The 72,089-nt window shown below is 38.1% G+C and overlaps 3 protein-coding genes, 2 long non-coding RNA genes, 2 other non-coding genes and 1 pseudogene across 9 annotated transcripts; 3 read left to right on the top strand and 5 right to left on the bottom strand.

Moving 5' to 3' along the window:
* Positions 1–35,502: 35,502 nt before the first annotated feature.
* LOC147480440 (uncharacterized) lies at positions 35,503–36,275 on the bottom strand. The gene is made up of 2 exons (XR_015204527.1): positions 36,212–36,275; positions 35,503–35,743 (listed from the first exon to the last, which is right to left on the bottom strand). It is a non-coding gene; the product is annotated as an uncharacterized LOC147480440 (long non-coding RNA).
* Positions 36,276–37,143: 868 nt separating this feature from the next.
* LOC147480439 (uncharacterized) lies at positions 37,144–38,194 on the bottom strand. Of its 2 annotated transcripts, XR_015204529.1 has the most exons (3): positions 37,994–38,194; positions 37,590–37,764; positions 37,144–37,495 (listed from the first exon to the last, which is right to left on the bottom strand). It is a non-coding gene; the product is annotated as an uncharacterized LOC147480439 (long non-coding RNA). The 2 variants fall into 2 exon arrangements; XR_015204528.1 differs by lacking the exon at positions 37,994–38,194 and having other exon boundaries at positions 37,590–37,974.
* A 4,572-nt stretch (positions 38,195–42,766) lies between these two features.
* LOC147480437 (large ribosomal subunit protein eL19x-like) lies at positions 42,767–44,216 on the top strand (annotated as a pseudogene). The gene is made up of 3 exons (XR_015204740.1): positions 42,767–43,099; positions 43,397–43,527; positions 43,641–44,216. The product of XR_015204740.1 is annotated as a large ribosomal subunit protein eL19x-like (transcript).
* LOC147480438 (small nucleolar RNA snoR86) lies at positions 43,191–43,318 on the top strand. Its single transcript, XR_015207162.1, has one exon. It is a non-coding gene; the product is annotated as a small nucleolar RNA snoR86 (small nucleolar RNA).
* A 479-nt stretch (positions 44,217–44,695) lies between the features above and the next one.
* Positions 44,696–48,352, bottom strand: LOC147480436 (protein FAR1-RELATED SEQUENCE 5-like). Its single transcript, XM_086578655.1, has 6 exons — positions 48,019–48,352; positions 46,380–47,126; positions 46,128–46,197; positions 45,696–45,996; positions 45,038–45,586; positions 44,696–44,713 (listed from the first exon to the last, which is right to left on the bottom strand). Exons 1-6 carry the CDS (start codon positions 48,350–48,352, stop codon positions 44,696–44,698), a joined length of 2,019 nt encoding a protein of 672 aa, XP_086434781.1.
* Positions 48,353–50,934: 2,582 nt separating this feature from the next.
* On the bottom strand, positions 50,935–51,006 carry TRNAM-CAU (transfer RNA methionine (anticodon CAU)). The gene has a single exon. It is a non-coding gene; the product is annotated as a tRNA-Met (tRNA).
* Positions 51,007–51,016: 10 nt separating this feature from the next.
* On the top strand, positions 51,017–55,529 carry LOC147480434 (cullin-3A-like). The gene is made up of 3 exons (XM_086576749.1): positions 51,017–51,171; positions 51,249–51,446; positions 53,288–55,529. Exons 2-3 carry the CDS (start codon positions 51,265–51,267, stop codon positions 55,326–55,328), a joined length of 2,223 nt encoding a protein of 740 aa, XP_086432875.1. The 5' UTR covers positions 51,017–51,171; positions 51,249–51,264; the 3' UTR covers positions 55,329–55,529.
* A 1,798-nt stretch (positions 55,530–57,327) lies between these two features.
* Positions 57,328–63,649, bottom strand: LOC147480433 (Haloacid dehalogenase-like hydrolase (HAD) superfamily protein). Its single transcript, XM_086580117.1, has 9 exons — positions 63,502–63,649; positions 62,056–62,169; positions 60,561–60,643; positions 60,114–60,197; positions 59,038–59,113; positions 58,830–58,902; positions 58,246–58,319; positions 57,971–58,064; positions 57,328–57,566 (listed from the first exon to the last, which is right to left on the bottom strand). The coding sequence occupies exons 1-9, from the start codon at positions 63,611–63,613 to the stop codon at positions 57,491–57,493; spliced, it is 786 nt and encodes a 261-aa protein (XP_086436243.1). The 5' UTR covers positions 63,614–63,649; the 3' UTR covers positions 57,328–57,490.
* Between the last annotated feature and the right edge of the window lie 8,440 nt (positions 63,650–72,089).

Raw genomic sequence — 72,089 nt, 5'->3', positions numbered from 1 at the left:
TAGTTGGAGGCAAAACACTATAGTGAAGCTTGAGAAGTCAGGGCCATATATTGTGAATATAACACTGTGGAAACAACGTTATCCACTACAAGGATCAATCCTACATAAGGATTAATCATTCTTACTAGACAAGACTTCAACACCATCCAAACAATATCCCAACACTTCTCAATATCAAATAACAAACATATAAAGTAAAACAATTAATGTAAAAGAAAAACAAACCACAAGACGAGATATATCGTGGTTCGGTAATTTACTTACTTTCACACTGCGAGTTCCAAGCTTTACTAGATGTCCGGAGTAACATATTACAAGTCTCTCAATCCACTCACAAATAATGAACACTCAACTCACAAAGAATTTCTCTCTTATAATCTCTCTCTTTTTTGGTTTTGGAAAAGATAGATTTCTACAGAAAAAACCTATATTTATACTTTTTCAGGAAACTTTTGAAAAAGGCAAACTCGTCTCTTTGAAAGGTGTGGCGTGGGTCGCCCCGACCGAGCAAAGCAAAGTTTTAAATCACCGGAGGCTTTAAATCAGCTGGTCGCTTTACCCAGTAAAAGCGGGTCGCGCCCTTCACACCAGAATGAGAAAACATCATTTTTCTCTACAATTCTCCACCTCGGTGAGGTTTTAACACATAAAACCGAAATTTAACACATCCAGTAAGAACACATCCATCCAAAAACTCGCAGTCCATCCGCCCCTAAGGGCCAAGCCCACAAAGGGATCTATCAAGCATGTAGGATTTAGAGTAAGTCCAAACAGTGTTGGAACTTAACTCCGATGACAACCTTAGTCAGCATATCAGCAAGATTGTCATGGGTGTCCACTTTCTCAAGTGCTACATCACCATCCTCAATGACATCTCGTATAAAGTGATAACGGACATCAATATGCTTGGTCCGAGCATGATGAACCTAGTTTTTCACCAAATGAATAGCACTCTGACTATCACAATGCAAAGCAACACTGTTCTGCTCAATAATACCCATATCATCTAGAATACCTCGAAGCCACAATGCCTCTTTCACTGCCTCTACCACTGCCATATACTCTGCCTCAGTAGTAGATAGAGCAATTGTAGCCTGTAGCATAGACCTCCAACTAACTGGTGCACCATGCATCATAAACACATAACCAGTAGTCGATCTTCATCTATCTAGATCACATGCATAATCTGAATCCACATATCCACTGACATAAACAAGTGCCTCCACCATAAACTAATCCCACATCCAAGGTACCCTTCAAGTACTTTAATACCCATTTCACTGCCTCCCAATGCTGCTTCCTAAGATTAGCCATATACCTGCTTACAACACTAACCAGCGTGGAAATGTGTAATGCATGTGCACACCATAGCATACATCAAACATTTTGCATTAAGATTAGCATAAGGAACATGTGCCATATGCTTTTGTTCCTCTACCGAACTAGGGAGAGAACTTAGTGAAAGCCTAAAATGCCCTTGACCAAAGGCGTAGAAACCGACTTTGCATTCTCCATACCAAAATGCGAAAGTATTTTCTGAAAGTATTTCTTCTGAGATACAACTATCCGTCGATTCTGCCTAACTCAGTCAATCTCCATGCCCAGTATCTTCTTGGCTCCACCTAAGTCTTTCATCTCAAACTAAGAGCTAAGTTAAGATTTCAACTTGTCTATCTCCACCATGCTTTTGGAAGCAATAAGCATGTCATCCACATAAAGCAGGAGATAGATGAAGTCATTACTACGAAGCCTACGAAAGTAAACACAACAATCATACTTACTTTGGGTGTACTCATGTTGCATCATGAACGTGTCAAGGTGTTTGTATCATTGCCTGGGCGATTGCTTTAATCCGTACAGTGACCGATTCAATTTGTATACATGATCTTCTTTCTCAACAATGACAAACTCTTCAGGTTGTCTCATATAGATCTCTTCCTCCAACTCCCCATGCAAGAAAATAGTTTTCACATCAAGTTGTTCTAACTCCAAGTCGAAGTGAGCAACTAAACTCAATAACACACGAATGGACGTATGTTTGACCACCGGGGAAAATACCTCATTGTAGTTGACTCCTTCCTTTTGTGAAAAACTCTTTGCTACCACTCTTGCCTTGTACCCATGCCAGTACTATCGGACTCAGGAATGACCTCTTTCTTTCTGAACACCCATTTACTGCCAATAGTCATTTTGCCCTTTAGCAATAAAATTAGGTCCCATGTGTGATTTTTATCAAGAGATTCCATCTCTGCTTGCATAGCTACCAACCAATCTCTGTAATGATGGTCTCTAACAGCTTCATTGAAGCTATCTGGCTCATCATCTTCGATATTCAGTGCATATGCCACTAAATCCACCTGATCATAGTGTTTCACTGGCTTCTCATGCTCATACTTGTGCACTTCTTTAACTTGTCTCTTTTTCGCCTGTGGTCACCACTACAACTTCATGGATGCTCTTGCTCTTCTTCTTCTGTTCTTTGTATGGTTCCATGATTTGGTACCTCATCATGATCTAACCCGGTCATCTGTATAAAAACAACTTAAGCTCAAGAGCTTGAACTTCTATAGACTCACCATTCTGCCGGCCTAGAACTGCTTCTTGAAAGATAACACGTAAGTCTCATCAAAGGTAACATCTCTGGCCGACCGGGGAACTTGTGGTCTTCTAGACACCACAATATGTATCCCTTTACCCCATTTGCGAAGCTAATAATATGGCTTTCTTTAGCTCTAGGATCTAGCTTGCTTTCCTCACATGGTAGTAAGCTGTCGATCCAAACTTCAAGAAAATACTATAATCAGCTGGGTTACCTAACCACACCTCATAAGGTGTCCTGCAATCTATAGCTGGTACTGGTGACTGATTGTACAGGTAACACACCATGGACACTGCATCTGCCCAATACTCTTTGCCTAGATTGGCATTAGACAACAAACATCTCGCTCTTCCAAGCAAGGTTCTATTCATCCTCTCTGCCATTCCATTCTGCTGTGGCATGCCCCTGACTGTCTAGTGTCTGGAAATTTCCTGTTGCGCACAAAACTCTTGGAAAGGTCCATAAGTATACTCGGTACCATTGTCATACCGTAATGTCTTTACTTTCCTATCTGTGCGATTCTCAACCCTTGCCTTCCACTTCTTAAATGTCTCAAACACTTCATCCTTCGATTTCATCATATACACCCACACACACTACAACAGAAAGGCTCAATTGCAACGCCATCTGGTGTCGCTACAAGTACGAAAAAGCGCTGCCAATGATCAATGGCAACGCCAATGTGGGCGTCACAAAGCGCCGCAAAAATTGGGTCACAAAAAGCTAAATGAAGACGAAACATCAAGCGCCGCAAAAAAGCTTGAAGGTTATTGCAACGCCTTGTCCCATTGCTATTACTTTATTAGCGTTGCTAAAGTATTTTGCCAAACTAAAATGATTTTTAAAATATTTAAACTATTTGCAGCGATTGGCGTTGCAAAATGTTCTTTTTAGTCGCACACCGCTAGCGTTGCAAAAGGGTTACTTTTAGTTGCACCCTCCGGCGCCACAAAAGAAGCAAAGCATTAGCTACGTGTCTTTGTCACAAAAGGTTTAAACCATTAGTCGCGCCAAGGCGTTGCCAAAAGTGTGTTTTTAGCTGCCCCCTAGGTCTTTTGTCGCAAAAAGGTTTAAACCATTAGCTGCGCCAAGGGCGTTGCCAATTGTCGCAAAAGGTTTAAACCATTAGCTGCGCCAAGGGCGTTGCCAAAAGTGTGTTTTTAGCTACCCCTGCTAGTGGTTTTAGCCGCACCAAATGTATGTGTTAGTAATTGTTTAAACACATTTGCAAAGACCTAATTCTTTTTACAACGAGCTCGGCATTGCAAATGGGTTTACTCATATATATAATAGGTATTACGCATTATTTTGAATCATTTCAATTTATATAAACCTGCCCAATACAATTTATGATTAAACTAAAAACACCGATCAGATGTATTCATTCACAATAAATTATAGCAAAATATATTTTATTAATTAAGATCATCCAAAATCATTATTTGAGCATCCATACAATTAGTCTCTTCCAATATACTGAATTACAAAATCTTCAAAGCCATCAACTAAATAATATTAGTTCTTCAAAAAATAAGATTTTGGCCAAATTCCCATAATCCTACCGATTCGAACAACATCCACCCAAGTTTTCTTTATCAATATACCGCCAACCAATCTGCTTAATCTGATAAAACAACAAATTGGAAAAGAAAAGAGACATTAGTAAGTATAATTATCCAAATTAAAAGAAGATTGAAGCAAAAAATGCAAGTAATCAATGCATGGAAAATATTTTTATGTGGCCAAACCGGGGTCCCATTGGATATAGGACATGCTTGTGAGACATACATTATCGCTTGTACTTTGTTGTTGCTTCCTTCCAAAGCAGCTGCAAGTACTACTTTTAGATATATATATATGCCAGAGAAACAAAAAACCAAAGCATCACATAATGGAGCTACCCACTTTGTAATATCTCTTGGCGTAAAACCCAAGTTGAATATAATATGGTCCACAAAACAAAGTGCATTACACTAAAAAAAAAAGTTAACCCAACATCCTCATAACCTAAAAAGAATAAGTCCCACGAATCTAGTAAAAATATCCAATACACCTACGCGAATGGAAACAGATGGCAAGGCATTGCATTATGGAATTCCATAGGATTGAATAATGAGCTTGGCGGAGATTTCTTGTTTCTTTTCTTTAAATACATTAGCCATAGCTTGCAAGGTGACGCCATGGGCTTATAAAAAAGGGCGATTTAGAGGGCTTATTCTATCACTTAAATTTCCTCCCTTTTATGACAAGTTTTTTCTAGGAATTACATATCTATTTCACCGCGATCTATTTCTTTGCCTTTTAAAGCATTTTTTCCGTTACTCCATTAAAGACAGCTTCGATTCTACCTTCTACCAACTGTTAGTGAAAGCTAACAACGTGGGAGTGAGAATCCCTGCCATCTTTGTGAAGTAATACCTTTTCCCTAGCAGAGAGAATCCCACATTTGTGCACAATTTCACATCTTCTTAGGTGTGAGTTCGGTACAAAGTGTTGTTCTCCTCGCTAGTAATGCATTGGGATCTTTACATGATCGGTTAGTTTAAAACTCATGGAAATCGAAAAAACGAGGGAAATTGGGAGTTCAAACCCTAGAACCTCTTCTTGGGTTGAACCTGAGAATGATACTACTGCGAGATTAGAGAATGAGTTTGAAAAGCTTTATGGAAAGGGATCTCTTGAGAAACTATTACAAAGAAGAATGATGAAAATCCATAACGATTTACTAGTCCAGTAAGAGGAAGAAGATGCTATAGAGCCAGCAATTGATAATGTTCATGACACATCTATTGATGCTCCCAGTAGTGATTTGTAACTCGCGATCACTACCGCTATCCACAAGGTCAAATATCCCTTTGGCATTGGTGGTGGAAGGAACCAAACTTTTATCCAATATCGAGTACAAAATGTACAAGTAGGCTGAAAAGCAGATGATGACAGAGCTAAGAAAGCTACAATCTTAGCAGCGGAGGACACAACAATAAAGGTAAAACATTTGCCGAGGTAACTTCAACTCTCACCAAAGTTGGTAGAGATGTAGATTTATCATCTCTTCCTAGTCCGTATGCAAAGTGATTACCCCAAGATCAATGTTGTTAAAATCGAAGTGGACAAAGGTTTGGACTATATGAAGTGGTCGCTTGTAGGTCGACTTCGACTTGCGTAAAACAAAGATAGAACCGGGTCAACACTTTTAAACAATCATGGAACCCGAAGGAGATCGAAAATCACCTATTGGGTAGATGCTTCATACTCATTCGATTGGACTGCGAGGAAGACTATAAAATGTTGTGGAGACAAGGTACGTGGATTCTTGATGGCCAACCATTGAGATTAAGCTTGTGGTCTCCAAACTTCAATATCGACAAACAAACTCAATCTCATGCACTTGTATGGGTTAGATTTCCAGGCTTAAGTCTTGAGTATTGGGAGGTCAAAACTCTTTCATCACTAGCTAGATCTGTTGGTAGACCATTATACTTGGATAACAACACCGCAAACCGAGATATGGGATACTATGCATCTGTATTAGTGGATATTGATTTATCGAGAAGATTATGGATAAAGTTTGGGTTGAAGTGGAAAATCTTGAAGTGAAATTCGCGCGTAACATAGACACGGGAAAGACACCAAAGTATTGTACACACCGCAAGGAATTGGTCATGATGTTGTGGAATGTAGGCACTTGAAGGCGAGATGGCTAAGGCCAAAGCAAAAGCCACAATCGAGGAAACTCACCTTGAGAAGAACAAGTCCGTGGATCGAGAAGACCGTAACGAAAGTGACAAAAAATCAAAGAAGGAAATGGAAGAGAAAGCAACACAATGAGAACCAACTAGATACACTAGAAGCTAGCACTAGCCCCGGGTTGCAAATGGTGTAATACACATTGATGTGGTTGCACTTTGTCCGATAAGGATAAGGAGACAAAGACATGATGAACAAGCTGAAAATGCAACAATAACTGAAATACAAGAGGAGAATAACCGAGATATCGCCAATGAAGCACGGAATGAGGAAGATAACTTACATGAAAAAACACTAGATCAAGCTGATGGTGATGTTAATAATACATTAGAACCGGGTTGATACAATTCTTTGAAATGGAGATGGTCAACCAAAGCCCCTGTGGTATCACTAGTACACATTTTGAGTAAAAGTTTATTCTTCCATCTCAAAGATAGTGCCTTTCTTGGCAGTGGGAAATCCCTTGCGAAAAGCTCGCCCTCTTTTAATCCCATACAAGGGGTAAAAATCTATTCTGCGCTCACTGGAATTGAAGACTTCGTTGGAAGAGGAGATTTGAGGTGTGAGTCAAGCAATCAAACGGATGCAAGCCAGGACAGGGCAATTGCCCAAGGTGCTTCAATCAAGTCTCTTTATTCTATGGATGGGAACAGCCGCAGAAACCCGACACCGCTCTTTGCAGCTGCTTATTGTCTGCTAGCTCTCTTAGCTGCTTCTGGACCACACCACAAGCAGCTGATCCTTCCACGGCAGGAGAAAAGACAAGCCCTCGTTGTCGGACCGGAACAAGAAACGGGAGCTAGTCGTTGGAGGGAAGACAGGGCTCGTGGAGCAGAAAAAAAGGTAACAGGGGAACAATGAGTGGCGTAAGAGCGCACTTGAATGCTATTCGAGCTGAACTAAGAACGTCTAGTTGCTTATTCGTAGTGAACTAGGATAAGCACGTTCTTCACACAAGATAGAACATCACACAAGAATTACCATAAATCATTCATACTCATAAATTAATGAGAACATCACTAAGAAATTTATTAGAACCTGAAACACTGCGGGGATTGTATACAGAAACAATGGCGAGAACCTTAATTCCTATAGATTAACAATAAAAAGGTAAATAAATTTTCGTCTCTTCTTGTTAATTAGATTGTTGGTTCACAAGTAACTTAACACCTCTTGAGGGTTTCCTTAAAAGAATTGGTAAATCAAGTCTCTCTTATCTTATTTTATTCCATATTTTGTTGCATCGTCCTTTTGACATGCCTAAGATGCATTATGGAAATCAAGTTATCTCAGTATGATGCTTAGTATACTATTTTAATATATGTCTATGTAAAAATCCACAACAACTCAATTCAGTGCAATAAGATCAGCTAAAATTGTATCTCATCAAGAAAAGCCATCCCAAACTAAAAGTTTTAGTCATGCACAATCTTAACAACAAAGTGAGACTCATTCTTTAACGACAATAACAAGGAAAATTTTCACGATTAATTACCTTAATTACTCGATGAACAATTGGAATTTCCCATCCCCGCACACGATAAAGTACACAAGAACATAGTTAGATCTAAGAACAAAAAACAAGACATAACTAGTTATCATTATGAAGAAAAATTTGCAAGCAAAAAGGCAATTGTCAAAGGATATTTTGACAACCATCCACATGATCAAACAAATATGATTTCTAATAATAAACCCATATAAAATCATATAGCATTTTAACGACTAGTTAGCTGGTGATTAATACAAAGTAAGATAGTCTTAATGTAACTTTCCAACTCTACCCGTCTTTTTCTTTTCTTTAGGTCAGAGGTAATCAAGACTATTACATAATTCTTATCTTGTATTGTAACTAGGAGAAGCTTAAAGAGTGTTGGTTGTATTTTAAAAAGTCTTAATAGTGCAGATAAAAAGGGTAAGCTAAAACCAATATGAATGTGAAAGTTCACAAAAAACTAATTGGCTTATCCAATCTCAAAAGGATCTGGGATTACTAAGGTTTTAAGAAAAAAAAATATGGTTTACAATGTTTTAAGCAAGCAACATAGTTGATTTACATAATCAATGAATTTAACATACAAAATAAAAAATAACCTCTTGTTGCTTTCAAGCCTTTTAGAAGAGTGTGGAAGTAGTTTTGGTTGGAGCAGCGGTAGGGCAAACCCCAAAGTCCACCTTCTATGGTCTACTCAAAGGTTGAAGAGAAAGAGAATGGGTCAGATGGCTGATATCCGACTATATCCGTCCCATAAAGATAAAGATAAAGATAGAGAAGAAAGGTGAATAAAGAGTTCTCGTCCAGTCAAGTTTGAATAAAGAATCTAAATAGAAGGAACCGGGGTGAACTAAAGAGCGTAATCTGGGTTACAAGGTATAGGTATAAATAAGCTTCATAGGAAAGTAAAGGTTCGACGGCTGAGTTGATGACTACTAAGCAAGCTTTCCTCACTTCACGAAAATATAGACTTTTCTATTTTGATAGCTCGATAGTGAAAAACCGAGGCAAGTAGCTAACCGAATGGTGCCGATAGGCAAAGAGCGGATAAGAAATAATGTCTCTTAGGTGGAGGTTTGAATTCCTTAACTAACTTGTAGTTGAATAAGGAGAGTGAAGCGAGGTCCCTCCTTGCTAGAGGTACTTGCCTAACGCCTTAGGTGGCTCTTTCTCCTTTCACACAGGAATTTCAGTGAATAAAGAAGCGTTCAAGCTTCGGTTTATATGCCAATTGGCAACCGCTTCTATTTCAGATCATCCCACCCGCATCTATACTACGCTTATTTCACCAACGATCATTTCATTCCTGAAAAAGGCAGACTTACACCCGTAAGGGGAGTGGGAAATAGGACTAGCAGCGAGGGTGGCTCAAACTTAAGGCAAAAGGCCAAGCAAGCACCACCTAGGCATAGCGGGGATAAAGAGTGGAGCCTCGAGGGAAGGAAGGTAAGATAACGAATACAAATGAAGTATCAAATCGATCCGACTTCGCCTCAACCAAAACCTCAAACTCTGCCTCCGGATCAAAGTAAAGCCAACTCACGGAACGTAAAGCAACCGCCTCACATAAACAACCAGGGGCATACTAGCAACTACACGGGGAGGAGGAAAGACAACTAGCGAAAGCAAAGACCGAGTATTTAAGTACTTCCTACACTACATTCAGAAACCATCGCCGATTGACTCGTCTCTCCACATTGAATAAACCGGACGAGCGAGGAAATATCGACTAAAAGCAAAATGGAGCATCGATTCCACTACACCTATAGCCTACCTATAGGAAGCGGAACGGACAAAGGGAACGGAAGGAGCAGCTAGAATCATAATCGACTACTTATAGGGCGAGGAGCACCGCCTTTCTTCTTTCGACTACTAGCAAGAAGGCGGGGAGTGGGAAATAGGATTAGCAAAGTGGGGCTCCAAGAACAAGGAGTGAAAGCAACAACCGGTAATTACTAGCCATAAGGGCTTAGGGGAAAGACGACTCTCACCTTCTTTCCGCCTTCTTTCTACCAACAACTACCAACAAGCCATGGCTGATATACTACAGGCGAGGAGGGTGCTTGTCCCTCTACCCCGACTACACGTAATAATCCTTAGTAGGCTTTCAAGCAGCAAATCGATAATCGCCTTTGGATCGTTTCGTATCTATCATGTCGAATCTCCGTACATATGGATTCCCGATATCAAGGTAGGAATGGGATCGTGGATTTGGAATAGAAGAATCGGGTGGTTCGGGAAGGATGGTAAGTGAATTGATAGAGGTTTCATGTATAGTTCCACCGTCAAGCAAGAAAACAGATGTTTTAGCGAAAAGGGTGGTTTACGATCGTGATATGTGCCATCTCCCGCGGCTTCTTGGGCCCGGCTTTGGTGAATGGAAGTTGGCCATGTCCCTTTCGGATCGAGACAAGCGGTTCCGATAGAGAATTAGGGAAAGGTGTTGACCCGATCCACGATATCTCGCGAACCGTTGGTGGCATCTCGACTTCCTCGGCCGGCTTTCACACTCTTGCTAATCTTTAAGAGCTCTTTCTCGGCGACCCATCGACTAAAAGCGGCTCAAAGGCCCTTTCTCTAAAGGTCTGCTAATGGGAGGAAAGATGTTAACTTAATTAGTCCTTGGCCTTGGACATCTCTTTCATTTATTTGGGGAATTTAAGACTACAATAGAGTATAGGTAAAAGCTAGTTCTTAGTTAACTCATCTAGATAAAAGCTTGTAATCAAGTACCATAGTTAATTTGCCCAAAATTTTGATTTTAACAAAGAAATAAAAAGTAAGAAATATCTCCTTGTTGGTATAGCTCAAGTAATTAAAGTTGACGCGTTGTCGCCTTACTAACGTAAATTATGGAAGTTTGTACACATTAGACCGGTAATAGTGTCCTCGTTCATTTAAAACCCCAGTTCACGCCAATTATCGGGCAAAGAGAGGAAAACTGTAAATAAACAAGGGGGTAAGAGATAATGGAGTACGAAATAGAATAAACCACTACTATACAAAATATTCGAGCTTTGACAACTAAAACTTCAAACTTCAATTCATTTAAAGATTGTAACTTTAATTCCAGAATTCAAAAACAAAAAATGGAACTTGAAGCATATAAGCAAGGAGACTATCTCAATTTAAAAGGACGTACCAGTCGAGAATCAGTAATCAAGGAAGCATTGACGTTGCCGATTCACCAGATTTAAGCTAAAACAAGACCAATGGTCTAAGAGTGGACCTAAATCGTAAGAAGAAAAAGAAAAGAAAAGAAAAAACAATACAATGAAAAACCACTTTGAAGAAGAAGAAGAAGAGAGTAAATTAAAATAGCCTAACATATTTTGTGTTGCGCTCTGTGTCAGTCGATGAAGAATGATTTTTTTTTTGGAGCAGTGGTAGTTTGTTTTTTAGGGTTTGTTTTGGTTTCCAAATTTTTTAGCGCAAGGTCTTTAGAATTTTAGTGGACTGCGAAAACTATTTCCAACAAAAATGATCTCGCCTAATATTACTGGCCTTACGTGACACCAATGGGCGCTGCAATTACAATGGTACATAAAAAATATAAATTGGACGGAAATATATAAAACTTATTAAAGACGCCAAGGGTGTTGCTAAATCCAAAATATCTTTTTGCAACTATTGTGGCGTAGCTAATGCTCAGTTTTTTCAATAAAAATGAATTTTCACGTAAATGAAAATTTCAAAAAAAAGCTTTTGCGACGCCAGTTAGCGTGACAACAATTAAATCTCAATAAGTTAGTACTAATAAGACGGAAACATTTTAGCAGTCCCATTAGGAGTTGCAAATGTTATGCTTTACCAACAAAAATTAGGCGTTGCAAAAGAGTGCGTTGCAACAGACCCCTTCTGTTGTAGTGACATAGCGAATATGATCATCAATAAATGAGACATAGTAGCGGTTACCTCCCTTTGAAGCCACTCTGGAGGGTCCCCAAACATCCGTATGCACATAGTCAAGGATGTCTGTTGTCATGTGCTTGCTTGACTTGAACTTGACTCTGCACTGCTTCCCATAGACGCAATGCTCACAAAACCCCATACTTTGCTTCTTCAAATTCTTCAAGAACCCTTGCTTGCATAACTCAGACAAACCCTTTTCACTCATATGCCCTAAACGCATATGCCATATCTTAGTGCACTCAAAATCATTACTACATGCACCCACTGCTACATCACCTATTACCGTACTACCTATCAGAGTATACAAGCTAGGTTCCATATTTTTGACATTTCATAACAACTAAAGAGCCATTAACAATATTTAGGACTCCACCTTCGCCCACAAACTTGTGGCCTTTGGAATCCAAGGTACTATGAGAAATAAGACTTTTCTTTAGCTCAGGAACATGTCTCACATTGGTTAAAGTATTCACTACATCATCATACATCTTGACCCGTATAGTTCCAATTCCTACCATCTTACAAGCAACGTCATTACCTATCAAAACGGAACCACCATCAATGCACTCATAAGAAGTAAACCACTTTCTATTCGGGCACATATGATAGGAACATTCGGAATCAAGAATCCACCTTTCGGTCATATAGTCTTGTGTGGACACACAGAGACTGAACTCATCCTCTTCAGAGCCTGAAGCATAACTTGCCTCAATTTTTGCCTTACCTTTCTTCTGACCATCTCTCTTGTTCTCTTTCTTCAGGTGAGGACAATTACTTGCGTAATGTCCCTTTTCATTGCAATTGTAGCACTGTACATGTTTTAAAGGCTTCTTTGACTTGGACCTAGAATTCTCATTACTTGTAGAATTCTGTTCATACGAATTTCTTCTTGCCACTAGCCCCTGACCTGCATCAATGCTATTCTCTACACGTGTCTTCTTCATCAACTCATAAGAAAGAAGTGCACTCTGAACTTCGTCAAGATCGATGACTTCTCTATTCATAAATGTAGTCATTAGATGCTCATAACTTTCTAGCAAGGAGAATATTAAACATGCCGCTTGATCCTCATCATCTATCTTCATACCAACATTCAAATAATCCGCTAGACGTCGACGGAACTCACTAACGTGCTCTTACATTGTTGAACTATTGACCATCATGTACCGATAAAGATGCTTCTTAAGGTACATCTTGTTCGTCATGCTCTTGGTCATATACATAGACTCTAGTTTGAGCCAAATACCGGCAGCGGTATTTTCTCCCATCACACTATACATGATATTATTAGCACGACATAACCGGATTGATGAATAAGCCTGAAGATCGAACTCTTCCCAATCATTATTACTCATATTCGCCCTTAGATTTAATCCCCTTTAAAGTCTTGTGCAAACCTTGTTGGATGAGGATGTCCTTTACTTGGACTTGCCAAATCCCAAAGTTATTCTTCCCATTAAACTTCTCTACTTCAAACCTTGCGTTTGACATCTTGGGAGCCATCTTTCAAGTTACACACAATAACCCAAAAATAATTTCACTTTGGAATTTAATCGAACACATTGTCTACACAAATTTCGAGCACTAAACTCAAAATTCTAGGTCGTAAACCTACGCTATGATACCAATTGTTGTGAATATAACACTGGAAACAACGTTATCCACTACAATAGATCAATCCTTCTTACTAGACAAAACTTCAACACCCTCCAAACAATATCCCAACACTTCTCAATATCAAATAATACGCATATAAAGTAAAACAATTAATGTAAAAGAAGAACAAACCATAAGACGAGATATATCGTGGTTCTCGGCAATTTGCCAACTTCCACACTGCGAGTTCCAAGCTTTACTAGATGTCCGGAGTAATAGATTACAAGTCTCTCAATCCACTCACAAATAATGAACACTCAACACTCAACTCACAAAGAATTTCTCTTTTATAATCTCTCTCTTTCTTGGTTTTGGAAAAGTTAGGTTTCTACAGAAAAAACCTATATTTATACTTTTTCAGGAAACTTTCGAAAAAAGGCAAATTCGTGCTGAAATAAGGTGGAGCTGGTCGCCACCGAACAATATTCAAAAGTTGCGAATTTTGGTCATTGGAGGTTTAAATCATTGGAGGTTGCCAAAGCAGGAGCGCGGGTTGCGCCTTGCCCAAGTGTAAATGGAGCGTGGGTCGCGCCCTTCACACCAGAATGAGAAAACATCGTTCACCATACTACTTTATCAGTGATCCTAAATATGCTGATAAGACTTGGAAGATTTTGGAACATGCAATTCACCAAATTTATAATCATAATGCCAGTGTTCTTAATTTCGAAGAGCTTTATCGGTATCTACCCTTCTTCTTATGTTATTATATACTTTTTGTTTTTGTTGTTCGATCAATACGTTCAATATTAGAGATATGGTACTTGATGCAACATATTCAACAAGTTAGCATAGTCCATGCGTACAGGGAGGTCCAATTGGTTGTTCTGCCTTTGTTAACACTTTTGCAGTGGAACTATTAAACATTATTGATGAAGGTAGAGTTGGTACTATCTATGTAAGGCACAAAACTTGAGTGATTGTAAGCAGACTCTGAGTCTATGAGTGTACAAATCAATTGTCTTTGGGAATAAAATTTAAACCACTTACATTTTTTGCAAACACACTCTCACACGTATATATTAGGGGAGGGATCAGTATGCTATGGTTTATACCACGATTTCCTATAAAATGAGTTTAGGTGCTAATAGTTTGTGGATATGATCTTCTAACTATGGAGACCATCTCCACAAAAGTTCACTTCAAAAGTATGTTTTTTTTTTAAAATTTTAAGCTGGGGTTAGGCAGACCCCTACCTGCATTAATCAATTAAATCTTATATACATAGTACCATTTTGCATCCTCCTCGACAATCCTATGTAAATCTTCTCTAGAGGAGGACCAACATGCAAAATATCCCTTACATGGGAAGTTATAGAGTCCCGCAAAGGTGGTTCGCGACTTCGATTGGTCTCGATATACATGTGTAAAAATACAGCTTATAAACTTGGGACGACAGTTCTAGGATATGTGTTAGCACATCGAGACAGTTCCACGGAGGCTTAGCCAGTTTTGTTATCATTTGGATTGCTACGAGAGAGTCGACGATACATCTACATTCTCAAAACCCATCTCTATGCATCGCAAATTAACCTCTATAAAGCTCACGGAATGTAATCGCTCGCCACCACCACTACCGAATCTGTTGCCGAGAACTTCCCCTTGCAATTCTGATTGCTCCACCATGCCCTCAATACCTTCTCATCGCAGACCCATCCAGTATTCAATTTTGACGCGATCTTGTTCTCGGGCGGTGTCCATTGACAATCTTTGTTGTGTCGCTCTTTGGAACTTGACACGGATCTGATAGCCCGAGCCAATCTTCCGGCTTCATTTGTGTCCTCCATTTCCATTACTTGTTGTACTTGCGTGTAGGTTTTCATATTCCTTAGAATTCTTCTCAAAACCATCGATCTTCGGCCTTTCCCGATTTTGAAACCTTCGCAAGATTTCGGCTCCTTCCAAATTTCATCAACCGCCGCGCAAATGAAGCTCTTATATATTTCAGCCACCAAACTTGAGCCCCTACACAATCTCAGGATAGACAACCACTCTCTATTGGAATTCCTACTATCCGTAACTATACCCAAAATCTCTTTGATTCCATTGATGATCTCAAGGTGAAAAAATGCATTCAAAGTAGAGGTGATTGAGTACTCCCTACTTTGATGGCACAAGCAACAAGAAGAGTGAGAGAGTATCTTCTTTTGTACTAACCTGTCTTGGGTAGATAGGCTGTTGGAAAACAATTTCCAACAAGTGAAAGAATGCCGAGGGATTACCAATCGGCCCCATACCAGTCTCTGCCACTTTACTTTTTCTCTTTGCCTGCTTAACGCTTGATATGCACTGTTTGATGTGAACGACCCACTATGATGAGGAAGCCACACCACTCGGTCTCCAGCAAGATGGCGATTAACTGGTGTGTTCAGGATATCCTCTCTGAGTATGTGAGACTGCAACTCGTACACTGTGTTATTCCACTCTCCATTTGTCACGCAGTTCCTTCACATTTGCATTGAGAGGAGTTGAAGTTTACATCGCGTGAGGATTGTTGAAGAAAGGGCTACTATCACACCAAATGTCATGCTAGAGCGTGTCTTCACCATTTGCAATCGAAAGTATCTAATCAGCTCTCTCTTGCTTTTTTTCGACACTTCAAGATATTTCTCCATGACCATGAACAAGTTTGGAATCGGCATGGTCCACAAGTATTTACTTCTCAACCGATTCTCCTAAATCCATTTGACCCGGACACTCTTGTCTTTACTTGCTATCTTAAACAAGAGCCCACATGGCGAAAACCTTATTCCATATTTTCACATTCATTATGCCTAAGCCACCTTCCTCCTTTTTTTGCATATAGTATTCAAGCTTGCTTGATATGCGATCTCTTTGCTTCATCCCTACTCGAGAGAAAAGTGGCGCATATCTTCTCCACCTGTTCAAGGACCATTAACGGTAAAATGAACGTACGAGTCCAATAGATGTTTAGAGAACTCAAGACCGATAGAATTAGTTGTAGTCACCCTGCATGGGATAAAAGTTGGCAGTCTTTTTCCAATCCCGATTCTACCGGTTATCCTCTCAATCAAAGGTTGGCAGTCTTTGATACCCAGTCGATCAGAAAACAGTGGGAGCCCAAGATATCTCACTGGTGGTTTCACTAATTCCAGCCCCAGTATCTGAGCCAGAACTGTTGCTTCTTGTTGCTCCATGGCACCCGTCATGATTGTGGTCTTTTGAGAATTAATTTTCAGGCCAGACGCTTCACAAAAGATCTGTAAACACTCCCTGAGAGCTTCAATAGAGCCTACTTCCCCTTTGCAGAAAATAAGAACATCGTCCGCGAATGCCAAATGCGTCAACAAAGATCTCTTGCATTTTGAATGGTAGTGCATGAGGGATTTGAAGCAATGCATTTCTCCGACGATTATAATACCTAGAATTTCCATGGCAATCACAAATAGGGTATGGCGACATGGGGTCACCCATTTAAAGTCTCGGTCCTCTCCCTCCGACAAAAACCTTCCTCGACCCATTCACCAAGATAGAATAGAATGGCGAGCTGAAACACATTTGTATCCATCGACGATATTCAAGGGGAAGCCAAATCTCTCCATTAGATAGAGAATTGATTGTCAACCACTAAAACCATTTATCATCATACATAGACAAACGATATCTAGTTTAATAGAACATATATAAAGGGTTTTGCCATGTTTTCTATTGTACCCTCTTAACACTTAATATTGCCATGAGGATGTTATCTTGTATAGATCTGGAGAAAGGTTTGAGATTACAAGGATAAAAGTTGTTTTTGGTTTCTATGATTCTCATGAACAAGGTCGAAGGAAATCACCAATTGCATTCTAGAAGTGATTACTTTGGATATACACTTGTATATCGTGGTTATTAGGCTAGTGCTGCAATGGGGCGAAAATCTTCCACTCTTGTAGGGTTGCTCACCTTTGGAATGAGGCACAAGAAAGTAGCATTTATACCCCCGCGGCATCTTAAAGTTTCTGAATACATTCTGGACTACACTTATGACATCGTCTCCCACTATTTCCCAACACTGTTTGAAGAAAAATGGATTAAACCCATCAGGTCCCGGCACTTTGTTGTTCTTCATATAAAAAATTGCCTTTCTTATTTCCGTCCCCGTCACCTCGGCATCTAGAACATCACACAGATTCGCTGCTATAGTGTTCCGAACTCTCAGCTCCATGAAGAACTCTCTTCCCCTAACTGGTGCTGCTGCAGTGCCCAACATCCTGGTGAAGTAGGCAACAATAATCTTTGCCACTTCTGCCTGTCCATGGACTGTCTCCCCATTTTCGTTGATAATAGTCCATATACCTTTCTTAGCTATCTTTTCCTTCAATGAATTGAAGAAATAACTTGTGCATCTATCGCCATCAATCATCCACTTTTCCTTAGCTTTCTGGTCCATATCAATCGCTTCTGCTCTAGCGAGATTGATATATTTCTTCATGGCCTCCCTTTCTGCCTCTCCTAGCACGACATCATCAGACTTGTGTTGGAGCAAAACTTGAGCATCTTGTAGTTTCTGTCTTGCTACAATTACTCGCTCATGGAGATTGGAGAAGTTTCTCCGAGCCCATGGTCGAATCCTCACCTTTAGCAGCTTGAGTTTCTGCATCAACTTGTACATCGGGTTATTAACAATTTCTGTTTCCCAGACTTCCTCTAGCATACTCTTGAACTCTGGCTGAGTAACCCAAAAGTTGCGAAACCTGAACGGGGTGGGTTTTTTAGAGAAGTCATTCCAAGTTAGGAGCATAGGTGAGTGATCCGAGACCCCTTGTGGCAAAAATTCAGCTAACGCTTGTGGGTAGTGAGTTAGCCACAAATTATTAACCAGGCATCTATCTATCCTCGACATGATTCTGGCTGTTCCAATGGATTTATTCCACCAAGTATAAAAGAATCCCGTAGATTTGATGTCCGGATGACCCAAGATTCGAAGACATATCTTAAAATCACCACTTCATTCGGATGCATTGGTTCTCCCCTAATCTTTCATCTGCAAATCGAATGTTATTGAAGTCTCATTCGTTACGCACCATGGTTGATGTATCGATTTTTGTATGTCTATCACCTCATTCCATAACTCTCTCCTTTCTTGTAGTGTGTTACTTTCGCGATATACCACGGTGATGAGTAAGAATTCAAATTCGGAAGATAAATAGGTAACTCTACAATGTATGAACTGTGCTCAAACCTGTTAAAAGAGCCACTTTGACAACATTGGATCGGCAAACCCAAATGCCCTTGGTGACTCGACCATAATTATTAGTATGCTCCCAGGAAGGGCAGCAAATATTTCTAATGATATCATACTTCGGATACTTAACTTTCGTTTCCAGTAGTCCAAAGATACACAGCTTCTTATCTACCCTCACCTTATTGATTTCCTTTGCTTTTAAAAGATCATTAGCTCCCCTCACATTCCAAATACAAATAGGACCTATCATTTAGAATTTTGGGTGTTTGTTTTTTGACCCCTTGGGTCGCCCCCTGCTCTTCTTTCCTTGTTTTTCCTTTCCACTTGATTCCTTGGTATTCTTTCCTTTGTTCTTTGTCTCAATACCACTCCTTGGAGTAACTGGAGATTGTAATTCAGCCAGTGGAATATTGTTCTTATCCTTAAAGTAGATGGTTTCATCCTCTGATGGCTCCGCATCCTCTAAGTCCCCATTTCTAGTGGCTTCCAGGAGGTTGTTATATTCATTCTATTCTAAATCATAGTGCATCAGGGGATTCGAGTTTGTCTGGATATCATCACTCTGTCTATCCTCCACATACGGAACTAGTGCCGCAAACATATTACTCTGACTCATTTCAGTATCACTATCGCTCTCATAACCTTGTGCATTCCTCGTGATGCCTTCACGGTTCTTCGGGGTTGTGATCACTCTTTTGCCATCTCTCGAGCCCTCAATTCTATCCAGAATCATGTTTGTTGCATTGACTACCACCTCGAGAGCCCTCTACCGGTTGGGGTTGTCTCATCCAGTAGCCACTAGTCCTTCTGCATTCTCAGTCACCACTGATGACTCATCAGTGCTCCTTAGAACCCCTTCACTTCCAATTGCTATTACATTCAAGCATAACTCATCCATTGAGACTTCATTAGGATTACCTACTGTGTTGTCCACGCCCTCAGCATAGGCTGTTTCCGCTCTCCTGTTTATGACTACAACATCACTTTGCCCTCTGTTAATTTCCCCTATCTCATTTATAGTGTTTCCAATGTCCTCCACCTCCACATTAGGGATCACCCCACCTTCCACCCGAGGATCTATCCTTTGATTATTGCCCCTCCTGAAGCATCCATCTGTTTTGTGTCCAAATCTCTTACAATTATCGCAGAGTTTTGGGATCCACCCATATTCTACTGCTATCTTTCTTACATCCTCTCCTCCCATATTGATGTCAAATGTCTCGGGTAACTCTGAGCCAATTTCTACCAAAACACAAACCCTAGCATACAAGAGTCTTTTCCTAGTTGCTGTAGCTTCATCCATTCTCTGGGGGTCTCCTATTCAACTGGCTAAGAATCCCAGCCCTTCCCTAGTCCATAACTCCTTCGGCACATTGTACAGATTTGCCCAAATTGGTATTGCTTTCACTGTATTCTTTCTCTTCTCAATATCCTGTGTCCACTGGGTAACAATGAAGCATTTCCCTGCAATATAGATACGAGAATTTTCCAATACTTTCCTCTTATCTTCCTCGTTGGAAAACTTAAAGTAAAACAATTCAAAGATCCATGACCATCTCGTAATCACCCTTTGTTTTCCATTTTTTTTTTTCAAGGCTTCCCTTACAACCGGATATGGCGGTCTTTGTTCGGGGAAAAACCCACCACATAATCTCTCCACACATTCAATCCTTTCCATCACGCGGATCAAAAGGTACTTGGGTAACACCTCTATCATATCAAGATCAAATCTTTGGAGAGTCAGATCGGGGGACTGACCTTATCTCCCTGAAAAAGAGAACTCCATCTCGTATCTGAATTGGCTGGGGGGTTTTGCTGAGTGTTTTGCGCTCTGTTGTTCACCATCGAAGGATTATTACCTTGCTCTCTAGAGGAATGACTCGCACCATTTGTTACTTGTAGCATCGGAAAAATCTGTAAATTGTCCAACTGAGTACCCATCTTGGTCTCAACTAACAACTGCTAGCTTAGATTCGACTTCTTCCTCTGAACTCACACTATGTGCAGTGGAGGATTTTACTAGAAAAAGAAGGAAACTAGAAAAGGGACGGATAAGAGAGGGAAACTTGAAATTTTCTTGCTAAAAGAGGAAGGAAAGGTGTGTACACGATCACAAAACCACTTAAAGTTATATTACTACCAAGACCCCAACAAATGGTCCCATTAAAGACACTTTGATGAATTTTCCTTCAAAAGTATGTTGAAAAGCCTCAAAGCGCACGCTTCAGACCATTAGGTTGTAGCCTCACAGTATACATATATAAATCTGTAAGGGTTAAGCCTCAAGGCGCAAAACCCCTAAAAGGCCCTTAAGCCCTTGATGCTTAAGTTTCAATCGTTTTTGAGATTGATAGATCATGCCATATCTCATAGTTTAATCTCTATCAAATTTCTTTATTAGTGAGCTCTCTTGTTATGCTCGGCCATAAAGGAATAATTCATGACATATCAGCATCAGCCGTCTTTTGGGTTCATGACATATCAGCATCAGCTCCCTTTGTTTACCAACCACGACGGTGACCTGAGGAAGGGATTTTATATTCTTATTTGCTTCTATTTGTGGAAAAGAAGATAACCAACTTTCCAAATTTGTGATACACTATTAACAAAATCACCAGAACCATTTTAAAGGGATTTATTTATTTTGTTGAGTTGTAGTTGTTTATCATGTTAATTTATTTTTGAAAAAAAGAATGCGAGTTTTAGATAATGTGCAGTTGTGATTGTTCACCGTGATTTTTGTTTTCTATTTTAGAGCCTGAAGTCCATGTTATTGAATAATGAGAGTTATGTTTGACTTTTTTTGTTACTTCTTTGTCCACATATGAAAGGATATTTTTCATTCTTGAATTAACTTATTGGGTAAATCGCATTATGATTTATGAGTTAGTTAGTTATTACCATGTGGTACACATTGATCATTTGTTTTTCTTGTCTAAGCCTATAACAAATTGCACCATCACTTCTCACACTGAAAAGCACGATCCTGATGTTTGAAATTTTGGTATGAAACTAGGAATGCTTACAACATGGTGCTTACAAATTCGGTGATAGGCTCTACTCAGGCCTTGTGTCAACTATGACATTGCATCTAAAAGAAATTTCAAAATCTATTGAAACTGCCCAGGGAGGTCTGTTTCTAGAAGAGCTGAATAATAAGTGGGCAGACAGATGATTCGGGACATATTGATGTACATGGATAGTACTTTCATTCCCAGCACCCACAAAATCCCAGTTCATGAACTTGGGCTGAACCTGTGGAGGGACAATATCATCCACTCGGGCAAAATCCAGCCGAGGCTCCTGAATACACTCCTTGAACTTGTTCAGAGATACTGGTGAAATTATTAATTGCGGGTTGATGAGGAACATAGTAAAGATTCTTCTGTCTACCAGGAAGACTTTGAAAAGCCTTTTCTAGAGGTCTCAGCCAAGCAACACTTGCAACCTTCCTGCTGAAATTAGTCGCGGTTCCTGCCCAATCCCGTTGTAATTAAGAAGCCGATTGAGTCCCTTATTGAGCGAGAGTTCTTGGAGAGGGACAAAGTGGACAGAAAATTGTAACGATATCTTGCTTGAAGAACAGTTTATGTCTTTCGTTGTTTCTCTGTCAGGTTAGACTCAGCAGGTGTAATTGTATTCTTCATTTGGCAAGTGCAAAAGTATCCTTGATTGACTCCAGCCCATAAAAAGGTTCTGTGTTTGGTTGCTCATTTACTTCTTCCACTATATTTCGCTTTTTAAAGCTGGATTCAGTGTTTCGTTTATAATCTTTTGATTGTTGCATAGAATTCAAAGCCTTTAATGTGCTAAATCATTTTGGAGCAGTAGTGAAACTGTAGAGAAAATTTCTGTTTCTCACGGTCGGAAAAGGCTCGAGTGGAGGCGACTTCGCTCACTACTCCGATGATTTTAGATGAGCAGGTATCCCACTTTTCCAGTCTTTTTGCGGGCCTCATTAAGAATGCTATGCGATTTTTGGTTTTGGTATAAAAACAAAATCGGTTTTTGGAAAATCTAACTTTTCCAAAACCAAAGAAAAATGAGAACAATTCTTTGTGAGTTGAGTGTTCATTCTTTGTGAGTGAATTGAGAGACTTGTAATCGGGCCATCAGGACATCTAGTAAAGCTTGGAACTCGCGATGTGGAAGTAGGCAAATTTTCGAATCACGATATATCTCGTCTTGTGGTTTGTTCCTCTTTTACATTGATTGTTTTATTTCATATGCTTGTTATTTGATATTGAGAAGTGTTGGGATATTGCTTGGAGGGTGTTGAAGTCTTGTCTATTGAGAAAGATCAATCTTTGTGTAGGATTGATCCGTTTGGTCAATGGGTAAGCGTTGTTTCCATGATTAATTATTCACAACAATTGGTATCGGAGCTTAGGTATACGACCTAGGATTTTTGAGTTTAGTACTAAAATTTGTGTAGACAAGGTGTTCGATTAAATTCGAGGTGAAACTGTTTCTTTTGAGTTATTGTGTGTAACTTGAAAGATGGCTCCCAAGATGTCAAACGCAAGGTTTGAAGTAGAAGTTTAATGGGAAGAATAACTTTGGGATTTGGCAAGTCAAGTAAAGGACATCCTCATCCAAAAGGTTTGCACAAGGCTTTGAAGGGGATTAAATCTAAAGAAGTATGAGTAATGATGATTGGGAAGAGTTCGATCTTCGAGGCTTGTTCATCAATCCGGTTATGTCTTGCTAATGAGGTCATGTATAGTGTGATGGGAGAAAATACATTTGCGGTATTTGGCTCAAACTAGAGTCTATGTATATGACCAAGAGCATGACTAACAAGATGTACCTTAAGAAGCGTCTTTTATCGGTACATGATGGTCGATGGTTCAACGATGCAAAACGCGTGAGTGAGTTCCGTCGCGTCTAGCGGATTATTTGAATGTTGGTATGAAGATGGATGATGAGGATCAGCGGCATGTTTAATATTCTCCTTGCCGAAAGCTATGAGCACCAAATGACTACATTCATGAACGAGAGAAGTTCGATCTTGACGAAGTTGAGTGCTCTTCTTTCTTATGAGTTAATGAAGAAGACGCGTGTAGAGAATAGCATTGATGCAAGTCGGGGGCTAGTGGCAAGAGGGATCGAATAGAATTATTCAAGTAATGATAATTCTAGGTCCAAGTCAAAGAAGCCTTTAAAACATGTACAGTGCTACAATTGCAATGAAAAAGGACATTACATATTTTAAAGTAATTGTCCCCACCCGAAGAAAGAGAACAAGAGAGATGGTTAGAAGAAAGGTAAGGCAAAATTTGAGGCAAATTATGCTTCAGGCTCTGAAGAGGATGAGTTCAGTCTTTGTGTGTCCACACAAGACTATATACCCGAGAGGTGGATTCTTGATTCGGATGTTCTATCATATGTGCCCGAATAGAAAGTGGTTTACTTCTTTATGAGAGCATTGATGGTGATTCTGTTTTAATGGGTAATGGCGTTGCTTGTAAGGCGGTAGGAATTGGAACTATACGTCAAGATGTATGATGGTGTAGTGAGGACTCTAACCGATGTGAGACATGTTCCGAGCTAAAGAAAAGTCTTATTTCTCTTGGTACCTTGGATTCCAAAGGCCACAAGTTTGTGTGAAGGTGGAGTCCTAAATATTGTTAATGGCTCTTTAATTGTTATGAAGGGTCAAAAATATGGAACCTTGTATACTCGATTGGTAGTAATACGGTGATAGGGCGATGTAGCGATGGGTGCATGTAGTAATGATCGAAAGTGCACTAAGATGTGGCATATCGTTTAGGGCATATGAGTGAAAAGGGTTTGTGCGAGTTGTGCAAAGCGAGGGTTCTTGAAGAACTTGAAGAAGCCAAGTATGGGGTTCTGTGAGCATGCGTCTATGGGAAGCGATCTGAAGAGTCAAGTTCAAGTCAAGCAAGCACCACGACAACGAGGCATCCTTGATTATGTGCATACGGATGTTTGGGGACCCTCGGGGTGGCTTCAGGGAGGTAACGCTATTATGTCTCATTCATTGATGATCATACTCGCTATGTGTGGGTGTATATGATGAAATCGAAAGATGAAGTGTTTGAGACATTTAAGAAGTGGAAGGCAAGGGTTGAGAATCGCCGACGAGATAGGAAGGTAAAGACATTACGGTCCGACAATGGTACCGAGTATACCTATGGACCTTTCCAAGAGTTAAATCTACAAGAATGAGGGAATTGCCGGACACTAGGAACGAAGGGGGCACGCGCCACGTGAGAATGGAATGGCGAGAGGAGGATGAATAGAACTTTGCTTGAAAGAGCAAGATGTTTATTGTCTAATGCCGGTCTAGGCAAAAGTATTAGGCGGAATCGGTGTCCATGGCGTGCTACTGCACAATAGGTCACCGATTACCGCTATAGATTGCGGGACACCTTATGAGGTGTGGTCGTAAACCCGGTGATTATAGTATCTTGCGAGTGTTTGGATCGACTGACTTACTACCATGTGAGGGGGACAAAGCTAGATCTAGAGCTAAGAAAGGTCATATTCTTAGAAGCCATGAAATGGGGTAAAGGGATCTGATTGTGGTGTCTAGAAGCCCACAAGTTCCGGTCGCCAGAGATGTTACTTTTGATGAGACTTCCGTGTTATCTTTCATGGTTGAAGTAGTCCGAGAATGGTGAGTCTATAGAAGTTTTCTTGAGCTTGAGTTGTCGATCTGCGATGGTGGTTAGATCATGATGAGGTACCAAATCATGGGACCACACGCAAAACGGGAAGAAGAGCAAGAGCATCCATGAACTTGTAGTGGGTGATTTTAGGCCACGAGACAAGTTAAAAAGTGCACAAGTATGGGCACGGAAGCCGTGAAACACTTATGGTGGTGGATTTAGTGGCATATCTTTTGAATATCGAAGATGATGAGCGGATAGCTTCAAGGAATTTTTGTTAGAGATGCTCATTCGAGAGATTGGTTGGTAGCTATGCAAAGCGAGATGGAATCTCTTGATAAAAATCACACATGGGACCTAGTTTTATTGCAAAAGGGCAAAAGGACTATCGGCGATAAATGGGTGTTCGGAAAGAAAGAGGTCCTTCCCTGAGTTAAAGCGATGCGGGTACAAGGCAAGAGTGGTAGCAAAGGGTTTTCACGAAAGGAAGGAGTTGACTACAATGAGGTATTTTCCCGGTGGTCAAACATACGTCCATTAGTGTGTTATTAAGTTTAGTTGCTCGCTTATTTGGGAGTTAGAGCAACTTGATGTGAAAACCGCTTTCTTGCATGGGGACTTGGAAGAAGAGATCTATATGAGACAACTTGAAGGGTTTGTCGTTCTTTGAAAAAGAAGATTATGTATGCAAATTGAATCGGTCCTTTATGCGGGTTAAAGCAATCGCATGTGCAATGGTACAAAGCGCTTTGACACATTCATGATGCAACATGAGTACACCGAAGTAAGTATGCTAGCGTGTCTACTTTAGAAGGCTTTCGTGGTAATGACTTCATCTATCTCTGCTTTATGTGGATGACATGCTTATTGCTTCCAAAAGCATGGTGGAGATAGACAAGTTGAAATCTCAACTTAGCTCACGAGTTTGAGATGAAAGACTTAGGTGGAGCCAAGAAGATCTTGGGCATGGTGATTGGTGAGAGATAGGAAGAAGCGGCGGATAGTTGTATCTCGGAAGAAATACATTCGAAAAAGTAATTTTCGATTTGGTATGGAGAATGCAAAGTCGGTTTCTACTCCTTTATTTGGGCATTTTAGGCTTTTCGCCTAAGTTCTCTCCTAGTTGATTGGAGGAACAAAAGCATATGGCTAATGTTCCTTATGCAAGTGCGTGGGTAGTTTGATGTAAAACTGCGCCCGGACATTTTGTGCGATTAGTGTTGTGAAGCGGTATATGGCAAATCACGGGAAGCGACATTGGGAGGCAAATGATGAAATGGGTACTAAGGTACTTGAAGCGGTACTTTGGATGTGGGATTAGCTTATGGTGGAGGCACTTGTTATGTCGGTGGGTTTGTGGATTTTGATTATGCGGTGATCTAGATAGACGACGATCGACACCGGTTATGTGTTTATGATGCATGGTGCACGGTTAGTTGGAGGTCTATGCTCTGAAACTCTGATTGCTCTATCTACTACCGAGGCGAGTATATGGCGATGGCGCAGAGGCGATGAAAAGAGGCACTATGGCCGAGGTCTTCTAGATGATTTGGGTATTGGCGGAAACGGTGTTCTTTGTGTATTGTGATAGTCGAAGTGCTATTCATTTGGCGAAGAACCAAGTTCATCATGGTCGGACCAAGCATATTGATGTCCGATATCACTTTATACGGGATGTCGTTGAGGATGGTGATGTAGCACTTCGAGAAAGTAGACACCCATGACAACCCCGCCGATATGCCGACGAAAGTTGTCACCGGAGTTAAGTTCCAACAATCGCTTGTTTGGACTTGCTCCAAATCCTACATGTTTGAAAAGAGCCGTGTGGTGGGCTTAAGCCCTTCAGGCGATTAAGCTGCGAAGTTTGGATGTGATCTTTTGGATGTGTTCCGGCTTGGTTTTATGTGTTAAAACCTCACCGAGGTGGAGAATGTAGAAAATTTGTTTCTCCGCGGTCGAGGAGGCCAGCTTTCAGTGAAAGTAGCGACTTCGCTCACTACTCGATGATTTAGCTCAAAGAAGGCGTAACGCCAGCGCTTCAGTAAGTAGCGCCAGATTTCGTCTTTTTTTTTTGCGGGCCTCATTCACGAAACGCGATTTTTGGTTTTTGGTATAAAAACAAAATCAGTTTTTGGAAAATCTAACTTTTCCAAAACCAAGAAAAGAAGTGATTACAAGAGAACAATTCTTTGTGAGTTGAGTGTTCATTCTTTGTGAGTGAATTGAGAGAGACTTGTAATCGGTTACTCGGACATCTAGTAAAGCTTGGAACTTCGCGGTGTGGAAGTAGGCAAATTGCCGAACCACGATATATCTCGTCTTGTGGTTTGTTCCTCTTTTACATTGATTGTTTTATTTCATATGCTTGTTATTTGATATTGAGAAGTGTTGGGATATTGCTTGGAGGGTGTTGAAGTCTTGTCTATTGAGAAAGATCAATCTTTGTGTAGGATTGATCCGTTTGGTGTGGGTAACGTTGTTTCCGCAGTTAATTATTCACAACAGAAACGCTGTGGGGAAAAATTTAGATGAGCAGGTATCCCACTTAGCAGCACATGTATGCTCTGTTGTATGCAGATAAAAGAAAACAATAGAAGAAAAGGACAGAATAAAAGGTAATAACCAAGGCGCGGATTAGGAAAGGCAACAGTGGCGTCTTCCTCACAGGATTTTCTCTGATTCGTGTAGGGTGGGATGAAGGGACAGTATCCACAAGTTCTGTTTCGCTGGTGTATGGAGGCAGCAGCAGCACGACTCCCGTCTCTTACTCTCTGTAATGGATAATCCACTATAGACACACACTGCTGTGTTTATATAGAGGTTTCAGTCGGTAACCAAACCTGAGAATGACTCCTCAAAGTCGGTCTCCCAAAACAGAGTCCAACTCGCACTGCGACTCCAGCCAAAGCCCAAGCCCAAGCCCCGAGCGACTTCGGTTGGTCTCTTGGGCGAAGCGATAATGTGGCTTTTGGGTGAGTCCTCCCTCCTAACACAAAAGCCTTTGTACCCTAAGTGGCGCCACTTATGCTAGAGGATCACCTCATATACCTCACTTGCTAGTGGTGGTTCACCAATGTGGGACTAAACAACACACAAGTATTTTGAAATACTCATTAGAGATTCCAACATGCTCTGGATTCTCGGTCCATGGGAAGAACCTATGGTCAGCTCCTTTGGGGTGGAACCTTACTCCTCTCTGCCGCAGTGCGTCCTTTCTTCTTTCCACAAGTCTCACGTCTCCTAACACGGTACCAGTGTTTGAGGAATGTACAAAGCCACAGGGATGCATGTTTTACTTCAATCGATTTTGACTGAGCATGTCTCAGAATCTCTAGTTCACATCAACATCCCAAATTTTGAATAAACACGACAGAATGTGGATGAAAAATAGGGTCTATGTTCCCAGACTTTTTTTTTTTTTTTTGTAATCTTGCTCCTAGACCTCTAGTATCATCAACCAAAAGTTTTACCAATTTTACTAGTTAAAAAGTAATTTCAAAGTTCCAACTCAGAGAAGATGTAATTATGTAAATGCCAAAATTGGCCCCTACAGGATAGTTGATTCTCATAGTTTTTTGGTTCCATATGACAATGGAATTTTGAGTTTCGTGAGAGCCACAATTCCAGTGATGCCAGTTTAACAATTAGGAAGAAAGCTTTATCAGGTGATTCAATAGTTGTTACTTGTTAATTTTCCTTTTCTGCCAACTGGAGAAGTGCTCAAATTGTGTATCAATCCGATATTCCGACCTTAATAGTTCCAAAACATTGTTAACCAATTTGAAATTACGAAACCGTTTGGATTATTTTGAGTGGCATGTGTTGGGGATTATACCAATACCAATCGATTCCCCCACTATACAGATAACTCGTATATGGAAACAATTTAACTCCGGACAAAATCTAAATATCAACTACAACTTATACTAACATGCCCAACTCGCTAAACAACTATCAACAACAAATAATAATGCAAAGCAGTAAAGGCAAACTACAAAACAAAGATTTACCGTGGTTCGGCCAATGGTGCCTACTTCCACAAGAGCTAGTTCTTTATAAAGTGGGAAGGAAGATTACAATATCTCCTTTCAGTCTCTCACCTTACTAGATCACTCTTATCTCTTTACAGAGTTGTATCTCTGTAAAGGTTATCTCTCAATCTTGATAGCTTTCAAGATTGAGTTTCTCTCTCTTTGTTTTTAGTCTGGATTCCAATCCTTCTGACTTGGTTAGGTTTTCCAAAACCTTGATTTTGTTTTTATACCAAAAAACAAATTTTGCGGTTACTGTAGCGAAGCCCACGAAAATTAGACCTGGACGCAGGTGCGCTTATTCTAAGCGCAGGCGCGCCCAAAACACTGGAGCCATGAGTGCAGGTGCGCCTCATCTGAGCGCGGGTCGCGCCCAAAACACTGGACTGATTCAAAGGCAAGAGCGGAGTCGCTTTACTCGGCCGAAAGCAGCTCTAACATATCAACGCCGAATCACTCGTTTCTCCAACTCGGTTCTCTCCTCATGTGAGGGATAACTCCAACAATCTCCCCCTCCCGAACAGTGAGGGGGATACCTCCATGCAATTTCCAAATTAACAGGAGGAGTCTGCTACCATTTCAGCGGTAGCACAACAAATATCAAACTTACCTTTCGGTAAAACTTTGGTCATCATATCCGACCCGTTCTTGTCGGTATGGATCTTCTCGATACACAAATGCTTGTCTTCGAGTACTTCTCTAATCCAATGATAACGCACGTGTATGTACTTAGATCTAGAATGAAAACTCGGATTCTTGCTCAAGTGGATGGCGCTCTGACTGTCACATAGAACTACAAACTATTTCTTCTTTAGCCCTAGTTCGTCGAAGAACCTCTTCATCCATAGCATCTCTTTGCAACACTCAGTGGCTGCAATATACTCGGCTTCTGTAGTGGAGAGGGCAACACACTTTTTGCAACTTAGATTGATAAGAAACTGCTCCCCCTACAAAAGTAACCAGATAACCGGAGGTGGACTTCATCGAGTCAACATCACCTGCCATGTCTGCATCAGTGTAGCCTTCAAGTAAGGGCTTACTTCCACCAAAGCACAAACACGATTTGGAAGTGCCCTTGAGATATCTCAATATCCACTTAACACCTTCCCAATGTTCTTTACCCGATTTGATGAAATCGCTTACAACCCCAACGGCGAAAAGCAATATCCGGTCTAGTACACACCATGGCATACATCAAACGCGCATTTGCGGATGCATAAAGAATCTTTTCCATCGACTCTGCTCATGCTCACCCTTAGGACACATCTCTTTGGTCATGCGGAACTGGCCACCAAGCGGACAACCGACCGGTGGCCCGGCTTTTGATCCATGTTGAATCTCTTCAACACCTTCTCAATGTAGCTTTCTTGAGAAAGCCACAACTTCCCACTCTTTACGTCATGAGTGATCCGTGATCCCAAGTATCTGCTTTGCTTGACCCAAATCCTTCATCTCAAAGGACTTACTCAAGTCTTTCTTCAGCTTGGATATCTTGTTGATGTTTGGGCCAACTATCAACATATCATCCACATACAGCAATAGCACTATGAAATCCCCATCTGGAAATCTCTGAACAAACGCACAATGATTGGAAGCAGACTTCTTGTATCCTTGCTTCGCCATAAAGGAGTCAAACTTTATGTACTACTATCTCGGTGCTTGCTTCAACCCATACAAGCTCTTTATCAGCTTGCATACTAGGTGCTCCTTGCCTTTGACCTCAAACCCTCCGGGTCGGTCCATGTAGACATCTTCTTCAAGGTCTCCATGAAGAAAAGCTGTCTTAATATCTAGCTGCTCAATCTCTAGGTTCATACTTGCGGCCATACCCAATACCACTCGGATAGAAGTCATCTTCACTACAGGAGAGAAAATCTCATCAAAGTCAATCCCTTTCCTTTGACCGAATCCCTTCACAACAAGGCGAGCTTTGTGCCTTGGGTGAGGATTGTTCTCCTCATGCTTGACTTTGTATATCCACTTATTCTTGAGAACTTTTTTCCCTGTGGGTTTCTCAACTAACTCATAAGTGTGATTCTTATGCAAAGAATCCATCTCGTCATGCATGACCTTCAACCACTTTTCTTTGTATGTACCTTCAAGTGCCTCTTGATAGTACATAGGTTCTCCACCATCCGATAGTAAGCGCATTATGTGGTGGATACTGGTTGAAGCTAGTCTCCCTCTGTCGGACCTCCTTGCCCCATCTGGCCGGTGCCTCGGGGAGGATGCACTACGCTTGCTTTCGGTAGTGGTTCATGCATCTCATCTGCATCTTTTATACCAATAGGTTCTATCCCATCATGAGCAATAGGATTCTCATTATGAGCTTCAAACTCATGGTTATCTGCATTCTCAATGACTACGCGACGTTCCACGGAGGGAACTTCGGTTCGAATCAACAAGATCATTGGTGAAAGCACGTAGTTTCTCACCCTCCTCAAAGTCCGCTATGGTTTGGTCTTCTAAGAACACAACATCTCGACTTCGGATTACCTTCTTGTTAATCGGATCATAGAGTTTGTAACCAAACTTTTCATCTCCATAACCCAGGAAAAATGCACTTTGCTTGGCTTTGTCATCAAGCTTGGATCTCTCATCCTTCGGAATATGCACAAATGCCCGCACTCCAAATACCCTCAAGTATCCATAATCAACATCTCGCCGACCATACTCTCTCCGGATAATCACTATTCAAAGGCTTTGTCGGCGACAGGTTGATCACATGCACGGCTGTACGCATTGCTTCTACCCAATAGCTTCTAGGTAGCTTAGAGTGAGATAGCATGCATCTCATCCTCTCTACAATGGTACGGTTCATTCTCTCTGCTATTCCATTCTGTTGCGGTGTCTTGGGAACGGTTTGCTCATGACGAATCCCATGACTCAGGCAATACTCTTCAAATGGCCCAATGTACTCACCCCCATTATCTGAGCAAATACAATTCAACAACTTCCCAGTCTCTCTTTCCACCATGTTGTGGAATTTCTCAAACACGTCAAGTACTTCATCCTTGGTCTTCAGACTATAGGCCCATATCTTTCTTGACGATCATCAATGAATGTCAAGAAGTCGAAGCTCCCGGTGGGACTTTACTCTCATAGGACCACATAAGTCCAGGTGCACTAGTTCAAGGACAATGTCCTTCACGTGAGACGGAATCTTTGGAAAGACACCGTGTTGCTTTCCTACCAAACGATGAGTACATGTATTTAAATGTGTACCTTTAATGCGGCACGGCCTTTTGCTTAGCAAGAACTTCCATCCCTTTTATGCCCATGTGACGCGGTCTCTTGTGCCCCGGTTCATATGAAGCTTCTTCTTCGCGCGTTTCGCTTCTGCTTTACACAAACTAGCCTGTGTTTTGTAAAGAGAGCAAGTTTTCTTTCCTCTGGCTGCTACAATGGAACATCTGCTCAGTTTCCATACCCGTTACCAAACGAGTTTACAAAGCCATCGTCATCTAATTTTCCAGCCGAAATTAGGCTTAACCGTATGTCAAGGACATGTCTTACATCCTTAAGTGTCAAGGTGTAGCCGACATTGGTTTCTACATGAACATCTCCAATGCCTATAATCTTCGAGACTCCACTGTTACCCATCCTTACTTCACCATATTCACCACAGTTATAGGTAGTAAAGAATCCCATGTGCGGTGTGACGTGATAGGATGCTCCTGTATCTATCACCCACTCTATATCCTGACATGAGGTACTAAGACAGCACACACCACAATCTGACACAATTCCCACTAGGTCGTCGACTAGTGTGGTTGTATCTCTGCCTGTGTTTCCGTTCCTCTGCACCATGTCTTCATGTACACAGTTATTCTTCTCATCCCTCTTCAGTGTTCTGTACTCATATCTGAAGTGGCCTTTGGTGGCACAATAGTAACATTGCCTCTCTGCTTTAGGAGTTCTAGCTTCACCCCTAGATTTACTTCTGTCATCACCTCTAGAACGAGATGGTTTTCTGTTTCGACCTCTCCCCGTTTCTCGTGAAAAGGATCTCGAGTGAGAGGAGCCGCTTCATGCACTCCTTCTAGTCTCTTCATTCAACAAAGGCGTGGTAGCCATTTCCATGGTAACAATTCCATCCTTAGGTCGCTCCGTAGAGAAACCGCTAATGTCTCCCAACTTTCGGGTAGAGAGCCTAATAGAAACAAAGTCTCAACTTCGTCTCCCAAATTGATCTTCATCAAATGCATCTGATTGATGATATTTTGTACTTCATTAAGATGCTCAGACATTGAAGAACCTTCTTGGTACTTCGTAATGCGCAAACTTCTTAACGACTAGCACTTTGTTTCCACCCGACTTCCTCTCATAAAGGTCTTCGAGTTTCTTCCACAGACTGAAGGCTGTAGTCTCTTGGGACCATAGCTAGTAAATTCGTGGACGGCAAAAGTTTGATACGTCAATTATTCGCCTAAGATTCGAAATTTTCAACAATAATACTTTTAAATATTCGGTCCAATAAAACGCTAACGGTAAAAATACGATATACATGTTTTAAACGGGTATAATACGAATATATTTCTTTAAAATTCAGCTATATATTTTACATTTAAAATTTTGATATATAAGTATATAACGTTTTTATTTTTATTTTTACAATTTTATTCATGAAAAAATAATACAAATGTCATTTTATTAAGCCAAACCTTATAATTCGTGAATAATTCGCGAATAATTCGCAATTATAAGCCCGACCCAACCAATTCGCGAATTAAACCGTATCATTCAAAAATTCGCCGAATTATTCGTTTTATTCGCCAAACCTTATAATTCGCGAATAATTTGACAAATTACTAGCTATGCTTGGGACACATGGTGAAAGACATTGTCATCAATCCACTGTTAAATGTATCCAATCGCTTTTCTGTCAAGCTTTTTCCACTTAGCCTCATCAGTCTTTTCTGGTTTTACTCCTTCATTCTCAATGGGAAGTGCCAAGTCCTTGCAAGATAGCAAGTATTCCATCTTGGCTTTCGGATGGTGTAGTTCTTCCTATTCGGACTCATCATGCAAGTGTTCACGGAATGGTCCATCTCTATAAGTTATTTAACCTCAAATCTTTCTCTCGGGAATTTCACAAACACCGCCCGACCAAGATTCGGATAACACCCTAGGCTATTCTAACCAAGGCTCACGATACCTTTGTTGGGGATTATACCAATACCAATCGATTCCCCACTACACATATAACTTCATTATATGGAAACAATTCAACTCCGGACAAAATCTAAATATCAACTACAACCTATACTAACATGCCCAACTCGCTAAACAACTATCAACAACAAATAATAATGCAAAGCAGTAAAGGAAACCACAAAACAAAGATTTACCGTGGTTCGGCCAATGGTGCCTACTTCCACAAGAGCTAGTTCTTTATAAAGTGGAAAGGAAGATTACAATCTCTCCTTTCAGTCTCTCACCTTACTAGATCACTCTTATCTCTTTACAGGGTTGTATCTCTGTAAAGGTTATCTCTCAATCTTGATAGCTTTCAAGATTGGGTTTCTCTCTCTTTGTTTTTAGTCTGGATTCCAATCCTTCTGACTTGGTTAGGTTTTCCAAAACCTTGATTTTGTTTTTATACCAAAAACAAATTTCGCGGATACTGTAGCGAAGCCCACGAAAATTAGACACGGGCGCAGTGCGCCTTATTCTGGAAGCGGTAAAAAAACTTGGAGCCATGGCCAGAGGTGCACCTCATCTGGCGTGGGGTCGGCCAAAACACTGGACTTATTCAAAGGCACGGCGCAGGAGTGCGCTTTACTTTGGCCAGCGCGCTCTGACATATCCAACGCCGAATTAGCTCCGTTTCTCTCCAGCTCTGGTTCTCTCCTCATGTGAGGGAATAACTCCAACAGCATGATCCCACAGGGAGACTTAAAATGGTTGACAGTCCTTCAAAACTAACTCCCCAGGTTGATGACCTATTCTTTGTTTAAGTAGAAAATGCCTTCAGTTTATCGTGGTCAACAGGGAAGCAGTTTTCACCATGGAATAATTCTATTAACAAGATCCAAATCTCAGTTGATGGTTCACATCCATATATTGACATGCATTTTACCATATTGAACCATATTCCTATTTCATACCTTGCTTACCAAAAAATAAATAATTAAATAAACAAATAAAAATTGAAGATTTAGATATTGAATGTTCAATGCTCACTGATTTTCTCTTTTCCTTCTATAATATATTGTAGTAGACTAGTAGCCATGTAAAGTTCAAAAGATTGCTGGTATTTTTATTCTCATGAATGTAATACAAACTTAAAAAATTAAAAAATGGTTATTCAATTATCAGCTTTAATACAACTAACTAAAATTCAAACAGATCAAAGGCACCCTATGCTCCAATTTTGATATATCTTGTATGAGATATGCTTATGAAGCATTCTTATTGATTTTCAGGATCCGATCTTGTATCTCCCCAAAACTCTTAACATCAGATACCCACAACCTGTTCATACAGATTAGTAGAATACTTATTACAAAAAACATTACAGTTCTGCATAAACGACTATGAACGCTGTCTCTCTCATTCATTACGATTACTCAACGTTATACACAAGAAATAAGGAATGTCTAACCATGAGCCCCATCTAACTTGAAAAAACAGATTCAGTCAAAATGCTAACACGACTGGATGTGGTTCAGGATCAATTTATCCCAGATCAGAGAGTTATCAATTTATCCCAGATCAGAGAGTTATCATGGCCATATACGGACCCTAACTGTTACATTCTAGATATACTAAACCATTACAAGCAATTTCTAATTTCTAACAAGTTATGAAACTCATAAATGCTGCAAAAAATAAACTCACAAAAACGCATCTGAATCTTCTAAAATTTAAAAGCCATTTCAATAATTCACAATTTTGAACACGATTGTATAAAAATTGTAGGAGAGAGAGAAATGTGTTTACTTAGAGCATTCCGAATGCAAGCCACTCTTATTCACCTCTACCTTAGCTCTATCTCTTTTCCACCGTTTTGGTGAAAAACAAGGTCAGGCTGCCCAATGCAAAGGTGATTATTATTTTCGAACGGGATGTTTGATTCCGTCTAAATGTAAAAATTGAAAAAACGCGCAGGACGAAATGAAACATCCCGTCTGAAGTTTTAAAAAAAAAAACCGAAAAGAAATAAAAAAAAAACACACACACACACACGAGACGGAATGAAACATTCCGTCCGAAAAAAAAAATAAAAAAATTTAAAAAAACACACGAGACAGAATAAAACATTCCGTCCGAAGTTTCCAACTCAACTACTATCTTGATTGAAGGTTTCACTCTTGTTTTGACTTGGAAAAATAGTCACATATTCACCTTTGCATTGGGCAAAATTTATGACCATTTATCTGCATTGGGAATGCTCTTACAGTGAGTCGTTACAAGGAATGAGAAGAAACAAAATATTTATCAGAAGAGTCCAGCTCCTTTATAACCGGGTATATAGATCAATCTCTGTAACTGCTGAGATTTTGGTGACACCTATCCACTTATAATTCCAGCAAACTGAGCCGTCAAGTTTTTTTTTTTTTTCTTTTTCTTTTCTTTTCTTTCTCAACTTTACTCTTTTATCCCTACGAAAACTCTAAAGCCCAACTGTAAGTTTGTGATAGCTTCCAAGTCTATTAGCTAGAGAAACAAAAGTAAATGGAACAACACGCAAAAGTAAAACCTTCAAAGTCTATTTTTTGGGTGTGGGAATCTCGGCTGAGGAAAAGGTAGGAACTTTTGCTCTTGCATATGCTGCACACAAGGCTGCATCTCCAATTAGGTTCCCTTCTACAGTAGCTCTCACTCCAATTGCTGCAGGTTGGATTGGAAATAAAAACCAAAGAGCAGTAATCTGTATAGGATAAACCTTTACTCATATATCCCAAAATAAGTGAAGTACTATACAAAATAATGTAACTGCTACCACTCTTCACAAATTACACAAAATATCTTGGGACTAAAACATCTTTTCTTTCCACGTTTTGCTATGTGCCAGTACACCAAAATAATGAACTCTCAAAAATTTTGTTCGTTCTTTACAAAAAGTCATATCTTGAATCTTCTCATGAACTTCAAAATGGCCGTCCAATCTTTTCAATATTTATAGCTTTCTTTGCACAAGAACGCTCAACTCATCGTTGTATAGTCCATGAATTTCAACTTCTTGCGTGGTAATAATGCTGCCTTTCCCTTATTAAATATCTCCTAGATGTTGATTCAATAAAATGAGTTAAGTGAACGATAACGCCGAAGGGAATAGTAGCATATTAATTTACACTATAAATTGTCAACTTGTTACCTTTTTTAAACTCAAACCCAACAGTACCAGGAAGTGATTGCATATTGTTACGAATCAATGGTTGTGGCATACTGTTAAGAATTGATGGCTGCATACTTGCGGTGTCCCCATCTTTAGTTGAACAAGCTTTAAAACCAGTAGGTGGACGAGACTTGAAGCCATGAAATCAAGGATCCTATATAAAACCAAATAGTATTAACTGAAAATTGATAGGATTAAACCAAGTACGGACACTTGAGATTGTAAATATCAAAACAATTAATTTCCCGTTGTAGCAATTGTGTAAAGGTTGGATATGAGTCATCACCAATTTCTAAAGCAGGAGCGCTAGAACCCTGTAAAAAAATCAGTAGTACTATCGAAAATTCAACTTAGAAAAAGTCTAGCATTGGCCATTGAGTCACCTGCTGTAACAATTGAGTAAAAGTTGGGTAGGAAGTATCCCCAGTATTTACTGGATAGACTTCAAATCCCATGGATTGGCTAGCTTCGAAGCCGTGTGGAATGTGAGGCATATTGTGATCTAAACTAGGAACATAGCAAGAATCTAAGCCATGTGGAAAGCTAGTCACATTGTGGTGCAAACCAGGAATATGGTTAGCTTCGAAGCCATGTGGAATGTAAGGCATATTATCGTTCTCGACACATTCAAAATTTCTCGAGAAAACTTCTAGTGCATTGCCTACATCCTTGACTGGTAACTTTTCGGCATCCCCTAAAATCAAATAGTAAAAATCAAATGGTAACTCTATTTAACTTGCATGAGAATATAAGTCCATCAATGGAGAAGAATAATTAATTAAACAACCTTTTCTTGTACTAGTTTGCTTCTTTTTGGGTGATACTTCAAGACAATTCTTTAGTCTATTCTTTGGTCGACCTTTCTCATAGCCTTCTGCAACAGTCAAATGCTCTTCAACCAATTGGGTTGAATCATTTGATCTCATAGTATTTGTGTATTTGTTGAGGCATCTTGACTAGATTTTATAATAGATTCAATTTTTTTCAAAGCATCCTCTAATGCAAGCTTAGCCACCAAGTGTACATCTTCACTAACTGAGCCCTTGACAACACAATTAATAGCCATATGACAAAGTTCATTGTACCTCAAAGATGTGTCTGCATTGCAATCAACATGAATTGAGTTTCCTCTTTTGTCTATGACAATGCCACTTTTAGCATCCTTTGTCCACCTCTTCAAAATACTAGCTTTCAAACCCGTCCTACGAACGGGTGTTTTTATATTAAATTATTCTAAAAAATATTAGCAACTATACAGCGCTATGAGATATGAAAACTATATTAATCACTCATTCAAATTTCTTGCACCACTCTCTATAAAAAAAGAAGCACCAAATCTTGATAAAACCCATCGACTTCTTTTTGTTGTTAGGTTTAATAATTAAAGTTTGATTGAAGTTTTGTGAAAATGCCCAATGTGGCAAAAATAATATTGAAGCTACTTGAATAGCAAGACATTCTTAATCATAATAAAAGAATTATGATAAACACTACTTAAAATACAAAACTATATTTGTCGAGACATTCTATTCCCCCTACATATAATACAAATATGTTTCAGGGTTATTAGTTCAATGTATTTGCATCAAGTTTCTGATTTTTCATTAATTATTCTTTGAGGTTAGTTCAATGTAGTTGCATCCATTTTCCAATTTTTCGTTAATTATTATTTGAGGTTAGTCAAGTAGAATTGCATCAACTTTATGATTTCCCGTTAGTTAATCTCTGATTTTAGTTTAATGCAGTTGCATCCAATTTCTGATTTTCCGTTAATTATTCTTTAAGGTTAGTTCAATGCAATTGCATCCAATTTTTTATTTTCTATTAATTGTTCTATGAGATTAGTTCAATGCATTTGCATCAAGTTTTCGATTTTCCGTTAATTATTTTTTGATGTTAGTTCAATGCAGTTATATCAAATTTATAATTTCCTGTTAATTATTCATTTAGGTTAGTTCAGTGCAGTTTCATCCATTTTTCGATGTTTCATTAATTAGTCTTTGAGATTAGTTTATTGCATTTGCATTCAGTTTCTGATTTCCCGTTAATAACTCTTTAAGGTTAGTTCAATACATCTGCATCTAGTTTCTGATTATTTATGCTTTGAGGTTAGTTCGATGCAATTTCATCTAGTTTCTGATTTCCCGTTAACTATTCTTTGAAGTTATTTCCATGCATTTGCATTTAGTTTCCAATTTCCCACAAATTATTCTATGACGTTAGTTCAATGCAGTTACATTTGGTTTTTGATTTTTTGTTAATTATTTTATGAGGTTAGTTCAATGCATTTGCATCCAGTTTCCGTTTTCCCGTTAATAATTATTTGAGGTTTGTTTGATGCATTTGCATACCGTTTCCGATTTCTCGTTAAATATTTTTTTAAGGATTTGCATCAAATTTATAATTTCCTGTTAGTTATTCTCTGATGTTAGTTTAATGCAGTTGCATCCAGTTTCTGATTTATAGTTAATTACTTTTTGAGTTTAGTTTATTGCATTTGCATAAAGTTTTCGATTTCCCGTTAATTACGTTTTGAGCTCAGTTATGTATTTGAATCTAGTTTCCGATTTCTTTTTAATTATCTAATGTGGTGTATAATACCAACTTCTACTGATCCATCTGTAGTGTATGTGCAAATATGACATAAAAATAAATTATGCTTGATTTACTATGTGGGATCATCGAAAATTATCCAGTTCCTGATTTTCCATTAGTTATTCTTTAAATTATGCATGACTCACTATATGTGGAATCTTCAAAGATTATCTACGAATGGGTGTTGTTATATTAATTATTTTGAAAAATATTTGCAATTATGCATAACTATTATATATTAATATTATATTGATCACTCATCCAAATTTCTTATAACGTGAAAATCTCACTCTAGCTCCATTAAAAAAAAAGAACTCACCTTTGATAAAACCCTTCAACTTCATTTTGTTATTTAATAATAAAAGTTTGATTTAAGTTTTGTGAGATTGCCTAATAAGGCGAAATTCATGTTGAAGCTACTTCAATAGCAAAGAGTTCCCAACCATATGAAAATATATAAAATAAACATTATTTTAAATGCAAAACTATATTTACCGAGACATTCCCACAACATATAATCCAACTATATTTTGAGATTAGTTCAATGTAGTTGCATTTTCCGATTCCCATTATTTTTTTAGGTTAGTTCAATGCAGTTGCATCCAGTAGTTTCCGATTTCTCGTTAATTATTCTTTGCGGTTAGTTCAATACATTTGCATCCAATTCAATTTCCAATTTCATGTTAATTGTTTTTGATGTCAGTTCAATGCATTTGTATCCAGTTTCCGATTTCCCATTAATTACTCTCTAAGATTAGTTTAATGTATTTGAATCCAGTTTTCGATTTCTCGTTTATTATTTGATAAGGTTGCATTTGCATCTAGGTTCTGATTTCCCGTTAATTATTGTTTGAGGTTAGTTTAATGAATTTGCATCTAGTTTCCGATTTCCCGTTAATTATTTCTTGATGTTAGTTCAATGCATTTGCATCCAGTTTATTTTTTGAGATTAGTTTAGTGCAGTTGCATCCGCTTTCCGATTTCTCGTTAATTATTCTTTAAGATTAGTTGCACGCATTTGTATCATGTTTCCAGTTTATAATTAATTTTTCTTTGAGGTTAGTTCAATGCAATTGCATCCAATTTCCGATTTTCTGTTAATTTAATCTTTGAGGGTTAGTTTAATGCATTTGCATCCAATTTTCGATTTCCCGACAATTATTTTTTTTATGTTAGTTTGATATATTTGCATCCAAGTTTTAATTTCCTGTTAATTACTCTTTGAGATTACTTTAATGCAATTGTATTCATATTCCGATTTTCTATTAATTACTTTTTTAAGATTAGTTTAATGTTTGCATTTGCATCTAGTTTCCGATTTCCCATTAAATATTATTTGAGGTTAGTACGATACATTTGCATCCAATTTTCGATTCCTCGTTAATTGTTCTTTGACGTTAATTTTATGCAGTATTATATATATTTTAAAATCGTTGTTATTATTGGTTTGCCGTTATTTTATTTTATTTTATTCATTTTCTATTATATATTTTGTGATGTTATTTTTTGTATAATTTAATTTTTCACATGTAATTTATTTTGGTTTGGTATATAATTTATTTAATCCTAACGTCCACTTTAACTGAATCTCGTTATTCCGCCGAATATATATATATATATGTGTGTGTGTGTGTGTGTGTGTGTGTGTGTGTGTGTGTGTGTGTGTGTTTTGTTGATAAAATTGGAAATTATATTATAGTGTTTGAAAATTTATAAATTTAATTTAAATATGTCGTAATTATTGTGGTCGGAATTGTAATTTTTGGAATTCTTAAGTATGAATAAATGTTTAAATCCCACAGTGGATGACACATCAAATCGAAAGGGTTTTATTAGGAGAATAGTTTTCGGTGGAAACTATTATTTTTAGCAATTTAGTTTTTTGTCTCATATTTTTTCGTAATTAGGTAATTAGCTATATTGTTTAGGAGAAGTTGGAGACTCTGTGAAACTCTAGATGTGATTGTTTTTATCGTAATTAGTTATAGTGTTTAGAGAAGTTAGAGACTGTGAAACTGTAGATGGGATTGTTTCTTTATTTATATATTACTTTTTCGTAATTAGTAATAAAGTTTAAAAAAAATTAGAGTCTCTGTGAATGCTCTAAAAAATAGATTGGTGAGGGTATAACTATAATATATATCTAAGGATAAATATATGAACTGCATTAGTGAGGAGAAGAAAGTTTCGGTGGGAGAAAGAGGTTTTGCGGGTTTTTTTGGGTCTCTTTTCGCAGTGTTTTAATTCCGTGGGTCTCTTAACTCATTCTTTTTTCATATTTTTTCTTAATTAGTCATGACACGTGGACGCTCCAGAAACGCTTCCTCAATTGAAGAGGTAGAGCTATATACTAACATACGGGGCGGCTACGTCGACAGACTATTCTAACATACTATCTTGACATACCCAACCAACCGTCAGATCTTGCATAATCTAACGATCAGATCTACTTTAAAAAAATCCAAACAAATAAAAGAAAAAGGGCCAAAAAAAAACCTAGGGTAAAAATGTTATTTTCTTTCACAAAAATAGAAAAACCCTTTTCTTATTTTCACAACTCGTTCTTCTTCTTCTTCATACACGTTTTTCTTTTCTCCACCATCGAAAACAAATAAGAAAATTGGGAAATATTCGACTTCATTGGTGAATATGTTGTTGATTTACAATTTCCTACAACACAATGAGATGGACCTTGAGTTATTGTTCGCCAAGAATTCAAGTTTTGAATTTTGTATGTATCATTGTCAGGCTGCTTCTCCAACTCCAAAAACAAAAGAAAGAGATGGTGTCTCTCAAGCTGCAAAAGCGGCTTGCCGCTAGCGTTCTCAAGTGTGGTCGAGGCAAAGTTTGGCTCGATCCAAATGAAGTTAACGAAATCTCCATGGCTAATTCCAGTAACTATCTCATCATCAACCCTTTTACTTATATTTAATAGATTTGTAAAAAATGATGACTTTATTTCATATGATAAAAAGCCAATTTGCAGAGCAAAGGCATTTAGATGATAGTGTAAGTTGCATTGAAGGTCAGCAATAATAATAAACCAAAAGAGGTTCTCCGTGCCTCTCGAATTTTAATAAGTTTTGAATAGGCCTCGAACAAATCGCAACATTTGTGTTTAAAAATGCTTTGTTGTATTGTAAATGGTTTTGATATAGACTTCTCATGTGTTGGAAGTTTGTTTGTTTTAGGGCAAAACATTCAAAAGCTTGTGAAGGATGGATTTGTCATTCGGAAACCAACAAAGATTCACTCGCGCTCTCGTGTAGTCGTGCTCGTCGAATGAAGGATGCTAAGAGGAAGGGTCGTCATTCTGGATATGGTATGTTTTATAATATGCTCTTGTTTTGTACTATCAGTTAATCAGGGGTGAGTTGGTGGTAAAATGATGTTGGCATATTGTATCTTTAAATGCTTTTTTCAAATCCTTGCTAGGTAAGCGCAAGGGTACTAGGGAGGCTAGGCTACCAACCAAGGTCCTCTGGATGAGAAGGATGTGAGTGCTCAGACCTCTACTTTGAAAGTATAGGGAGTCAAAGAAGATTGACAAACACATGTACCATGACATGTACATGAAGGTTAAGGGAAATGTTTTCAAGAACAAGTGTGTCTTTGATGGAGAGCATTCACAAGTCAAAGGTGAGAAGGCTAGAGAGAAGACTTTGTCTGACCAGTTTGAGGCGAAGCGTGCTAAAAACAAAGCAAGCAGGGAAAGGAAGCATGCTAGAAGGGAGGAGCGTTTGGCCCAGGGACATGTGGACCGAGCTCCTACTACTGCACCTGTATCCACACCAACACCTGCACCTCAATCAGCTCCGCCTAAGAAAGCTAAGAAATGAAGTGTCGGGATGAGGATCATACTGGGGTTGATGGTGATAAGCTAGATGTCTTTCTGGTATGTAGAGTACGTTGAAATAGTAAGAGTTTGTTTTGGGGTCCTTTTTGAACATAATGGAGATATGTAATTGAATGTTTTGAACATAATGGAATCAACATAATGGAATTCTAGTCTCTCTTAAGTTTGTGCCTGTAGTTGTTTAAGAATACTGGAAAAAAAACTTTTCTGCTTATGTTACTTCTTTTATCGTTGTCCTTTTATTGTTGTCAATGGATCAAAGGAGTTGAGTTTGTTGAACAACTGATCCAGCCATGAGAACTATCCAGCTGAACATGCCCATGTGAAATCCAAAATATTCTTGTAAAAGGCACAAAGCTAGTTGCAAACAATATCATTATTTAGGTGTTGCATAATGCAAAAAACAAAGTTACAATATGAAGTCTAAACACACATTGTCTACCACATTGTTTCACATAACCAAAAAGAATAAAAAAAAAATGAATGATTCAGCACTAAAAAAAACCCAATAACAACACTTCTTATTGCTCGACATCCCCTCCGATCCATGCGAAAGAATTCAACACACCCCTATCAAAGTTTAGCACCGCAGCTATCAAAATTCATTATCTCATCTCATTGCTAATTAGTCATGTTACTCGGTAAAAGTAACCTGCAAGTAAATTAAAATACATGTTAAAAATTGACAACAAGTATCCAATATTAAATTTACAAAAAAATAGAACACGTTCTTACGTTTTGAATCTTGTATGGACAATTTCTTGAGTCATGTTTTGCAATCTTTTGGCACGTTTTACACAACCTTCCATCTTTTTCTTCTTAGGCTATCTCCCTGCCAGACTTTATTCTCTTATTTCTCCATTTTGTTTGAGAAATGTTGGGGTTCAAAATTAAAACCTATGATCGAAGCAAAGGTTAAGGAGTTAAACTTAAAATTAAATTTGAATCGCGGTAAAAACAAGTGATAAGAAAATACCTCCGCTACATCAACTTTGTGCTTCTCGTTAGTTGAAGCCACCTCTTTAGTAACTCCTTCTTTAGTAGCTCCTTCAGTGAGAGATTCCTTACACTTGGCAACTCCGATTGACAGCTCATTCATTTTCTCTATGAAAATTGTGTAACTCTCAACATTAGTTGCTGCATCATATGCCAATTGAGTAGCAACCTTAATGCAATGGGAAACTCTTAAAGCCTCCTGGTTTCCATGACCTTTCACTAATCCACCATCAAATACAACCCTGTAAGCAGTGTTTGCCTTTTGTGTCCACCTCTTCAAAATAAAGTGAGCTGAAATCTCTTCGACGTCATACCGCAGAAAAATCTTCAAAAGATGAGCGCAAGGTATACCCATAAACTTGAAATACTTACATTCAAACTCAGCCTCCAGGGTTGTTCTATCAAAACTCACTTTCCAAACATTGGTATTCTGAGGCTTTCTTGATTTCAAGAAATAAGTTCTATTTCCGTTCCTGTCAACCTCCTCTTCAACAATTTTGTAGTAGTTTCTTGCCTTTTCCACCTGAGACTTAAATTTATTAAAAACATTTATTGTGTAGACTTTGCCAGCGTGCTTCAAAAGGAACTCGTTTCTACCCACATTACGACATTTATGTTCAGTGTTGTAATCAAAGTACATTACGACATTTATGTTCAGTGTTGTAATCAAAGTCTCTTTCATGTTTGTCAATCAATCTCAAACTTCTTTTGTTACCATGGACAAACTGCATAAGAGTAGTCGTCAAACTAACAAAGTTATCATAATAAGAGTTCATTGATTCACTCCATCCAGTTGTGTTCATTCCAGCAAAGAAGGTGTCTAAGTGATAAACCCGAACCCAATTTCTTCTTAACTCATACATTTCATTCAACCAACTATGCTCCACCAAATCGTACTTTACCATAAGTGCAGGCCACTTGCTTTCAAAATCATCTATCCTATAGGATTTAAGAACCAAATTTAGCTCTGTAGCAAAGGTGTTGTTTTTATGGTAGACATGCCCCAACTTCTCTAAAAATTTATTTGAAACATGCCAAAAACAATGACGATGCCGCATAGAGGGGAATACCTTAGCAATCGCTCCAGCATCTCCCTATCTTGATCAGTGAGAATCGAAGTTGGAGGCCGACCACCCATAGCTGCAAGCCATGTCTGAAATAATCACACAAATATTTCCTCAGTCTCATCAAGCAATAATGCACACCCAAATTGAATGGACTGCAAATGGTGGTTGACACCAGTAAAAGGGGCAAAAGGCATTTTATAAATATTAGTCCGGTAAGTTGTATCGAAAGATATAATGTCTCCAAAGTATTCATACTGCACCCGAGACCGTCCTTCAATCCAAAAAAAATAACTGCGGTACCACTTGGATCCAATTGAACAACATAGTAGAATTGAGGATTTTCTGCGCTCTTTTGCTTCAAGTAATCAAGTACAGCCGACGTGTCATTTTCTTTTGGTTTCTTTCTTGTGGAAGAATAGTTTTGACACATCTTTGAAGTAAGCCCAATTGCATCCCTAGAGAAAACTGATGCAACTTTTGCCACTGGTAAACCCTCATTATAAAAAATCTCTGTCAGGTTCTTTGCTGCTTCTGGCATAGATTTATTCAACCTCATTGAACCCTTCTTGTATGGAGAAACCAGGCCATGACTATGGTTGTTTTCAACCAATGTAACTGTGTATTTATTGTCGAGTTTTTTCTTTGCCAGTCTCATTCTTGCTCTACAGTCACACCTGACAGTCGAAGTGTTTCTTGATGTTCCTGACATTCCAATAGACATATCTTCTTTCTTGTTATGGATCCCCTCACATGAACAGACCAAAAGACCACTAGAAGGTACGTCCACATGTGATTGTCTCTTATCTGCACTCCTAACACGCGTCTCAAATCCCTGTTGTCGACCATACTCTTTGTAGTAATTCTTTGCTTCCTCGAAACTGTTAAACGACATCCCTACATACGGTGCTTCTAACAACTGTATGTTTTTGTTTGTGGCTTCAATTGGAAAAGAATCCACTAGTACTAAATCGGGAACATCGAAGGCTCCATTCAAAGTCATTGCTGGTACAAAAAACAAACAATTAATTAACTAGAGAAATGTAGACGAGTGCAACTTAGAAAAATTTACTTGCAATCAGTTAATTAGGACAAGATGTTTTTCTACATACGTTAAAAGGGCTCAAATTTTGTCATATAATACAAGATTGAATGAACTTCCCAAAAAGGCAAAAACAAATATGCATGTGTATTAATGGAGAATGACATCAACTGGTGCATGCATTAACGTTGAAGAATGATATCAACTAGTACGTTAACAACCCCATAGACCAATTAGATTTTTTGTTTGATTGTACTAAACATGATCGTCCATATGACCCCAGACCCCATAATTTATAGAACATCCAGTTTTGGTTCAAGTTTAACTATGCATAATTGATAGTAGTTATTAAAACCAACCCCATAACTCAATGCTAACGTTATAACTCTTGAATCGACTTTCGTAACTCTTGCATTGCAGAAATCCATTTAATCCATTTGACAAACTATTTCCATTCAATTATCATTAAAACTAAACTGACAAACTAAAGATAAAGTCAAAAAAAAAAAAAAACAAACAAAAAAAAAAACAAACCTTTTATTTTGTTCTTCGGTGCACCAGAATGAAGAAGAAAGAAAAACGAGTTTTTTCTTGGGCAAAAAAGCGAAACAATGTCAGTTTTGTCCATCTTTTTTACTTGTTTGGTTTGTTAATTATTAACAAATATCTGATCATTAGATTATGCAAGATCTGACGGTTGGCTGGGTATGTCAAGATAGTATGTTAGAATAATCTGTCGACGTAGTCTCCCCCGATAAAACACATTGATAGTATGACAACAAATGATTCCAACAAATTCAAACTTCTTGCAGCTACATACAACATGACAATTTAAGCGATCAAATTGAACAATACGATTTCTCCTCTCCTCTTGGGTAACTTTGTACTCATATACCCCATCATTTACATCACGACCTTCAAGCTTGCAAAGAAGATGCGCTTTATATTCCTCCGCAAACATTTTATATATGACATATGTATAAGAATCAACTACTTGCTTTAACATTGTTGCAGGAGCTAACAACTTCGGCATTGACTTAACCGCTTCGAAATCACTAACTAATTCTGTATGGCGTCGCCTTGCAAGTGCTTTCTCATATTGATTAACAAACTCCATCAAACTATATTTTCTCTTCACAAATTTCTTCAAAAAATTATTGATGTTTTCACTATGTTGTGTAGTAGTCATATATGCACAAAAAATATCTCGACCATACACCAATGCCCATTTTTTGTGTACCTTATATAGGCTAACCAACCAATCATTTTTTACCAAATCAAAGTCTTCCAACATCTTATTCCATCTACTTCGAATTATTCTACTATTTCAGAATTATATTATACACCTCTTCAAAGTCTTGGTGAAGCCGTCTACCTTATATACGTGGGCGAGATGGCTAGCATTATTGAGAAATATGTGCCATAAACAAAATCTATGGATTGTTTCTGGAACTGGAAAAACTTGTGCGATGGCTTTTGCCATTGATGGACACTAATCATTAAATATTGTCTTTGGTTTCTTTCCACCCATAGTCTTCATCCATGTCTCAAATAGCCAAACAAATGACTCTGCAGTCTCATCTATTAAAAAAACACCACAAAAAAAGACACTTTCCTTATGATGATTTACCCTAGGGGTGTAATACGGGGCGGGCCGGGTCAACCGTGGGTCAAACAGTGATGGGTCGGGGCGGGGCGGCTCTAGAGAATACAAATCCAGTGGTCCTCGACGGGGCGGGTTGAAGTGTCATGTCTTAGTACCATCACCCAGCCTGTTGGGTCAGCTTACGGGGCGGGTCATCCGGTCGGGTGGAAATTATCATTTTAACCTAGTTTCACCCAAAAAAAAAACTATCTAATTCTGCAAGTAATATATTTCCAATTCACAACATAGAGAAAAAAATATAATCAATTAATAAAAAAAAAAAAAAAAAAAAAAAAAAAAACTTGAACTTGAACCCAAAACCATATCTATAAATTTGAAACTTTTTTCTCGTGATTTACTATTTATAAATTGATTATTTTCCATAGCATGATAAAATGAAGATGGGAGCAAGGATCTATGGTACAAAACAATAAAATATAAACTAAAAGAATCCGACACTAATACAAGAATGAATGATTCATCTTCTCCAAAATTCAAAAGTTGAATTTGAACTTTTAATATTTGCCCAATGTTCAAACTTGAATATTTGAAATTGATGTTGAACTCATAAGTTTGTGTTCATATCTCTCAAATTCCTACAAAAGTTAAAAGAAAATATAAACAAAATACAAAAATATTATAATTAGAGTCTTGAAATTGTGCGGGTCAACGGGGTTGGGTCAACGGCTTTTGACACGGTGCGGGTCGGGCGGCTTGACAAGTCGGGTTTGAGTATAGAACCTACACCCATAGCCCGACCGCGTAAAAACGGTGGCGGGGCGGGGCGGGTCTATTTTCGGGTTGGTGCGGGTTTGGGTGGCGGGTGAAGACCAGGTACCCTACCGGATGATGGGTCAACGATTTTTTTTTACACTCCTAATTTACCCCTACGAATGGAGCAAACGGGGGGACCATACTTATTTGTTCAATATGTCGTATAAAAAACAACCACATCGCCAAAATGGTTATAATCAATAATGGACATTGCATTAGCCCAAAAGAGATTAGTCACTTGGTTTTTATCGTTGAACATGATATCATAGAAAACACATGAGTTTTTGTTTTTTTTCCTTGTGAAGTAATTCACTAAAGCACTTGCACCACCCAATTCAAGCTCTTCCGCTCGCTTCTTTCAAAGAATTTTTTTGTAATCAACCTGTGTAATCCCAACATTGGCATGTCCTCCAACTTGTTGAACCATGTAATCAAAGCCATCAACTAGTGGAATTCCTACTGCGTTCAAAATTTGATCGAATTTCTCCTTTATGTATGTCTTTCATACTTCGGTGCGATCTCAACATAGGCGCTTTTCTTGGAGTTAGGAGAAGATGATTGTGCTCAAAAGTAATTGAGCTAGCAACCCATTCATCTTCATTTTGTTTAATCATCATACGTGCTTTACAACCAGTTCTTGTTTCTTTATGTTCTCTCACATTCTTAGTTCGATGGTCATTTTGTCTAAAACCATTTTTGAAACAATAAAAAACCTAACTTCGCACTGTCCCATCAGGCCTCTTATAAGAATTTCCTTTCCGAATACCAACCTTCCTTACGAACTCGTTGTATTTTTTAAAAATTATTCCTACGTACACCATATCATTGGCATTCTTCATATTGCTTTCCTCATCTTCTACCATTAATTCGACACTATCTTCAATTTCGTTATATGAGGCTTGCAACGATTCACTCCCTAGTCCCTAAGCTCTTTGTGCTATTACTCGCACCTGAACCGGTGAAATCGTCGTAAATGTATATATTTGATATAGTTATTATAACATTTAATTTGTGGAGAAGAAGAACTATCTCTGAGAATATAATCGATATAATTTATTTTAAGATTGATGAAAATGAAAAATCTAAAAAAACATACTTGTGTCTACCGTTGGACTTTGTGTGTCGAGCGCGAAGATGACTTCGTTAGTGGTTGGAGTTATCATTTGAGAGGTAAGAGTAAAGGGCAGAGGTGGAGTCACCATTTATTTGTTTATTTAGTTACTGGAAATTAAGGGTTTAGCGAAAGAAAATGAAGAGTTAAGTGGGAGGAACACATAAAAGGTTAAGGAAACTCTAGGTGCCACCAAAAAATTCTGAACAGCCATAGAGAACCAGACCCTATAATCAGAAATTATCAGAGCCAGGTTTCGATCCTGGGACCTGTGGGTTATGGGCCCACCACGCTTCCGCTGCGCCACTCTGATTTAGTGATAACAGTTGGCCCATTTAATATTTGGTCAAGGCCCTTTTGGTTTTACTCTGGCCACAAGTTATAAAGTACGGGGTCGATGAATTAAAAAAAAGTTTTCCCCCAAAACTTAATCATATCTATTTTCTCTCTCCACCTTGGATCTGTTTTAGCTGAAAAGGTTTGTTCGATTGATTTCTTGTTTTATTATTATTAGTTGAATTGAATTGATGGGGGGACACGTGTTGTTTGATGCAGGGGAATATCGAGAGAGATGAATAATAATAATAATACACAGCAGCAGCAGAAAAGAAGGAATTTTCAGATAGAAGCATTTAAACACCGGGTTGTTGTGGATCCTAAATATGCTGATAAGACTTGGAAGATTTTGGAACATGCAATTCATGAAATTTATAATCATAATGCCAGTGGTCTTAGTTTCGAAGAACTTTATCGGTATCTATCCTACTTCTTCTTCTTATGTTATTATATAATTTTTTCTTTTCTTTCTGTTGTTCAATATTAGAGATATTAGAGATAGTCCAATTGTTTCTATTAAACATTATTGATGAAGCTAGAGTTGCTACTATCTATCTAAGGCAGCCATCACTCTGAGTCTATCACTGTACAAATTAATTGTCTTTAAATCGCTTGCATTTTTGCAAACACACTCACACACACACACATGTATATAATATACTAGAATTACTGCATAGTGGTGGGGAAGTTAGCGTAGCAAGGGTAGGAGATGAGAGGAGGAGGATGAAAAGAGAAGCATAAGAAGAGACTTCAGTAGGGGAGGGATCAGTATGACATGGTTTATACCACGCTCCCCTACAAGATGAGTTTAGGTGCTAATATTTTGTGGATATGATCACAAAAGGACACTTCATTTGGAAATTTTTTAACCTAGTTAAAAAGTTGTTGACAACTTTGAAATTTTTTTAATGGCCCAAAAATTTCGAGTTTGCAATGATCTTTTGACAATGTTAAACACTATCAATTGAGCTTAAATTTTGGTACTTAATCAAATGAATCTTAAACATAGACACTGATGCACATATACTCCTAAAATGCCATTGCACCCGTATCGGTCGGGTACGATACGGATACGGATATGGTACTGGATACTTCTAGGGTACTGGAATCTCTGAAATAGACCTGATCTAATAGTTCTATTCCGTTGTAATGTAAATTGTTCTCAAGGCTTCAAGTTGTATTGACTTTGACATGTGCTATAATAGTTTTTCACATGTTCCTGACTAACTTTACTCAAAGAACTACTAACATAATTTTCAGAATACACATATATTTTAAAATATTCATATTCACTAGCCGTACCCATAGGCTGTACCTGTATCCTAATATTTCAAAAAAGCCATATCGTACCCGTATCAGTATCTGTACCCGTATCCGTGCATCATAGCATAGACACAGTCTTAAGTCACTAGATAGTAGATCATCATTGTTAAAACAGTGGAAAAAAGTATGTTCAAAAGCCTCAAAGTGCACGCTTCAGACCGTTAGGCTGTAGCCTCACAGTATACATATATAAATTTGTAAGGGTTAAGCCTCAAGGCGCAAAACCCCTAAAAGGCTTAAGGGCCTTGATGCTTAAGTTTCAATTTTTTTTTAGATTGATAGATCATGCCATATCACATAGTTTAATCTCTATCAAATTTCTTTATTAGTGAGCTCTCTTGTTATGCCCGGCCATAAAGGAATAATTCATGACATATCAGCGTCAACTGTCTTTTGGGTTCATGAGATTTTTATATACCCTTTGTTTACCAACCACGACGATGACCTGAGGAAGGGATCTTATATTCTTATTTGCTTCGATTTGTGGAAAAGAAGAAAACCAACTTTTCAAGTTTGTGATACACTATTAACAAAATCACCATAACCTTTTTAAAGGGATTTATTTATTTTGTTGACTTGTAGTTGTTTAACATGTTAATTTATTTTTGAAAAAAAGAATGTGAGTTTTAGTAATGTGCAGTTGTGATTGTTCACCGTGATTTTTGTTTTCTATTTTAGAGCCTGAAGTACATGTTATTGAACATTGAGAGTTATGTTTGACTTTTTTTGTGACTTCTTTGTCCACATAGGAAAGGATATTTTTCATTCTTGAATTAACTTATTGGGTAAATCGCATTATGATTATGAGTTAGTTATTACCATGCGGTACACATTGATCATTTGTTTTTTCTTGTCTAAGCCTAGAACAAATTGCACCATCACTTCTCACACTGAAAAGCACGATCCTGATGTTTGAAATTTTGGTATGAAACTAGGAATGCTTACAACATGGTGCTTCACAAATTCGGTGATAGGCTCTACTCAGGCCTTGTGTCAACTATGACATTGCATCTAAAAGAAATTTCAAAATCTATTGAAACTGCCCAGGGAGGTCTGTTTCTAGAAGAGCTGAATAATAAGTGGGCAGACCATAACAAGGCACTACAGATGATTCGGGACATATTGATGTACATGGATAGGACTTTCATTCCCAGCACCCACAAAATCCCAGTTCATGAACTTGGGCTGAACCTGTGGAGGGACAATATTATCCACTCGGGCAAAATCCAGCCAAGGCTCCTTAATACACTCCTTGAACTTGTTCAGAGAGAACGTACTGGTGAAGTTATTAATCGTGGGTTGATGAGGAACATAGTAAAGATGCTAATGGATTTGGGTTCTTCTGTCTACCAGGAAGACTTTGAAAAGCCTTTTCTAGAGGTCTCAGCCAATTTCTACAGTGTGGAGTCTCAGCACTTTATCGAGTGCTGTGATTGTGGGGATTACTTGAAGAAGGCAGAGAGACGCTTGAATGAAGAGATGGAAAGGGTCTCTCACTACTTGGATGCCAGAAGTGAAGCCAAGATAACTAATGTGGTGGAGACGGAGATGATTGCAAATCATATGCAGAGATTAGTTCATATGGAGAACTCAGGATTAGTGAGCATGCTTGTTGATGATAAGTATGAGGACTTGGGAAGAATGTATAACTTGTTTCGCCGGGTCCCTGATGGGCTCTCAACAGTAAGAGATGTGATGACTTCTCACATAAGGGAAACTGGCAAACAGTTGGTCACTGATCCAGAAAAGTTGAGGGATCCCGTGGATTTTGTCCAGCGACTTTTAGATGAAAAGGATAAAGATGATAAGATCATCAGCTTGGCCTTTAACAATGATAAGACTTTCCAGAATGCTTTAAATTCCTCCTTCGAGTACTTCATCAATTTAAATCCTAGGTCTCCTGAATTTATTTCATTGTTTGTGGATGACAAGCTGCGCAAAGGCCTGAAAGGGGTAAGTGAGGAGGATGTGGAGTTGGTCCTCGACAAGGTGATGATGTTGTTCAGATATCTGCAAGAGAAGGATGTATTTGAGAAGTACTATAAGCAACACTTGGCAAAACGTCTTTTGTCAGGCAAAACCGTCTCTGATGATGCAGAAAGGAGTCTGATAGTTAAGCTTAAGACTGAATGTGGCTATCAATTCACATCCAAATTGGAAGGCATGTTTACGGACATGAAGACCTCTCAGGACACAATGCAGGGTTTCTATGCAAGTCATACTGCTGAACTGGCAGATACCCCTGCCCTGGCTGTCCAGGTCCTTACTACGGGGTCCTGGCCGACTCAGCCAAGCAACACTTGCAACCTTCCTGCTGAAATTATGGGCGTGTGTGAGAAATTCCGGATGTATTATCTAGGGACTCACACTGGCCGGAGATTGACTTGGCAAACAAACATGGGAACTGCTGATCTGAAAGCAACCTTTGGGAATGGGCAGAAGCATGAGCTCAATGTATCGACATATCAGATGTGTATCCTGATGCTGTTCAACAATGCTGATCGGCTATTATACAAGGAGATTGAGCAGGCTACAGATATACCATCCTCTGACTTGAAGAGATGTTTGCAATCCCTTGCTTGTGTGAAGGGAAAGAACGTACTTCGGAAGGAACCCATGAGCAAGGACATTGTGGAGGATGATGCTTTCTTCGTCAATGAAAAGTTCACCAGCAAATTCTACAAGGTAAAGATAGGTACTGTGGTTGCACAAAAGGAGTCGGAACCAGAGAAGCAGGAGACCAGGCAAAGAGTGGAGGAAGACAGGAAGCCCCAGATTGAAGCTGCAATCGTGAGGATCATGAAGTCAAGAAGGGTCTTGGATCACAATAACATTGTGGCCGAGGTCACTAAGCAGTTGCAGTCGCGGTTCCTGCCCAATCCCGTTGTAATTAAAAAGCGGATTGAGTCCCTTATTGAGCGAGAGTTCTTGGAGAGGGACAAAGTGGACAGAAAATTGTATCGATATCTTGCTTGAAGAACAGTTTATGTCTTTCGTTTTTTCTCTGTCAGGTTAGACTCAGCAGGTGTAATTGTATTCTTCATTTGGCAAGTGCTAAAGTATCCTTGATCGACTCCAGCCCATAAAAGGTTGTGTGTTTGGTTGCTCATTTACCCCTATTGTTTCTTCCACTATATTTTGCTTTTTAAAGCTGGATTCAGTGTTTCGTTTATAGTCTTTTGATTGTTGCATAGAATTTCATGGCCTTTAATGTGCTAAATCATTTTGGGGCAGTAGTGAAACGCTGTAGAGAAAAAACTATGGAAGTGCGATTTAGATGAGCAGGTATCCCGCGTAACAGCAGATGTATGCTCTGGATTCTTGGTCCATGGGAAGAAACAGTGGTCAGCTCCTTTGGGGTGGAACCTTACTCCTCTCTGCTGCAGTGCGTCCTTTCTTCTTTCCACAAGACTCACGTCGCCTAACACGGCACCAGTGTTTGAGGAATGTGTACCTCCCTACTGTTAATGGACAAAGCCACATGTTATACTTAAATCGATTTTGACTGAGCATATCTCAGAATATCTAGTTAACATCAACATCCCAATTTTTGAATAAACACGACAGAATGTGGATGAAAAACAGGGTATATGCCCCCAGACCTCTTTTGGTAATCTTACTCCCAGACTTCTAGTATCGTCACCCAAAGGTTTTACAAATTTTCCTAGTTGGCACCTGCGTAAAGAGTAATTACAACGTTCCAATTCAGAGAAGAGGTAGATGCCAAAATTGGTCCCTACAGGATAAGTTGATTCTCACAGTTTTTTGGTTCCATATGACAATGGAATTTCGAGTCTCTTTTAAAGATGAGGGAGAGCCTCAATTCCAATGATGCCAGTTTAGCAATTAGGAACAAAGCTTTCTCAGGTGATTCAATAGTTGTTACTTGTTAATTTTCCTTTTCTGCCAACTGGAGAAGTATTCAAATTGTGTGTCAATCCGATATTCCGATGCACCTAAATAGTTCCAAAACATTGTTAACCAATTTGAAATTACAAAACCGCTTGGATCATTTTGAGTGGCATGATCCCACAGGGAGACTTAAAATGGTTGACGGTCCTTCAACTCCCCAGGTTGATGATCAATTCTTTGTTTAAGTAGACAATGCCTTCAGTTTATTGTGATCAACAGGGAAGCAGTTTTCACCATGGAATAATTCTATTAACAAGATCCGAATCTCAGTTGATGGTTCACATCCAGATAGGGCTGCTCATCGAGTCGAGATGTTCGAGAGTAACTCGAGCTCGACTCGACTCAAACTTGCTCATTCAATAATATAAGTTGAGTTTGAGCACATTTTAAAACTCAAGCTCGAACTCGAAACGCTCGCGAGCTACTCGCAGTTCACACTTTACATAGTTATGTTAACACTTATTTGGGATAATTATTTATGTTAGTGTGTTGGATTATACTTACTCAACACATATTGATTGTATTTATAATGTGCACACCTTAAAATAGTTGTTTAACAGTGGTTATTGTGGTATTAAGTTATTTTGATCTTGAGGTGAAATTTAGAATCTATTTGTACTCAATTATCTCTCCTTTGTGGTTGAAGTTGAGCCTATACATAATACAAGTCAAATCAAACTCTAGAGCCTATGATCGAATTCAAATTTATAGTCTAGAAAAATAGGACTCTAGACTCATTGAGCTACTCCAATACTTGATGAGTCGAGCTTGAGCACGAAATAAAACTCGAACAAAATTTGAGCTTGACTCATACTTCAGAGATACACGGGCCGTGCTTGAACACCCTAGTACTCGACACGAGTAGCTCATGACCAGCCCTACATCTAGATATTGACATGCATTTTACCCTATTGAACCATATTCCCATTTTCGTACCTTGCTTACAAAAAAATATATAATTAAATAAACAAATAAAAATTGAAGATTTAGATATGGAATGTTCAATGCTCACTGGATTTTCTCTTTCCCTTCTATAATGTATTGTAGTAGACTAGTAGCCATGTAAAGTTCAAAAGATTGTTGGTATTTTTATTCTCATGAATGTAATACAAACTTAAAAATTTTAAAAATGGTTATTCAATTATCAGCTTTAATACAACTAACTAAAATGCAAACAGATCAAAGGCACTATGCTCCAATTTTGATATATCTTGTATGAGATATGCTTATGAAGCCTTCTTATTGATTTTCAGGATCCGATCTTGTATCTCCGCAAAACTCTTAACATCAGATCCCCACAACCTGTTCATACAGATTAGTAGAATACTTATTACAAAAAACATTACAGTTCTGCATAAACGACTATGAACGCTGTCTCTCTCATTCATTACGATTACTCAACGTTGTACACAAGAAATAAGGAATGTCTAACCATGGGCCCCATCTAACTTGAAAAAAACAGATTCAGTCCAAATGGTAACACGACTGGATGTGGTTCAGGATCAATTTATCCCAGATCAGAGAGTTATCATGGCCATAACTCATCCTACGATACTAAGCAGTTGACCTCATGTGTGTCTCGTAAATCCCAATCTTATTCGTGGTTAAGTGAGGATCAGTTCTTTTTAAACACCTTGACATGCATTGACATCACCATAGCACATGGGTAGAAACAAAGCAATGTTCTGTGAACAAAATAAACTCACCAGCAATCAATGCCCACAGCATTTGCCCCCACCTTATCAGCTTCTAGATCGTCTCCAACATGTACAGTTCGTCTAGCTCCCACTTCAACTCCATCTATAAGTTCCGGCAAATAGAAATGATAGGCAAAGCAAAGAGTCAAAAACAATAACTTGTGACGTGTCTGAAGACCAAAAGACTTCCATTTTCAGGGTATATAATACAATATACAGTAGACAATTTATAAGGACACCTCATTGCATGCAATGATGCAAACGAGCTTAATCAATAATCATACCTAAAGCAGCTTTAAAAATCTCTGCATCTGGTTTTTCATGTCCGACCTCAGAAGATATGATTATGGCATCAAACCTAAACATAATCATACAAGAAAAAGTATTCTCAACATACGGAAACAAAGAAGTACAAGGTGGGAGAGAGAAGAAATGCTCTCATTATATGAAAACAAAGAAGTGGGAAAGAACAAATATCATTGTTCTTCTGAAATTCAAATTAGCTTAATGTACAAGTGACTTTTCATTTATTATTTCAAAAGAGAAGGTGTTGGGAAATTTCAAATTGAGAAATATACTTGTCAATGGATGGACCAGACTAGAGAGATTATATGAACCTGATGGATAAAAAAAAGTTATATCAACTTATGAAAGTGTTGGGAAATAATTAAGCTATGACATTCCAACTTGTCATCGATATAGAACATATCTGTATGAAATCTGAAGCTAGAATGCAATAGAAGTGAGACATTTTCATGAGAAAAGCTAGTATGCAACTAAAATATAGAAATGAATGTGAATGCTAAATGAACTAGGCCCAGAAGATCTAGTTGGGAAGAAAGAAAACCATAAGATTAGTGGAACTTACAGATCTGCAACATTAAGCTCCTTCAAAAGCTTCCTTAGGCGGGTATCGAAATTCGAGACAACAGCCAGTTTAACTGTAGTATCAAATAGTACAAAGTTAGTAACAAGGAAATGTAATTAGTCAAAGTGTTGATGGTACTTGGACTTCTCTACAGTCAGCAATTACACATATAGGGGGAAAAGAAAAGAAAATACTTGTTGACCATAACCTCCAGCATCTCTCAGAGAAGAGATTGCTTCATAAGCTCCACTTGGTAGATGCCAAGCACCACCATTTGCAAAGTACTGACAAGAGAAACAACCATAACTTCAGTTACTACAGTTCGCAAGTTATGACGTACATATGAACAAGTAGGTGAGACTCAGTCCTACTTAGAAACCTTTGCTGCAAAGATCTACCTAACTTATAGAAATGTGAACACCAGGGTCATTGGAAAATGCTCACAAATAAAGTGAAATTTCTTCAATTAAAACTGAAACGAAGAAAAGAGCGTCTTTATGACAAATAAAACTTGCCATGTGGGGATTAATTAATCAAGAAATACGCCAAAAGGGCCACTTTACAATTTTAATCATAGTCTAGGACAACTGGGTTTTGAAACCATTGATAATGAATTTTTTTGGCTTATAACTCCTAGGAAAACCAGATTTCACCTTTTAATTATTAATAAGGACAGATTTGACTTTTTATTTTTACTTTTTCCAATTTTACCCTTCTATGTTTGGTATGCACAGACGTTTGTGCGTACTTCATATACCAAGAGGTGGTATGCACTGACACTTGTGCATACCATTTTCTTTGTGATGCTTGGTATGCACATACGTCTATACCTCGCATACCAAGAGGAGGTATGCTGACATTTGTGCATACCATTTTCTTTGTGATGTTTGGCATGCACAGACGTCTGTGTATACCTCGCATACCAAGAGGTGGTATGCATTGACACTTGTGCATACCATTTTCTTTGTGATGCTTGGTATGCACATACGTCTGTGCATACCTAAGGTGACATACCTAAAGGTGGTATGCCCGACACCTGTGCATACCAGGGTACTATTGTCTTTTTCGGACAAAAGTCAACTATTGTCCTTGAGAATGTTTTTGAAATGAGGTTGAGTTTTTTGGTTCGTTATTTCGGAATTTTGTCATTTTCAGTTTTGTCCCCTTAATTAATACGGATAGTCCAAAATCAGAATCTAGACACAAAGACTTTTGCATGATAGATGTACGTCATAAATAAGAAAGAACGGTTTAAAACAAATGAGTAGCGGAAAGAAACATCACCTCATATACTTCCTCAAAATAGTCATTACTGGAACAACCCGTAGCTTCAGAAACAACAAGTCTCCAAAACTCTCGTCCATCTCCCTGCAAATAGCACAATGATTGAAGACAGCTTGGCTCAAGCTAAATAGTCTATATGCTGATGTTATGTACTTATGTAATATACCCTTCAAGAAGGCGGTGAACATTTCTTTCCTCATTCTTTTCATATGCACTGAAAAAGATAAATTAATCACGCCGACGACATAGCAATCTGGTGAACAAAGAATGGTTTCGTACAATCTTATGTTTTTAGGTAAAACAGATAAATATGAACTGTATCCCCGAAAGAAGGTTAAGAAAACCATGACTGGGACCAACGGCTTTGGGAGAAGACATAACCTTAGTAAGATGATAGACCAGGTAATGAAATCGATTTTCTACTATAGGCTGTGAAAAATGATAGACCTGGTAACGAAGCTTCTCAGGCCATGGAGCAGAAAAAGCTCTTCTAAATCCTTGCTTTATCTCTCCAACACTTGCCCTTAAACCTTCAAAGTGAGGAAACAGGAAAGACGTGTTAGTTCCGTGACACATGGACATTACCTGCATACCTTTTTAAAGTGGACAATCTGAGACTCCTAATTGACGTATTATGTATATACTGAACAGAACAGAAGAATTAGTGAAAGAAGGGCATCGACTGATCAACACGAAGATTAGGAAGGAAGGTCTTATTCACTTTAGATGTGTAAGATGGCTCTTTTTTCAAACCCTTGGTTGCGTCACATATTTTACTTTTAAAATAAATAACTCTTGCACTCTGTTAAAAAGAGAAAAAACATAGCAGCCTCAAAGTGCCAAGCCTCAAAATTATAAAAACTATTGAGGCTATAGGTTTTATCTTGTGGTTGACATGGTCGTAAACTCATGCTCTATGTATGCACCCAATAGGGAAAAAAAAAAAAAAAGGAAGCAAAAACCCCATATGTAATTTCATATCAGAAAGAGAATAATAAACTTTTGTTTATTGGTATACTTGAAGAAGATTTGTCTTCAGAAGAATGTAAAAAGAAATGCAATGAAAACTGGAAGAGATTTGAGCTCCCTAGATCGGAAACAGTGGAAGGGTAATAGGGCCTGACAATGGAAATGTTTGATATCTATCTTATACTGGCTTTTTTTATGGATAAAACGTGATCCAACATTGTCCTTTTAGCCTTTAAGTGGGTTATTGGGGGTAAAATTATAAAATAAACAATAAAAAAGGGAAGAAAAGTCAAATTTTGTTGGTCCTGGGTGTGGTCAACCCTTGCTCCAATTAGGCTTAACTCTTACGCCTAATCCAGTGAAGTGTAAGTCTCACATAATTCTACTGAGGCCTAAGCCTCAGTGTGCCAAAGCCTGAAAAGGTGTGAGGCGTGCCTTTAGGCTTAAGCCTCAGCGCAAATTTTCAACCACTCTTGCACTGCTACTATTTGGTTTCCCCAATAAACTATAAGCATGGTAAATCAGCAAAATGAATTTGTTTATCTCTATGTGAAGAGTTTTGTACCCGTCAATTACTCAATTTTCCTGATTTCTTTAAAAGATGATGGCATTATATGCAACATTTCTGCGTTTCTACTTTTCTACTTTTCTTTTGAGAAAAAGAAGGTTATTTTGTTCCCTGGTTGAAAGAGATGCTTACGTTGCATGAGTTCTAAACGACTGATTTCTGAAAAATAACTACGGAATCTTGTTCCTTAAAGACCAAGTAAAAGACTAAAAGCAACTAGATGACAAACACAAAAACCACCCAACTTTCAATATTCAGTAATTCAGTGCCTTGTGAAAATAATAATGATAAGTTGATAACAATAACGTAATACTAATACAACTAATAAGTACAACAATAAATAATTCAAATTGAAAATAAAAAGTATAATTCTTCAAATTTGAAAAAAATAACACAATTTCTAACCATATTTCGTTCCTATAGCTGCATATGTCTCCTCAACAGGCTTTGCCAACTGCAACAGGGTGCCTCCAGCATCCAACAACAAAGCATCATATGATCTACTGCCTGAGGCTCCATCTTCACATTAAATTATCACATCAGATTATTCATGCAAGGTCACTCTTAAATACGCTAAATTCATACAAATCAAAAAGCACTATAAATGCATATGTTAGTATCTGCTGTAGATATACAAGGAGGGAAAAAAAACAGTCCGTCTTTCTCTAGCTCCTTTTGGCCCGGGGAAAAAAAATTCAAGAGATCAAAGAAAATTGGCAACTATGATTACTCTGAAAGTGGAGAAGCCACCAATACCCAAGTGTGTTTTTTAAGGGTGGAGGGGGAGGGGGAGGGGGTTGAAATGACAATATGTCACGCAGTATGAGGACACCCACAACCTATGTGCCACAAAGGATACACGTGTCACGTAGGGGTTGTAATAAGTGTGGACTGAAATTAATAGCCCCACATCGGCCAAAAACAAGAACATAAGTGGATCTCTACTTCTAACACAGCAACTTCTTCTGCATTCCATCCAGCGTTGTGAAACCACCTAATGATTGCACGCACTATTGATCCTTAGGAAGAACAAAACATGGAGATTCACCATCATGGATTATACTCAGGTGTAGGAGAGGTTAGCTATCGTTTGCTTAGAGGGAGACAGTTCCATTTGGCGGAAATCTATAACTAGAGCTGAGGAGTAGTGGGTGCTTAATTGGGCTGAGTTCTATAGAAGATTTGACTTCTAGAACTTTCTGGCTAGCCTCAGAGACGACAAGAATAGAGAATTTCTAAGAAGACAAGACACCATGACATTGTTGGAGTATGAAACTAAGTTTTATTGATTTTCACGGTTCCTGCAGTGACTGGTGATATGCCTCTGTCACTGATGATCCTATATGTTGCTTCTTTATGAACATACGATTCATTTGCGTATTATAATATGTTCTACTAATGTGTAACTAATAGTTAAACACACAACCTTTATTCGTCTAACTGAACATTAAAACATTGGTCAAGATTTGTTTTTACGCTCCGAGAACATATGCTTTGCTTCCAAATCATCGCAACTAAAAAGGGGACTCACCTGGTTGTCTCCTGTTATATAGAAGTATGTTGACATGTACCAACTACACCACGTTTCTAATAAGTGTGAATCAGTAGAATGTTTTTTGCAATCTCTTAAGTACCAACTCTAAAGATTCTCTGAGCCACAGAACATACAAACAATTAACGATGTTCATTCCAAACATGTTTGTGACACCAAGACATTTATTTACCTTCCTTACATGGAGATAAATCATCATAAAAGTAATCATAAATTTAAGATAAAAAAATGATTCCATAACATAAAGTTTAAAAAAAGACCACTATATAACACTAGTTAATACAGAAAAGAGAAGGTACCTGTATGAAAAGCCAATGAAGAGCGTAAAGTAGAGATATGAAGATTTGCATTGAATGGCTTTACGCATTTGAACAGAGAAGTTGAAGAGCATCTCATTAAGCAAGCTTCCATGAATTTTTACCCAAGTTATAGTGCTTTTTGATTTGTATGAATTTAGCGTATTTAAACTTGAACTGGTATATTTATATGGGCCGTTAAAAAGCCCATAAACTTGAACTGGGTTGGGCCCCCATAACATAACTTGGGTCAAAGCCCATTTCAGTCAAAATGTCAATATCAAGGAACATATTTTTTGATGACTGCACTGTCGGCATATATCAGTGTACCGACAGTGTCTTGACCAGAAAAAAGTGCACCGACAGTACAGTGCCAAACATATGGAAAATGAGTCAGCAGCATGACCATTGACATTAGTTCTAGTCTTCTAGATTTCTTTTAGTTATTAGTTAATCTATAATAACCGCTAAGTAGTTACTATTAACTAAGCTGACCGAAGATTTGTACTTTGTAGTAAAAACTTGTGCATGAAACTATGGAAGATTGTGATATCTTGCTCCTTGGGCCCATCCTGAACTTTTCAAAAAAAAAAAAAAAAAAAAAAAAAAAAATAAAATAAATATATATATATATATATATATACTATTTATGTGTTTTGGTTTTGCTTTTCCAATAATGTAAAACTTTGCTATGGTACTACTCAAATGTATTACTCCAAGAGTGTGTTGTTTTTCTATCTCACTTTATTTAATTAAGATTTATTGGGCTGGACTTTCACTAATTTGAGAGCACCTTATCAAAACTCCCAATTAGAAAGAAAATAAAATCTATCTTCTTCTTCTTCTTCATTAGTTTTTTTTTTTTCCCACAAAAACCCCTATTCAAAAACTTACATCTGTCAAGTGTGGCTTGTGTCATTGATTTGTTGAAAAACTCTAATCTCTCGTAAGTTCTCTATACAACTGTTGAGAGAGTATTTTCAGCTTTACATATTGTAAAGATCGAATTGACTTTGGAATCGTATAAAAGATGAGTGGGTGAATGATTGTCTAGTAATATATATTGAGAATGTAATATTTAAAAACATGGATTTTGTGGGCAATTATGCAATAGTTTCAGAAAATTGATACTCGTTGTGGACACTTGTAATTTTTTTATGTTTGATTTCGAGCTTTTTGAAAACTTTCTTTTTTGGATAATTAATATATACATGTTTAGAATTTTCGATTTTTGGTGTTAAGAATTTTGAGTTGTTTTTTAATGAATTGCATGTTAATTTGCCCACCCTGAACTAAAATTCTGGCTCCACCACTGGTCGACATATATCAGTGTAATGACAGTATCTTTACCAAAAAAAGTATACCGACAATACACTGCCAAACATATTACATATGGAAAATGAGACAACAGCATGACCATTGACGTTGGTTCTAGTCTTCTAAATTTCTTTTAGTTAGTTATTCTATAATAACTGCTAAGTAGTTACTATTAACTAAGCTGACTGAAGATTTGTACTTTGTAGCCTAATACAAAATATCGCGATATATCATGATAAATATTGAAAATTTAGCAAAAGATACATAAATATCGCGATAAATTAAGATATATATACAATTGCAAATATCAGTGATATTTCGATGATATTTATGATATTTATAATATTTTAGGATATATTGCGATATAAATATAAATATATCGTGATATATAAAAAATTATCTATAATATATAAAATATTTGTCGATATTTTAGATATATCTACGATATTTGCATATCAAACAATATAAAATATCTCCAAAGAGTGAGATATATCCACAATACATATCAAGAATTTGAATATCGATAAACACCCCCATATCCTAATATTTTGTACTATGCTTTGTAGTACAAGCTTATGCATCAAACTATGGACGATTGTAATATCTTGCTCCTTCGATCTCTGGAATTCAGATTACATTCCTTGCTTGTCAATACAGAAGTCCCTATATCCTCTGCATTATTTTCTCTTTCAGTTTCAGTGCGTTGTAGTTTTCACTTTAGACTGTCTGTTAAATAAAATTCCAAATTACACATCATGCATGAAATTCATTCAAGTCGTTGGACAATGCAAACTCAGAGTTTGGGATGGGGGAGGGGATTAGGCAGATCCGTACCAATTCATTAAATATTGAAAACAACATAACAATTAATGAAAATAAATGCAAATCCTAGACGCATTATATATGCAAGACAATTAAGATTGCATTTATTAACTTTGGAAATATAGACCATACGTTCTCTTACGGAGGTTAAATTCTCATATTTCCCAAACTACTCTATTAAGTAGACTGAACACCACTTCAACCAAACTTTGATCAGGTATATATAAGGACTTCTTCCTGTTAAGTTAAAATATAGAATCTTCATGTTTTTTTTTTAAACTGTGTTACTACAAAAATAGTATATGACATTAGTCACCAAGAAATGGGTCTCAGCTCCCTGGTTTAGATCCGAGTTCATGTAAACCCCTCCCCTTCGCCCCGTACCATAAAACCTCCATATTTTTTTTATGCCTCGTGATATAAGCTCTCTATTTTCGAGATTATACAAAAATCACGATCTCTTTTTTATCTCTCAATCTCTTTCTACTCATCTTTTACCCTTTGGAGAAAAAATGCTCATTTTCACTTCTTAGTTTCTCTCATTCTATCAATTTCCATCTCCTTCAATCATTTAAACAAAAAAGAACACTAATTCAAATTCGATAGCACACAATTCAATATTGAAATTAGAATAACAAATTTCGGCGACGAAAAAATTAGGTTTGATGAAAAAGAAACATTTTTCAACAATGAAGAAATCAAGTTTAACAATGACGAAACATTGTTTCATGATGAAGAAACAAGATTCTACCATGAAGAATCACTCTCTTTCTCATTTCGATTGATTGTTGTGAATCTTTGTTTATGTTTTATTGAATTTTCTTTCTTCTTCCTAATTTGAATAAATTGGGTTCCTGTGACTATGTAAATTTGTTTTCGCATAGAAATTTAAGTATGCAAATTTATTTGGGAAACATTTTTCAACAATGAAGCCGGACCCCATTGTTTGTGTTGAAGAAACAACTACCATGAAGAATCATACACTCCGATTGACCAAATACCCAAGATGTTTGGAAAACCGGCTACCACCTAATTTGAATAAATCCTTGTAAAACCCCGGATTTTAGCGATTTCTGCTCTTGCAAACACTCGATCCCAAATACCCAAAAACCCAAAACTCCCGATCCCTTCTCTTCAAACACTCTCGATTCCTTCTCTTCAAACACTCTCCAGAAACACTGCCCAAGCACTCAAGCACAGAGAAAGGAAAGAAATGAGTTTGCTACGCTACTTATATAGACGAATTTCAATATCCATTTTTGGTTTTTAAGTTGTTGGTGTCTTTGAAACTATACTACTTATATAGCTCTGTTTCAGGTAACTGTTCTATCTTTCTATCGTTTTTTTGAAAAAAAAATGTTATGTTTGATTCAATTCTTTTGAATTCTAGACACCCATTTTGTTATATATTTTGAGCTATTTGTTTATGCTTCATATGGGGTTATGTGGTTATTTTGTTTTGTTATATGTTTGATTCAATTATGTTTGATTGAATCAATTATATGTTTGTTATATGTTTGAGCTATTTGTTATATGTTTGATTCAATTATGTAGTTGTTTTGTGCATATTCAGTGTCTTCAGTGTCTGGAATATTTGGTTTTGCTTAAAGAATCATCTTGGAAAAACACAATAAAACCTTACATCAATAAAACCTTACATCAAGAAGCCATTGCTTTTTATAAATAAATGATCCAAAACGGTCTGTTTCCTGATAAGTTCATATTCCAATCATTGTTTAAATCATCTTGTGGGAATTTGAGTGTAGGAAACAGTTGCATTCTCATTGTGTGAAATTTGGCTTGTCTTTGAATTCTTATATACATAATACATTAATGTATATGTATTCTAATTGTGGGAGTTTGGTTTTGGCTAGTACGCTTTTTGATAAAATGGTTGAGAAAACTGTGGTTTCTTGGGCAACTATGATTGGGGCAAAAGAACCCCGAGATGATTTTAACAAGCCCCTTGTTCTAAAACTGTCTGTTTATCAAGATGGGATATTGAGATTGAAAATTGATGAAGACGAAACACCCAAGAAGAGATTTCAAGTACCTGATGTGATTGTATCAGAGTTTGAAGATAAAAAGTTCTGGTTACAAAGGGTTTTGAGCGATGGGCAAAAATCATCAGTTGTTTATTTATCTGATGAATATGAAGTTGTGTTAAAGAATTGAGGTAATTATGATGAAGAAAAGTGGTGAGTATGTTTTGTCATTGAATTCAAATGGTTTATTTGATTTTGAACAATTGAGAGATAAGAAAGAAGGTGATGATAATTGGGAAGAATCATTTAGAAGTCATACTGATAGTAGACCATATGGACCACAATCTATTAGTTTTGATGTTTCGTTTTATGATGCTGATTTTGTTTATGGTATACCTAAACGTGCTACTAGTCTTGCTTTGAAACCTACTAGAGGTCCTGATATTGAGTTTTCTAAAGTCCCTGAGCTTACTATATGTTCTGATTGTTTTCAATTTGAATTAGTTAAATGTGCTATGGATATGCATGTTTTAGACTTTAGTTAGTGAACTCCAAAGTTAATAAACACTTACAAGTTGAATGTCTTAGTATTAGAAGTTGTGCATTTGCTTGTTAGTATTAGAAGTTGTGCATTTGCTTGTCAGTATTAGAAGTTGTGCATTATCGTCGGAGAGTGTTCAGACTATTCTAATTTTCATGTGGAGCTTCAAAGGACCGACTTATGTGCTCTGGTCTTAGGTGTATATAGGCATCAGGACCCTGTGTTGGTCTCTGCGTTTGTGGAGAGGTGGCATCCAGAGACCAACACGTTTCATATGCCGTGGGGCGAGATGACAATCACGTTGGACGATGTTTCCCAACTCTCTAGGAGTTCCGATCAGAGACAAAGCAGTGACTAGGGACACTGATTTGACCCTGGAACAGACAAAAAGAATCCTCCACAAAGGTCTTGGCATACCTATGGACAAGATAGATGCGGAGATGAAATCTAATAAGTTCACTTCTAAAGTTAGGATGGATTTCTTGATGAAGTAATTTGCTGGGAAGGTAACGGATGAAGATTTATGGGATGAAAATGTTTGTTGTGAAGAAGGCATCAACCTAAAAAGAGTTGCAATTTGCTGTGAGAGCTTATCTATTATTTTTCTTTGGATGTACTGCCTTCACCGACACGTCTGGAATTGTAGTTCCCGTTTGTTATCTGAGACTGCTTATGAAATTTGCCGAGATCAGAGACTACTGGCGTGTGGGGTGCGACCTTCTTGGCTTACTTGTACAGGGGTCTTGGGACTCCCACAAGTGCCAAGGTGAAGGGTGTTTCAGGCTATTTCACTCTCCTACAAGTATTAGTTTTTTTGTTTTTCTTTTCAATGTCAATTTTATCTATCTATTACAATATTAACTGAGTGTCTATATTAATCTAGGCATGGATTTATGAGTACTTCCCGGTGTTCAGGCCATTCCCAAACGAGGACTATCAGTTGAGCATGTCGCGAGCTCATAGGTACTCAGTTACTCAGTCTTTTTATGCTAGCACAACAGCTGCATTGAAGCATACTCGAGCAAAGATTGATAATATGACTTGTACTGATGTAAACATTTTTGTATGTAAATAGTTTTATTTATTAATTGATATTATTAGTATGTGGTTAATGATTAATTTCCTCGATCATATGCTATTTGACAGGTTGAATGGTATCCTTATGCTAAAGTCCGAGCTACACGGCCGCTGGATGAAATAGCATTTTTCGAGGGATTTATATGCTTTCTTGATAATGTAGAGCAGTATAATGTTTCGAAGGTTGTGCGTTAGTTGGGTCATATGCAGTTTGTACCCTCAGATCCTCCAAGACCAAAGACCTCGACGCGAACTACTTCCGGATGCGGGTATGATGTGAAATTTAATATTGCGGCTTCCTATTGGAGTAAATGGCAGAATCACTTAATACAACTTGAACATCGAGGACCCATTCCGTCTTATCCATGGGAGTGTGTTAGTAGATACATGAGTTGGTACGAAAACAATAGTCATATTCGAATGATAAACCCTGATCATTCGAATCACTACTCCCTACAGAGTCTTTCATATCATAATCTGGTGAGTTAATACCTTACAACATTAGTTTTTTTTTTTTTGTTTTGGTATTTTATAAATGTATATACTAATGTAGTTTTTTGTTTTGGTATTTTACAACACCCCATGGTCGATGAAGTTTCTCGCTTGCTCAATCAAGGCCTGCAATTGGGTGGGACTGCGATTCCAAACGATGCACGGAATGAGTTCATGGAGGCATACAATTTGACCCGGTGCAAGTTCATTTGTGGATGATATCGTGAAGGAGCATATGTGAAGAAGTAGCTTGAGCATTGATCTCAACTCTGGAGTTCTAGTTTAGACTGCTTTTGTTGTAAAGAGTGACGTTGTGATATCTGTACCCAAATACTTGTTTTTGTCGTATGTTATTTCAAAATATTATTTGATGTTATGTGAATTTGGTTTTGATGTTATGCGATTCCATTTTATTTCAAAATACTTGAATTTGATGTTGCGATTCCATTTTATGTGTTTGGTTTTGAATTTGAAAGTGTTAGAATTGTTGGAATATGGAATTTGGAAGTGTTAGAATTGTTGGAAGTTGAATATGGAAGTTAAGAAAAAAAGAAATCGAGGTTCGGCAAATTTCAATCCCAAACGACATGGCCACACCGTTTAGGACTAAGTCCAAACAGTGTGGCCACACCGATCAAGAGGCAAAAAAACAAAATTTTGGGATTTTTCAAAGTTCAAATCCCAAACGACATGGCCACACCGTAGGAGACTTAGTCCAAACGGTGTGGCCATGTCATTTGGCCTAAGTCCCAAACAGTGTGGTCATGTCATTTGTGATTTGAACTTTGAAAAAACTTAGTTATGTTTTTTTGCCTCTTGACCGGTGTGGCCACACCGTTTGGACTTAGTCCCAAACGGTGTGGCCATGTCGTTTGGGACTTGAACTTGAAAAAAACTTAGTTCTGTTTTTTTACCTCTTGACTGGTGTGGCCACACCGTTTGGATTAAGTTCCAAACGACATGGCCACACCGTTTGGCCTAAGTCCCAAACGGTGTGACCATGTCGTTTGGAACTTAATCCAAATGGTGTGGCCATCTCGTTTGGGATTTGAACTTGGAAAAAAATAGAGTTCTGTTTTTTGGCCTCCACACTGTTTGGGACTAGTCCAAACGGTGTGACCACACCGGTCAAGAGGCCAAAAAACAGAACTTTATATTTTTTCCAAGTTCAAATCCCAAAAATCCAAACCATCCAAATCAAACAAACATACATCCATACATCAAATTCAACCAAAGAATACCATCAAATTTAAGAAAATTGTATCATATCAAAAACCAAATTACAATTCCAACCACATGAACATTAATTACATAGACTTATTCCTAGTCAACATCTATTATTGGTATTTCGGACCCATCATTAGTGTTCTCGTCTTCCAATACTAAATTGGGAATGTTCAATGCCGTAAATTGCGCTTGTCTTGCTTATAATGTAGTATCCCAACTATTTGCAATTAAGTGTCGAGCTTTACACCATCTTCACATTGGTTTTGGAACCGGACAATCATCAACAAGTTCAACATAGATAAAATGACATCCCTGTACGTAAGCGGTACCCAACACTTTCTTTACTCTCTCAGGATTTGCTTGGGTTCTCAGTGGCAAGATAAGATGGCAATACATACTTCCTAAATGTACGAGAATGATTTTAAATCTCGAAGCAAATAAATATCCAACAAAGGGCATGATCATCCACTTATTATAGGGTGCCCAACCACATGCATGAGGAATTGTAGGTTTCACAAAACTAACCTCACTGTGAGTGTACAATGTATAGTATAAGGGGAGGTTGTCATTAAGTTCTTGTAACAACTCATTTCTCATCCACGGCCACTCTTCCTGACTTCTTCTCAGTGCAATACACATTGCTCTATACCCGCAATTGCCATCACCCACGGGGTCATCCACTTTAATAATATATTTGTGCAGTTCTTTTGGAATATCCAAACCGTAATGTTTTGGCCCCCTCAGGATGCCAATGTCTAACTTTTGAGGTGATTTTTTAGAAGAGTTATTCCATGGTGTGGTTGTTTTAGGTGGTAAAGGTGATTTTTGAGAAGAGTTATTCCGTGGTATGGTTGTTTTAGGTGGTAAAGGTGATTTTTGAGAAGTGTTCTTCCGTGGTGTGGTTTTTTTTTGTGGCAAAGGTGGTTTCGGAGAAGACTTCTTTGCAAGTAGGTTTGGAGTAGCGTATTTCGATGGTGTGGGTGTTTTATGAGAAGGCTTGGAATTTGGCGTACATTCCGATTGTTGCGACAAGACCCACTCTTCATGCTCACGTTGGGAATGTTCAAAACCAGATGAATCTTGCTTTGAAGAGTTCTCATCCTCAGTTGGAAGCTTTCTCTTGCAGCTAC

This window comes from Coptis chinensis, chromosome 8 (genome assembly GCF_015680905.1).
Source record: "Coptis chinensis isolate HL-2020 chromosome 8, ASM1568090v1, whole genome shotgun sequence".
Taxonomy (NCBI): domain Eukaryota; kingdom Viridiplantae; phylum Streptophyta; class Magnoliopsida; order Ranunculales; family Ranunculaceae; genus Coptis; species Coptis chinensis.
Note: the sequence above shows the minus strand (reverse complement) of the source record. Positions and strands in the feature narration are given on the sequence as shown.

Coding starts and splice junctions, on each gene's coding strand:
- LOC147480436 (XM_086578655.1), bottom strand. CDS start 48,352: ATGACTACTACACAACATAGTGAAAACATCAATAATTTTTTGAAGAAA. Junction 46,198..46,379: donor GAAGGACGGTCTCGGGTGCA/GTATGAATACTT, acceptor CATGGCTTGCAG/CTATGGGTGGTCGGCCTCCA. Junction 45,587..45,695: donor CTGAACATAAATGTCGTAAT/GTACTTTGATTA, acceptor AATAAATTTAAG/TCTCAGGTGGAAAAGGCAAG.
- LOC147480434 (XM_086576749.1), top strand. CDS start 51,265: ATGAATAATAATAATAATACACAGCAGCAGCAGAAAAGAAGGAATTTT. Junction 51,447..53,287: donor AGTTTCGAAGAACTTTATCG/GTATCTATCCTA, acceptor GTATGAAACTAG/GAATGCTTACAACATGGTGC.
- LOC147480433 (XM_086580117.1), bottom strand. CDS start 63,613: ATGGAAGCTTGCTTAATGAGATGCTCTTCAACTTCTCTGTTCAAATGC. Junction 58,320..58,829: donor GAGCTTAATGTTGCAGATCT/GTAAGTTCCACT, acceptor GATTATGTTTAG/GTTTGATGCCATAATCATAT. Junction 57,567..57,970: donor GCTGTGGGCATTGATTGCTG/GTGAGTTTATTT, acceptor CTGTATGAACAG/GTTGTGGGGATCTGATGTTA.